At 35.9% G+C, this 72,089-nt stretch overlaps 1 protein-coding gene and 1 pseudogene across 1 annotated transcript; both read right to left on the bottom strand.

Annotated features, from left to right (window-relative positions):
- Positions 1-12,737: 12,737 nt before the first annotated feature.
- LOC149816694 (glutathione S-transferase U7 pseudogene) lies at positions 12,738-13,040 on the bottom strand (annotated as a pseudogene).
- Positions 13,041-25,779: 12,739 nt separating this feature from the next.
- On the bottom strand, positions 25,780-55,642 carry LOC149816693 (LRR receptor kinase BAK1-like). The gene is made up of 11 exons (XM_089987890.1): positions 54,820-55,642; positions 44,459-44,591; positions 44,031-44,102; positions 43,513-43,656; positions 32,529-32,600; positions 32,193-32,264; positions 31,996-32,108; positions 28,379-28,513; positions 27,919-28,260; positions 27,253-27,647; positions 25,780-26,401 (listed from the first exon to the last, which is right to left on the bottom strand). Exons 1-11 carry the CDS (start codon positions 54,914-54,916, stop codon positions 26,084-26,086), a joined length of 1,893 nt encoding a protein of 630 aa, XP_089844016.1. The 5' UTR covers positions 54,917-55,642; the 3' UTR covers positions 25,780-26,083.
- Between the last annotated feature and the right edge of the window lie 16,447 nt (positions 55,643-72,089).

Below are 72,089 nucleotides of genomic sequence, written 5' to 3'. Positions count from 1 at the left end.
ATTCACCCGTGTATCAAAATCGTTTCTAAATTCTTCTCTATGAAACGTCCAGTTCTAATAATCACTCACAAAAACCTTCCTGTATAGGTGATGTCTAATGCCATAAGGTTCTATAAATTGATTATTCTTACAAATCTTGCAGGGACACCTAATCCGACCTGTGGGATTCACTGTACTGACACTTGCCGTTGCAAATTCAATAAAACTTTCAACACCATCCATATATTCATGTGATAACTCATTGTCCACTATCCTACGGTACATCCATTCACGGTTTGCAATCATTTTCTTATGATACTACGAATAATAACCTAACGAATTAAAATAGAACCATCAGAATGCTATGATGAAGAAAATATCAAATTTATCATGCAATATATGATGTCATACAATAACAAGAATTATGATGCATGCATTGATAACTTAATATTTTCATGTGCAAACTATTAATGACACAATACAATCATTTGAAGCATGCTTTTATTATACAATTTCACATGGAAAACACATTAAATTGAAAGTAACTGCATGCAAGCATGAATACAATTACATCAAACATTGCAATAAATCGTAATCATTCATATTAAACAAATGGCAAACATGTATCTGCAGCAAACACACTCCAATATTCCACTAACTACTAGCATGCCTAGCATGGACTTCGTACTCCAAAAATAAGAACGCTTTCATATTCATACATTAAAATCATGCTTAGCATGATCTCCGAACTCCAACAAAGCAACCCTAAACATCAACAACTAAGTGAATGTGTGAAAAATAAAGTGTTACATCTAATAAGTTAAATAACATGTGATACGCTTGCATCACTTACTCACCACGGGTATCTACCCGATTTGCATTGTTTTTTTCACCTACTTACCACGGGTGGCTGAGTACAAGCGGGTTCCGTTGAGAAATCTGCAAAAATAATGTTTTAAAATAAAGTCACCATAAAAAAAAATGAGGCAAAATAAAACATTTTGCATAGGCCTTGAGAAGCCCAGTACCCAATGACCTACCGAAACCGCAGGGAATTGACCCCTACAAGAACACAGGGGGCCGACCCCCTGACGAAAACCGCAGGGGGTTGACCCCTGCGTTTCGGCAGGGGAGTCGACCCCCCGTCAGAACAGCAAGAGGTCGACCCCCCTGCTGTTCCGGCAGGGGGTTGACCCCCTTCCGGAACATAAGGGGTTAACCCCTTGCCTTTCCGGCAGGGGGTTGGGGTCGATCCCTTGCCTGTTCCGGCAAGTGGTTAACACCCTGCCTTTCCAACCCCTTGCCAGAATGGGGGGCGACCCCATGAATGTTCTGACAGGGGGTTAATGCTCTGCCTTTCCGACAAGGGGTTAACCCCCTACCAGAACAGGCAGGGGGTTAACCCCCGTGCCGGAAAGGGATGGGGGTTAACCCCCTGTTGAAACAGGCAGGGGGTTAACCCACCCCGTGCCGGAAAGGCACGAGGGTTAACCCCCGTGCCGGAAAGGCACAGCGGTTAACCCCCTGCCTGTTCCGGTAGGGGTTAACCCTCGGCCGGAACCGTCAGGGGGTTAACCCCCTACCTTTCTCTGGGCGAATGTCGGGACGGGCGTACCTTTCTCCAGGCGAACTGCGGGAGCGGCGACAGCAGGCGAACGGGGAAAGTCGGAAGTGAGCGAACGGCGGGAGCGGGCGAACGGCGAGAGCAAGAGTAGGAAAAGAAGAAAAGGAAAAGATGTTTGGGAATAGGTTTATCGATAATTAGTGGCGGATTAGCGACGAAATTAATTCCGTCGCTAATCCGGCATACACGAAATTTACGAACATAGCGACGAAATATATTTCGTCTCCCATTCCGCCGCACCATAGCGACGAAAACTTGTCCATCGCAAATTCGTCGCTACTTAGTGACGGCTTCTACGAGAGGATACATTCCGTTGCTATTTTCGTAAATTTCATTAACTATAGTGACAGATATATGTCTCTCGTTAATCGGTCGCTAAGTAGCGACAAAATAATTCTGTTGCTAAAGTCTGTCGCTAATCACTTATTTTCTTGTGGTGTAAGCAATCCTAAGTAAAGAATAGAAAGGAAACTAGCAACCTAACAAGACGCGAACAAACAATGACAATAAAGTAAATACTTGTATTAATCACCATTCCCCGGCAACGGCGCCAAAAATTTGATGCAACTTTTTCAATAAAGCATTTTAAAAATATATTTTAATAAAAATGTTTGCGCAAACCGTGTATCAAATAATAAAAATTGGCTCTTACGAGTGGTGGAATCTGGGTCGAACTCAAGGAACGGAAAATACTTTGTATTCAAGCATACAATCTAAACTACGCTTTATTGCCATGAAAAATAAAAAGATTAATTAACTAAATAAACAAATAAGTAGTGCCTCTGCAGATGGATTAAATAAATAAATAAATAGTTTTATTATAGACCCAATTGAATGAAAAAATAAAATTCTAATCTAAACATAAGCGAAAAAGTCTTCACTGCTTTAATCGTCAGTTTCCTTTGTGTCTCCTTAATGGATCAGGTAATGCATGTTTTCTTTTGAGGGCTCCCCAAGGGCACTTCTGAGGGCCTGAAGGGCCTTTTGAGAGAACCTTTTAGGGACCTCAGAGGGCTCTTTGAGGGTACAAAAAGGGGTTCACCGCATGTCCAAACGCTTTCTTGCAAGAACAAAAACACAAAACATGAAAACGAGAAATGAAACTATGAGAAAATCACAGGTAAATATGAGAAAAATCATAAAAACATAAATATGATTAACATGAACTAAACTAATAATATGAACTAACTATGAACTACTTGTAACAACTTAACTAACTACAAATCAAGAAACTAATTATGAACAACTAATGATTAACTAATTTCAAGAAACTAACTAATGATAAATTAAACTAAATTAACATAAACTATATGTTTTACGACATTAAATTCTAAAGCTAACAAATACTTAAAACTAACTATGATGGCAAATTTAACTAATATATTCAATGAATTAAAACTAACTAGAATCAGCTCTACTTATTTCTAAAGAAAACGATAATCTAATTCTAACTAATGAATAACCTAAAGCACATAATAAAAAAATTGACATGAATCTAATTTTAAATTGAACTAACTAATACAATAAATTAAACTAAAAATATTATCTACAGCAACATGCAATCACACAAAGAAAATTTATTATCTAAAAAAACGATAATCGATAGAAGAGGGAAATCGACAACTACTTTTATTCTAATCTATTTTAATTAAATTCAATTGAATTAATCTAATTAATTTTATTAAACTAACACTAATCTAATCTAATTTCAAAAACTTTTTATGGAACTTGACGTGAATTAAAATTGCAATTAAAAATAACATTCAACTATCTAATCGGCTACCAAGTAGTGATTCAATAAAAACAATAATTGGTGAATTTAAATAACTACCTCTAATCTGGCTAATAAATATAATTTTTTTGGAATTAAATTCCTAACAACTTGACTGATAAAAGAAAACAAACAAACTTTAATCTAAGCTATTCTAAAATAAAACGGTAATTAGATAAATGAGGGTATATTGACTAATAAAATAAAAACTTTATTTAATGAATCTAAAAAGCACTGAATATAAGAAAAACCTTAAACAGGCTATTCTAAAATAGATTTGACCTAAAACTAATCAAGAAAAAATGTGAAACCCTATGCTAGACCTATCGATCTACCTAAATCAAGATTATTCAATGCTTAAATCAAGAAAACGACTAACCTATATAAAAACAAAATTTATATTTTTTTATTAATTTTTTCAGATGCAAAAAAGCTAAACTATCTAGATTAAATCATATGAATATGCAGATGATGGAATAATTAAATAAAACTACATGCAATGCTATGCTTTATGCTATACAAAACCTAAAACTACATGAAATAGGGGAAAAAGAAGCAAACTAGATGATCCGCTTCCGATGGATTGGATGAGAAGAGAAGATGGCTAATCCCAGCTGAACGCATGCCTCCCCGATGAAAAGAAAAGGTTGTCAACGACGGATTGGATGAGAGAAGCAAAAAGAAGAAGAAGAAGAAGAAGAAGAGAGAGGGAGAAATTGGCAAAGAGAGAGAATAAGAGAGAGATGGAAGAGAGGGAGGAAGCAAAGGGAGCATTTTTTTATAAGAGGGAAAAATGTCCCCTCATGCTGAAAACATGTTATTTATAATGATATAATTAGGTTAAACACTAATTTTCAAAAAGAGTTTGATAGATTTTCAATAATTTCCTAAAAAAGGCTCTTATTAAAAACGTGTTTCTCTAAAAATTAAAACTTCCTAAACTAATTAAAATTAGCTAATTACAACCTAATCTAGCTAAACTACAATTAAGAAAATTCTAAAACTAATAAAAATACTAAAAACGCAGGGCAAGCTTTGAAATACATGATTTTCTGATATTTTAAATTCCAATATGGTTTCTCAAAACTAATGATAAAATGGGTTTTTTAAGTAATTTTTCACTGGATCGTGCATAAAATAAGGATGAATAAAGTGTAAAATGTATGCATGATCGCTTAGCAAGGCGTCGGGATCTTGGAAAGGATTTCGCATTTTGGTATGTATCTTTGGCTTCTTGTGTTTTATATGTATGATAAGTTTTAAAAAGAGTTATGTTAAATATATATATATATATATATATATATATATATATTAAAGTATGTGAAATTTGTTATGTTTTGATATGTCTTAGATTTTGGATATGTATAGTGAAAATTTGTATTTTGCAAAGATATATATGCTTTTATACAACTCATTTCACTTGAATAAAAATATTTTTTTATATTGTGTCTTATTGTGTATCCCCTTTGTGGGATTTGTGATTATCTTCTTTTAGAACACCTCTTTTTTATTCTCTTTGTGGGTATTGTGAGTGTGTTCCTTAGAGAACACCATTGTAGTTATTCACTAAGTTGAATATGTGGCTTTTTAAAATATTATATATTTTTTCAAAATACTAAAATTCATATTTCTTAACATATGTATGTTCTACCTTTGGGATTTTTAATATATTATGATATGATCAAGAATGATCTTTTATCGTGGTCTATTTTTTAATATATTATTTCATAAATATTGAGTAATATTGCTCTATTAAGTAAAGATTTTTTTCAAATGACGTGTTGGATTAAGATTTTCTTTTTGGTATATGCGTAAAGAAGACTTTATTGAATGACATAAGCATTACTTGGTGTCGTATAAAAAAAATAAATTTATCTTTTTTTTTCTCTATTGCATATAGATATTTTACATCATGCTTATTGAAGAATGTTACATTATGAAAAAAATCTCTTGTTTATTGTGATCATATATGCATGGATATATGTGGATCTTTATGGCTCTTAGGGAGTATTTTATAAAAGAAGCATCTACATTGTTTTTATGTTTCTTGTTCAAACATCTACATTGTTTTTATATTTCTTGTTCTTCTTTGTGAGGATTGTATGTAGCCTTTAGATGGCTCTTTTTATGTCTCTTATTCTTCTTTGTGGGGATTGTATCTCGCCCACTAGTGTTTTTTTTTTGTGTGTGTGATTGTGCACTAGTGCACTTAAGTTTTTTTTATATAACTCTTGAGAATCTCCATTTGATTATTTTATAGTAGACTTATGATTTAGCTCTGACTTCTTGTCATATGTGTTATCTCTTTAATGAGATTTATTGATCTTTTGTATGTGATGTGCTTAGTGCACTTGTTTCTCATTATTGGATTTATGATCTTTTGAAGGATTCTCAAACTTCATAATTTCATCAATTCTATGAAGACTGCTTATATTAGGCATGACTCGGTATTTGCTTATTCAAGTTTATGAAAATTGTCATAAAACATCATGTATTGTATATAATTACATCCATTGACATATTGTTGTGCATATGATTGCACTAAGTTTTTTTTATGATAAGGTTTTTAGCCTAACTTATACTTAGTTTGATTTGAAATTTGTCTTTTTAAGTTAAATATTTAATATAGACTCACCTATTTGAAAATTAAATTATATCAATATGTATTGCTTTTTTTATGGCATTTTGATTTGTCCATCACAAAATTTTATATGATGCATCATCTCTCTTGGTCTTTTTATTGGGTCAGAGTTAGCAATTGAGGTGAGTTGTGTGTGTACCTCATGTCATCTTATCAATCTAGATTTTTAAAAGTTATGAGTGGCATGATGTCACTTGTCTTTGGTCTAATTGATGGTTGATCGGCCTCTAAACTCATTATTGTTGGTATTCCGAGTTAACCATTGAGGTGAGTTATGTATGTACCTCAAATCATCTTATCAATATACAATTATCAAACTTTATGTGAGTCATGTTGACACCAGTCTTGGATCTGATTGATAGTTGATTGGCCTCTAAATCCATATATGCTTTTGTTGACTCAGAGATGTTTGTTGGTATGAGTCGTGTGTACCTCATTTTATGTCAGTTTAGATTTTCAACTTATGGTTTGGCTCTAACTGAAAATTGTTTGATCTTTGAATCTGAGTGTAGTGTTTCACTCATTTATTGTATAGTCATTATTATTTTTTATGCTTATAACTCTGTTTGCCTATGATTCCTATTTATTTTTGAAACCATGGTGTTTCAAAAGATGGTTAAAATTGATATTCTTATTGATAATATTAGTATGTTTTCATTACAAGCTTTCTTACTTCGAGTGTCTTTTTCTTTTTATAAGTGACATTATATATAAACGATATATTTGTGTATTTATAGCTCTTTATTGGCATTGAGATTATACTCTTGATCTAATCGTTGATACATTTAATTTTTTAGTGTCATTATATATAGACAAGAGATATGTATTCATAGCTTCATGTGTGATTTTAGCTCATTGTTGGCATTATACTCTTTATCTAATCGTTGATACACTTGATTTTTTAGTATCATTATATGTATACAAGCGATATTTATTCACACATTCATGTGTGATTTTAGTGTTTCATTAGCATTATGCTCTTATTCTAGTCATTGATACACTTGTTTTTAAGTGTCATTATACCTAGACAAGATATGTTTATACATACTTTCGTGTGTGACTTTGGCCCTTTAGTAGCATGATGATTGTGCTCTTATTCTAGTCATTGATACACTTGATGTTTAAAGTTTAAAGGCTTATGAGGTGATTGCTTGTGGTGGTTAAACTATTGTTTTAATTTGCAAAATTTATTATGATGTATGAGATTTTTAAAATCTATTCATTAATTTTTCTAAACACATTTTCACTTTTATGAAAATTGGTTGTTAAAATATTTTCATGCATTTTGCATTGTATATGCTTTAGTTGCATGAGTTATCCCATGATTAATTGTCTTGCATAATTTGCATAAAGTTATGTTTTTTTAAGCATATATTTAATAAACAAATATATATTCCTTTTTATTTGTATTGCCCTTTGTTGGCTCTTTATATTGTCCCATTGTGAACTTGTGCTTATACACTTTTGTGCTTTTATTGAGCCTTCATATCTTTATGTTGTCCATACCTGGACTTGTATGTGCTTTTGCACTTTGCTTTTGTAATTCTGCATATTTCATTACATGTTTTTCTAAGCATTTCATTACATGTTTTTCTAAGCATTTCATTAGTGAAATCTCTTATGTGCATCCCATAGTGGCTATTGTGTATATTTGACACTTGGTATTATTGTTTGAAAAATTAATGTTTTTTTAACACTTTTGTCTTTTATGTCTTTCGCTGTGTAAAACAGTCTTGTGATTTTAACTCTTTTATGAGTTCTTTCTTTAATAATTCTATCTTTTTTGTGATAAATATATATGTATTCGCTTTAAATAATTCATGTTTTCATGTATGATTAAAATGATAAAATTTATCTTATTTGAAATTAATGTTTTGTTCTCTTTAAATGATGTTAAATTAAATAGTTTTTTTATTGTGTGCTTGGTCATCCTCTCTTCATAATATATAGCTAATATAATTATCCTTTGAAATCTTATTAAGATATATTTTTGTATAGTTAGGTGTTTTGTTAGCTCTATTTACAGGTTTTCAAGGAATGATGATAATTAAAGATCTCCTAAGTAATTGAGCATATGACAATGAATAAAAAAATTTGATGAAAACAAATGATATTTTTATGTAATGGGTTGCTTATTTCTATTTGCAAACTTTTGTATATTGTTATTTGTAATGAGTCACTATAAGTTTGAGGAGATGTGTTAAGATTAAATGTATTCTTTTGTATATATATATATATTGTTAATTGTACATATATACACTTATGTATATAGTATAGTATATACGTATATGTTTACATGTATATATATGTATATTTATATATATAATATATATATATATTATATATATTTATTATTATATATATTGGAGACTAAGTCAAACAAGTTGACATAGTCCCAACTAGCTCTCAACAACTAGAATTTTAGTCGTTGGGAGGTTTCTCCTTTTTTAGTTATTGAGAGGACTTCCTCTCTTCCTGTCCTTTACTTCTTCATTCCTTTCTCTTCTATAAATAAATGGTGTGTGAATACTTGTAAGGTTGAGAGAGTGATGGGTAGTATTAGAGTTGTTTATTATTATTCTTTAAAGTATTGTAGTGAAGTTTGAATGTAATTTTATTTTATATTTTTTTTATGTTCATTATGAATAAAATTATGTGCATCCTCTAATTTTCAAGTTTGTTATTCAAATGTACAATGTTTTTGAGTCTTAAAGATTATCATAAAGTGCATTGGAATCCGCACCATTTCTTGACAATGATCTACACATTTCCTGACATTTCACATTTAGCATATACATGTCATGTCCTGAAAAAGCTCATTGGCAAGAAATGAAATGGATTCTCAAGTACTTGAAGTGTACAATATGGTGGGATATGCTGACATAGATTATGCGGGTGATACCATATTCACTAGTTATGTGTTTTTTCTTAATGGTTGTGTTGTTAGTTAAAAAACCGCTTTACAGTCTACAGTTTCTCTATCTACTACAAAGGTTGAACACATGGAAATGATAGAAAAAGAGGCTATTTGGTGAGCTCAGTTTGAGTCAGGACATGATCTTTATCTATTGTGATAGCAAGAGTATCATTCACTTGACCAAGGACTAAATGTATCATAGGAGAACAAAGCATATTGATGTCAAGTATTATTTTATTAGAGATATTGCACAGGGTTACATTCTTGTGAAAAAGATTGTAATGCAGATAGTCTAACAAACATGTTTATGAAATCCCTTCCTATTGCCAAGTTCAAGCATTGCTTGGGCTTGATTGGTTTTTATTACACGGAGTTTAGTGCCTTAGAATGCTTGTGGAGAAGGTAAAGTAAGTTTGTTGATTGTGTGAGGATTTGATGGAATTCAAGCCAAGGTGGGGATATTTGTTATGGGTGTTGAATTTTAGACCCGCTCTAATCCATGACCCGATCCAAAAATATTTTTGTGACAACACAATGGAAATTTTCAATGAGGTTTGTGGTGGTTAGTCCCAAGATTGAAGCCCACCACCATGGGTGCAGGGATAGAGCCCCTGCAGTATGGACCTGTCCAAACCCAGACCACTTGCAGCCCAACTATTAGGCACTATGCTATCACTCTTTATGTTTTCATCCAGAAACTTAGCCGAGAGCCTTGCCATGGCTCTTTCATAAGAATTTCAAGCATCAAATGATTCTCCAGCCATGTTTCATCAACATATTCAAGGATCACAACAAACTCTGCAATTGGTTTCCCAGCATGCATCAGCATTGGGACCTTCTTGTGAACTGGGTTGTACTCGAGCAACATGGTGCTCTTGTTAAATGTATCTTATTCAACATACTGGTACTCCACTCCCTTCATTTTATGTCAGTTTAGATTATCAACTTATGGTTTGACTCTAACTGAAAATGGTTTGATCTTTGAATCTGAGTGTGGTGTTTCACTCATTTATTATATAGTCATTATTATTATGGATGCTTATAACTCTGTTTACCTTTGATTGCTATCTATTTTTTAAACCATGGTGTTTCAAAAGATGGTTAAAATTGATATTCTTATTGATAATATTAGTATGTTTTCATTACAAGCTTTCTTACTTTGAGTGTCTTCTTCTTTTTATATGTCTTATCTAAGTGTCATTATATATAGACAAGAGATATTTATTCATATATTCATGTGTATTTTTAGCCCTTTATTGGCAATGAGATTATACTCTTGATCTAATCGTTGATATATTTAATTTTTTAGTGTCATTATATATAGACAAGAGATATTTATTCATAGCTTCATGTGCAATTTTAGCTCATTGTTGGCATTATACTCTTGATCTAGTCGTTGATACACTTGATTTTTTTAGTATCATTATATGTATACAAGAGATATTTATTCACACCTTCATGTGTGATTTTAGCCCATTGTTGGCATTATGTTCTTATTCTAGTCATTGTTACACTTATTTTTAAGTGTCATTATACCTAGACAATAGATGTTTATACATACTTTCGTGTGTGACTTTGGATCTTTAGTAGCATGGTGATTGTGCTCTTATTCTAGTCATTGATATACTTGATGTTTGAAGTTTAAAGGCTTATGAGGTGATTGTTTGTGGTGGTTAAACTAGTGTTTTAATTTACAAAATCCATTATGATGTATGGGATTTTTAAAATCTATTCATTAATTTTTCTAAACTCATTTTCTCTTTTATGAAAATTGGTTGTTGAAATATTTTCATGCATTTTGCATTGTATATACTTTAGTTGCATGAGTTATCCCATGATTAATTGTCTTGCATAATTTGCATAAAATTATATTTTTTCAAGCATATATTCAATAAACAAATATATATTTCTTTTTACTTGTATTGTCCTTTGTTGGCTCTTTATATTGTCCCATTGTGGACTGGTGCTTATACACTTTTGTGTTTTTATTGAGCCTTCATATCTTTATGTTGTCCATACCTGGACTTGTATGTGCTTTTGCACTTTGCTTTTGTAATTCTGTATATTTCATTACATGTTTTTTTAAGCATTTCATTAGTGAAATCTCTTATGTGTATCCCATAGTAGCCATTGTGTATATTTGACACTTGGTATTATTTTTTGAAAAATTAATGTTTTTTTAACACTTTTGTCTTTTATGTCTTCCGCTGTATAAAACAGTTTTGTGATTTTAACTCTTTTATGAGTTCTTTCTTTAATAATTATATCTTTTTTATAATAAATATATATGTATTCCCTTTAAATAATGCATGTTTTCATGTATGATTAAAATGATAAAATTTATCTTATTTGAAATTAATGTTTTGTTCTCTTTAAATGATGTTAAATTAAATAGTTTTTATATTGTGTGCTTGGTCATCCTCTCTTCATAATATATAGCTAATATAATTATCCTTTGAAATCTTCTTAAGATATATTTTTGTATAGTTAGGTGTATTGTTAGCTCTATTTACAGGCTTTCAATTAATGATGATAATTAAAGATCTCCAAGTAATTGAGCATATGATAGAGCAGAAAGCAATGAATAAAAAAAATTGATGAAAACAAATGATAGTTTATGTAATGGGTTGCTTATTTGTATTTGCAAACTTTTGTATATTGTTATTTGTAATGAGTCACTATAAGTTTGAGGAGATGTGTTAAGATTAAATGTATATATATATATATATATATATATATATATATATATATATTTATTTATTTATTTATTTATTGGAGACAAGTCAAACAAGTTGACTTAGTCCCAACTAGCTCTCAACCACTAGAATTTTAGCCGTTGGGAGGTTTCTCCTTTTTTAGTTATTGAGAGGACTTCCTCTCCTTTACTTCTTCCTTCCTTTCTCTTCTATAAATAAAGGGTGTGTGAATACGTTGAGAGAGTGATGGGTAGCATTAGAGTTGTTTATTATTATTCTTTAAAGTATTGTAGTGAAGCTTGAATGTAATTTTATTTTGTATTTTTTTTATCTTCATTATGAATAAAATTATGTGTATCCTTTAATTTTCAAGTTTGTTATTCAAATGTTTAATGTTTTGAGTCTTGAAGATTATCATAAAGTGCATTGGAATTCACACCATTTTGTGACAATGATCTACTCATTTTCTGACATTTCACATTAAGCATATACATGTCATGTCCTGAAAAAGCTCATTGGCAGGAAATGAAATGGATTGACATAGATTATGCGGGTGATACCACATTCACGGTTGTGCTGTTAGTTAAAAAACCTCTTTACAGTCTAAAGTTGTTCTATCTACTACAAAGGTTGAACACCTGGCAATGACAGAAAAGGAGGCTATTTGGTGAGCTCATTGAGTCAGGACATGATCTTTATCTATTGTGATAGCAAGAGTATCATTCACTTGACCAAGGACTAAATGTATCATAGGAGAACAAAGCATATTGATGTTAAGTATTATTTTATTAGAGATATTGCACACGGTTACATTCTTGTGAAAAAGATTGTAATGCAGATAGTCCAACAGACATGTTGATGAAATCCCTTCCTATTGCCAAGTTCAAGCATTGCTTGGGCTTGATTGGTTTTTATTACACGGAGTTTAGTCCCTTATGCTTGTGGAGAAGATAAAGTAAGTTTGTTGATTGTGTGAGGATTTGATGGAATTCAAGCCAAGGTGGGGATTTGTTATGGGTGTTTAATTTTAGACCCGCTCTAATCCATGACCCGATCCAAAAATATTTTTGTGACAGCACAATGGAAATTTTCAATGAGGTTTGTGGTGGTTAGTCCCAAGATCGAAGCCCACCACAAAAAACCTCTCCATGAGTGCAGGGATAGAGTCCCTGCAGTATGGACCTGTCCAAACCCAGACCACTTGCAGCCCTACTATTAGGCACTATGCTATCTCTCTTTATGTTTTCATCCAGAAACTTAGCCCAGAGCCTTGCCATGGCTCTTTCATAAGAATTTTCAGGCATCAAATGATTCTCCGGCCATGTTTCATCGACATATTCAAGGATCACAGCAGACTCTGCAATTGGTTTCCCAGCATGCACCAGCACTGGGACCTTGTACTCCAGCAACATGGTGCTCTTGTTGAATGTATCTTATTCAACATACTGGTACTCCACTCCCTTCGTTTCGGGAGCCCATACTACTCTGAGTAAAAGGGCTAGTCCATGTACCATAGACAGTAACACCTTCTCTGAGCATTGCGCTTTCACAAAAGGAATTTCTCTTAGAACCGCAAACTGACCTTACGTTAAGAGGCTCTATATAGAATAATATCAAAAGACTTGTGCACCAAGATATTTAAAAAGCATACTTGATGTTGTACATCACGGTGCATCTCGTTCACCGCCTACATGGTCAAGATCATCGTGCATTATATCTTTTGTTACTCCCAAAAAAATGTTAAATTATTTTATAGAATTTGACCAATTAATAGACTTAGGTTAATGACATGATATTTGCACCATGTCTTCATCTTGCATCGAGGGGTGGGACTAGATTAATTAGAGGGCAAGTCTTCTGACCGTAAATTAAGACTTGTGCACCAAGCTTATTGACTGTGAAGGTGCGCCTACAATCTAGTTTGAATCTCACAATGCGAGTTGTTTCGACACAATCTAACCTTATAGATGTGTTCAGCGTGCCCAATATAGTAGGAATCAACTCTTGGATCATATTTTTTCTATGAAAAAACATGTTTTTATGAGTCAAAAAAATTTGATACCTTCATAACCGTTGATTTTTTTATCGCTGGAAAAAACCTATACACAGGTTTGATTCCGGCTATTCAAAGTTCAGTTCCCACTAAACAAAACCTGTAGATCATGTCTATGGTGTTAGATGTGAGAAAATAAAATAAACAAGGGGTACCACCCCCATTTGCTAGGTCATTTGCACATACAAACGACTGTAGCAAATTTTGACATTATATATATATATATATATATATATATTACTACAACAAATATGCCTTTTAAGAATGAATCTGTTCTTAAAAGTTAAAATTTATGTTCCGAAAAGTATTAGGAATGGTCAAGTTCGTGTTCCTACTAGGGCTGGTAAACGAGCCGAACAAGGCATGTTTAGACTCAGCTCATTTACCAGTGGATTAAGCACATGACTCGGCTCGTGTTCGTGCTTAGCCGAGCCGAACTTGAGCTCGACTTGTCCTTGAATGAGACGAGTTGAACACGAGCCGGCTCATGTAAAAACATTCCATGTTATTTATATATGGAATATATATATTACATATTACTTCATATTTTATGTATATATTTTTCATGCATCCTTCTCTTTCTATATATATTTTATATGTTTTTCTTTTTATACATTATGTTTAAAATATATATTATACATAAAATATATGTATTTTATCTATAGTGTCCAGTCTCAACTCATTTAAGCTAAACGATATGCTCATGGCTGGGCTTGCTAGATATACAAAGTTACCAACTGATCATGAACAAGTTCATGATGAGCCAAACCGAGTTGAGTCACAAGATATTTGGTTCGTTTACCAGCCCTAGTTTCTACTCACCAAAGCAAATGATCATACACATGGTATTCCTATAAGGTTAGGAACACTCACCAACTGCCTATGTAGTCAAAAGCCTCGAGTAGGCACAGACTAATCGGCCTAGTCAATCTAGGTTAAGTAAAATGCTTAGGCTTTGCAATTCCTAGGTGGGTACCTTAAAAGGTATCAATTTTGCCTACTAGGCACCGATTAAGGCACCCAGTTGGTGACTAAGCTTCTTTCACCTAAGCACGAGGGTAATTTAATTATTTATTATTCATATGTATGTATATTTTATTATTTTTTGTATATATATATAATTATATGTATGTGCCTGTGTTTGTGTGATTTGTTCTGTGAAATTATGAAAACATGCTTAGTTATTACATTATGTGTGTGTGTGCTACTTTGCTTTTGAGATTTTTCATGTGAAACATTGAAAGCATAAACAATTAATTTTAGTTAATTATGTTTTTTAATATATGTGTGTTACTTTGTTTTTGATAAATTTTTCTATAAAAGTCTGAAACTATGTTTAGCATTATGAATTATGTAATATGTTTTTTTATATATGTATGTGTTATTGCCCTTCTGTGAAAGGTTGAAAGTATATTTTGTTGATTATACTAAATATACATATAAATAATTGTACATACACGAAAATATATATATATATATATATATATATATTGTGTGTATATGTATAATTATTTATATGTATATTCTTGTCATATATATTAATATATTTTGAGAAAGCATGTGTAATTTTGTACTTGTGTAATGAAATTATCTTATTAGTAAAAGAATTAAACATATTTTTATATATTTTTTATATTTAATTAGGGTACTACCTAGTCTGACTAATCACGCCTAGTCCTCGACTAGTTGTTTTAGCACTAGATAGGGCTTTTGACTACATAGCCTACTGCTCCCAATTTCTTTTATCTTGAACGGTCATAATTGTTCCTAGCATTTCAAATGACTAATCCTATTAAATTATAGGGTTAGTCAGGTCTGGCCGTTCCTAATCTCCATAAGTGGATCTTTTTACATTACATTTGAATCAGGTTTTTCTGACAATTCCTAAAATGTCCCCTTTTACATATCGTTTAGGATCACTTCGATTGACTTATAATTGGCAGGTTGCCAGCTACAGCTGCAATGAATGTCAGTGAGTTGGATTTTTTTGACATTTGATCCAATTCAAATTCATCAGATATAGTAAATTAGTCACCATTTTATTGATCGAATTTGAATCTCACATATAATCAAACCCCATTACATATATATGTAATTAGCTAATGAGCACTTGATTCAATATCATATTTTTTTATTTTGACTCTCAATGCAAATCTAACTAGTCATGATCAGATCAAGTCGATTTAATAATGTATAGATCCAATTGAGACTGATCCATTTACATCCTTACTAACATACTTTAATCCTGAAGAGCGAATATTCTTACATCAAATCCGTGATAAGACCAAATAATAATGCAAAAAGAACGAGTGGAATCACTATAAATTGAGAGATTCAGAATTTTTTTTCCATATAAGAACGGGAAAACCACCCCAGAGGGGTGTACACCCGGGCGCACCCCTAGACCCCAGGGAGCCACCGGCCTCCCCTTATGCAAGGAGAATAACTCCCACGGGAATCGAACCCCGACTGCCCGTGGGAATTGAACCTCGATTCCGATGGGCATTATTCTCCTTGCGTAAGCCGAAGCCGGCCCATGGCTCCCTGGGGTCAAGGGGTGTGCCCGGGTTTACACCCCTGTGGGTTGGTTTCCCCTTTCCTATATGGAAAAAAAAAAAAGAGAATTCTCTTTCTTCGTATTCTTTTGGATTGAGAATTCATTTTTTCACGAGAATTCTTTTCTAATGTATCCAAACGCACCCCAAGTGTTTGAAAATTCTCACTTCCATCATCCCCTCTATTCTAACCACTTTTCCCTCTCAATTTTGAATAGTTTTCCCATCCTTCCTTCGTAGCCAACTGCACTTTCTCCCTCTCTAACTCATCTCTTCTGTAATTCTAGACCAAAGCCTCTCATCTTCCACTGCACAACCTAAATTCTGGTAGCAGGCTCATAACGTACCAAAATTTTATGATTCAAAAATTCATCCTTTAACATTAGAAAAAGATTATCCATAATGTGATCCCTGGTCACATTAAGTGGACACTAGTTGCACCTAAGGCTGGACAATGGGTGAGTCGGGTTGGGCCAGCCCGTTTAATGAACGGGCTTGACCAGGCTATTGACGGAGCCAGGCTTGGTCAAACATGCATGATTCATTGACGAATCAGCTCAGACCTAGGCGAACCCAGGTCTAATACAAAGCCCATGCCCCACATGTTAGGCCTATGGGCCTAATTTGGATCGGGTCAAATTGAGTTGCAAGTCATATATTTACGACATTTATCATTTGTTTCCTTGAATCCATAGGTTCTTTTAATGAAATTTTAAAAATTACAAAATAATAGATGAGATCAATGATGGATTCATTTTTTGAACCAGGTACTTGACCCGTGGCTAACCCATTACCCTGTGGACAGGCCCAACCAGACCCAAGATTTTGTCGGGTTGGGTTCAAACCCAGTTCGGATCGAGCCTTTCTTCCAAAAACTATAGCTCATGCCCGCCCCCCTTCGGGCCAGGCTATGCGCCGCCCAGCCCATTGTCCAGTCCTATGCACCTATGATTTTTCAAGTAAATTGTATATATAGTAAATATAGGAGCATATCTATATCCCTATATAAACAAATTACAGTGAATGCAACAACGAGTTCTTGTAGTGCTTGTGGGCATCACTTTGCTATAATGATACTTTCATATAGGGCTGGTAAATTAACTGAGCAGCTCGTGACTTGGCCCCGTTCGGCTCCTCACAAACTTGTTCTTGATCGGGTTGTATAGTTAGCTAACCTAGCCATGAGCAGCTCATTTAGCTTAAACAAGTGTGTTCAGTTAGGCTGAAGTCGAAAGATATATATATATAAAGAGAGAAGGATGCATAGAAAATATATACATAAAATATTAACTATGAATTGTATTATATATAAAATATATATTTTAAGTGTAATATAAAAAGAACATATGTTTCATGTATAAATTACAAAATGGTTTTACTCGAGCCAGCTCATGTCCAATTCATCTCATTCAGGGACAAGTCGAGCTTCAGCTGGGCTCGGCTAAACACAAATACAAGCCAAGTAATGAGCTCAATCCGCTGGTAAATGAGTCGAGACCGAACATGCCTGTTCGATTAATTTGACTTCTTTGCCAGCCTTACTTTTGTGCTCGCGCCGGTGATAAGTTCATGACACACACACACATTTGTTCATTTATTTGTTTGTTTATTTGGGGTAGTGTGCTTTGGATGTTAAGACAGTTCCTTGGATAACAATATACGAATTAAAGGTCCGGAACACGATGGCATAGCTACGTAAAAGACCAGAAACTTTTGCATCTGAACATCACAATTCTCAAGCATTTTTTGGTACTAAATAAATGCATGAGCACTTGTTGCAAAGTTAATTTAGTGTCTTTTCTTTTTGTGCTGGACAGTAACGGGCGATTTCTTTTAGGATTGCTATAAATACGCTTCTTGTACGTTGATTCCTGTGCTGTTAGCTTCATGATCCTTACGCAACTTTTTCTTTTTTTTTTTGATAAGGCAAGCTGGGGTTAGGCAGATCCCTACCAGTTATACAACTATACTATTGGGTTTTGAACCTGCAAGGTGATGTGCACTAGCTGCTCCTACCAGACAAGCGGAGGCCCCATTGGTCATCCTTATGCAACTGTCATATTCATTCTCACATCCCCCTGGTAGGAAAGGGGACTCTTACGTATTGGAAAAGAATGAGTCTCTCGGCTTGTTTGGTAGGAGCAGTTAGTGCACATCAACCTTGTGTTGGGATGTTGCAAGTTCAAATCCCAATGGTATGGTTGTATAACTGGTAAGAATCTGCCTAACCTCAGCTTGCTTTTCAAAAAAAAAAGATGAACCTCCACGTTGAATTTCTTCACACCTACGCCAAGATTAGCACATCACACTTGGGAACCGTGAGAAGTGAAATATACGGTGGGGTTTGGATATAACGGTTACCAATGAAATGGTGATATTCAATACCACTTGACTTTGTAGGGAGTTCTAGGGATGCAAACAGGTCGGATCCTGAATTGCTAAATTCGATGGGGAACATCTAAAAATTGCAAAACCTCCATCCTGGATCCAACCCATTTGCTTTGAGTGACTTGGTCCCTGCGCTTGATTGCCGTGTTTAAAAAAAAGGAAAAAAAAATATTTGAATTTGTAGGTTTAAAAAAAAACAGGTTAGCAGGTGTACATAAATGTATGTGAAGTTGTTTTTCTAGCTTATTGTTTAGGTCCAATATTTATGTTTAATTAGGGGTGGCAATTTCTGACACGACCCGCCAACCCGCCTCTTAGGCGGGTTCGGGTTGGGCTTAAGCCAACCCGTTTAATAAACGGGTCGACCCGTGTAACCCGTTTATTAAACAGGTCGGGTTCGGGTTGGGGGTATGCCAACCCGCCAACCTGCCAACCCGATCCGTCAACCCGACCTGCCAACCTGAAAACCCGTTTACCCGACCCAACCCATTTATTAAATGGGTTGGCGGGTCGTGTCGGGTTACCCGTTTATTAAACGGGTCGGGTTTGTGTTTGCCACAGCTGACCCGTTTAATAAACGGGTCGGGTTCGGGTTGAGGTATGCTGACACGCCAACCCGCCAACCCGACCCGATTGCCACCCCTATGTTTAATGATGACACATGTAGCAGTGAGGGGATTTTAGGAGTGCAAACGGGATCAAGCTCCTACCCCGTTTTGAACTGAATCTAACCCATAACATTGGATCCAGATAATACACATTTAAAATTTTAAATCCAGGTTGGATCCAGTCCAAACTGTGGCAGGTTTAGTCTGATCTGGGTCAGATCTAGGTTAGTGTAGGCCCGACCCAACTCATTTTATATATTCACCTTAGAGATCACTATATCTGATCCGTTTTCACCGGATCCAGTACCACAGTACGTATATTAAATCACATTCAGTTCTTGAACCCTGCGGCGCTTGGCTGCGTTCAAACCAGAAATTAAAGGGAAGGAAGAAAGAAGGGCGATGGAGGGCAGCGACGACAACCTTCACCCACTTTCCTCCCCAACCAACTCTTCCGTTTCCTCCTCAGACTTTGACACCCAGGTATGAATTGTCATTCATATGCATTTGTTTTCTCATGAGAAAACGAGATCAAAGACCTAATCGCGGTTGCTTTTCCCACTGTGTAAACCCCTGATGGACTGCTTACCCCCAAAAAAGTAGCACAAGAAAAATGGGCATAATACAATTCTTATATGCAAGAGGTAATTTATTTGATAATCGAACCTTGATCACCCATCTAGCAGTCAAGGTCCCCTTCCACTACGCCAAACCCTTGAGACTTTCATCCATTTTTCATCGCACCAATCTAATCTCTTTCTCTCTCTCTGTGACAGTCGACAGGATCCTTCTTCCACGAGAGGAGCACCACACTTGGGACACTGATGGGTCTACGCCCACGCTACCGCTTCTCCCCCAACGTCTTGGTTTCGAGGCCCCAACGGGACGTGAGCCCCCGAGTCCCCAACAACCCGACTCGGAAGAAGAACCGAACCCCGTGGTGGCGTCGCCTCTGCAGGGACGCCAATGACTATGAGCGCTACGGATCGACCGCTACGAATCGCTCCCTACGCCATTTCCTGCAGGTCGAGAGAAGATCCATCTTGGATGACTATCTTCGTGGTGGCCTGCTGTTCGTGGATGGCAGTATGCCGCCTCTTTCTCAGCCGTCCATCTCTGCCTCTTCTTCTTCACGTAGATTCTCAGTGTTTGGTATCCGTAAATGCAGGGCATAAGATGGTCAATCATATATATATATATATATATATATATATATATATATATAGAGAGAGAGAGAGAGAGAGAGAGAGGAAAAGAAAGTTTCCGTTCATCGTTTGTTTTGTTAAAATGTTGGCTTTGCTTTTCTTTTTGTGTTCACTCTTTCTCTTTAGATCCAGTTGATCGGTTCTGAAAATAATCAGACGTTGATTTTCCAAAGAAAAACACATATCTACATCCGTCCATGCATGTCGTTGAGGTTGAACAAGATAGCTTAACTATCTTAGCCAAAGATGCTTGGGCCAATTTGAGTCCTAACTCCTCACAGGTCTGTGAGTAGGGATGGCAGTGGAAGGGGGAACAGGCTCCCCCCGTCTCGTCCTGTTTGAATCCGGGATATAGAAAATAAAACGGGGATGGAGGTTAAAATCAAAACCCATGCGGGGATGGAGATAGAAATTGACTTACGTTTTTCCCTGTCTTGTCCCGTCTCTGATCCCCGCTAGTAAATTGCTAAGATACTTTTTAGGGATGACAGTGGACCAAGGAAAAACAGGTCCATGCCCCCCCCACCTCCTTCCAGTTTGAACCGGGGATAGAGGACATGAAACAGAGATGAAAGCGGGGATAAAGGCAGGGGTGAAGGGCAGAATTTTGAGATGGGTCCGGGGTGAAGACCTTGTCATCCGCCCCGGTCCACTACCATCCCTATCTGTGAGTGAAGTGGTACTGGTTATCTATTTGTATACCAACCATAACATGCTTCATATCTTTTGGCCTTGTAAAACACAGTTTTACAATATCCTTTCTCCATGAGTGGAACCAGCCTACATCAACACCCTTATTTTCTTCATATGTGATTATGTAAGGATAGAATGTAACTGTTGACTTGCAAAGTTTCTCCATTTTCCAAGCAAAGCCACGGGTTCAAGTCCAACGGTTGGCAGTCCCCCTTGCTTGACTGCTAAAAATAAAGAATAAAAAATTTTGAAAAAAATAAAAACACTTGTTTATTTATAAAGTTAATTTGGGCAAGAAGGGAAAGGTTGACAAAAACAATGTCCAGGTTCCATAGAAATGGATAATTTGGGCATTTCACCTCAAAAAAAAAAGAGGATCCAAGTTACCAGTTTAATTTGGGCATTGCTTTTGTCTTTCAGACCCAAACGTTACCAAATTGTCTGCCATTGTAAGTGCAGTGTGGATAATAAAAACCCAATTACAATAAAATTTCATTTAGAACAAGCTAAGCTGGGGTCAGTGTGACAAATATCGCCAGATTTACGAAAATCTCGCAATAATATCACGAGAAATTGCCTGAAAGTTTAAAATGGCAATTTCTTGCGAGATTTTCAAAATATCATGAGATTTATGAAAAAAACATAAATACGATTTAAACACAATAATTATGTTTTAAAGGGCTATTTATCACAAAAAAAATTCATGTATTTTTATTTTTAAATAATTTTTATTAATATTTTCTTCTAAAAAATAATTTTTAAAATTTTAAATTTATTTTTTTATTGCCGAGATTTTGCCAAAAAAATGTGAGATTTATGGAATTTTTTCAATTTCTTGCGAGTTTTTTTGAAAAATAAGAATTTGTAGATAAAAATGTTTGTCACTATGGCTGGGGCTAATACACGAGCCAAATGAACCATACTGACGGTATTCAAGATCAGCTTCTCAAAAAAAAAAAAAAAGGTATTCAAGCTCAGCCCGTTCATTTGGCAAACCAAGCTGAGCTCAAGCTCATGGTGAACCCAAGTTAACCATGCTGAGTTGAAGTGGTCTCATTCACTAAAAAAAATATGATCCAAGGCTCTTGTAGAACATATCTAGAGGACCAGATATAAAAAAAAATAAAAAGGAAAATTATAATTTTTTTTACTAGGGGTTCGAAAAAATGAGATTAGGTGACATTATCCTGTATATACATGGTTAATCTTTGCTACTGTTGCCGTGAGATACAAATACCTATTTTTTTTCCTTTGTTTCATTTATTTTGTTGTTTCCATGAAAAATATTGTTACTTTAATGCATTTTATGCTCGAGCTAAACTGTTGGATGTGTTAATCACTGTTTACTCAATGGATAACATGTATTTGATTAAACATATTTATACCTAGATGTGTATATTAATGAAGTAAAAAAAGCAATAATTGGTATTGTACTAAAATTTGATGATAAAATATTAACATTTTTACATCAAATCAATTTAAAATAATTTTATTTTAATAAATAAATAATAATAAATGCATCTAAGCATAAAACACCTAAAACTATATTTTTTGGAGACCTAACAAAAAAGGGGCAGGATGACTCTCTCTCTCTCTCTCTCTCTCTCTCTCTCTCTCTATATATATATATATATATATATATATATATATATATATATATATATATATATATTGCATGTGTTTTTTAGCTTTGCTTAAGCTGTAGATGTTATCTGCTTATTTACTAAATCATGCTTTGGATGAAATTAATTTGATAAGAAAATTGATTTCTATTTTACCAAGTTTAGGGGTAATATGAGACATTGATTTTTTCACTCTAAATAAACTTCTAAGCATGAAGAATGTCAATTCTCCTACATGTTTAGTACTAAGTAAGCTATATAAAAGTATATAAGTTTGGATTAAGCAAACACCCAATTGGGATGATATAGGCACGGTGTGTGTTAAAGTTTGGTAGCAAACTTTTTTTCTAATTTTGTTTTTTTTATCAAAATGGCTTCATAGAAGTAATCTAGGTAGTGTCAATTTTCTAGTAAATCAATCATGGTGAACACATTTGTAAGGTCAGAATTTCTAAAAAAAACATTGAAATTTCGATAAAATGTTTTTTAGTGGATAGGTTTGGTAGGTTTTTCATTTTCCTATATTTGATTTTCTTTAAATATAAATTAAATATTTTATTTTTAAGTTCTTTTTGCTAATTAATAGAGTTCACTTAATTTAAAGTAGGTAAGTAGTAGTGCCTTGGTTGTAGGCTTGCACATGTTAAAAAAAGTCCGGTATGGAGGAAGGCCATGTGATCTGTCAAATCAGTTTTAGAAAAGTGATTTGGCATCCTCACCATTCACAATGTACACAAAGACCAATGGACGGTGAAGATGTCCAATCACTTTCTTAAAGTGAGATGACGTCGACAGTAAATCTCTATTACAAATTGGTCTTCCACGCACTCATCTTATGGAAGAAATAGACGTAAAAGTAGCATTGAAGGTTGTACTTTCAAATTACTTTTTGCTCCTTGGAGTAAATCTTTTTTTACCCTTTAAGGTAGGTTTGTTTTCTTAACTTTCAAGTTTTTGTTTTAAACAACCGAAGACTCGGCTGAGTCTGAGTCGAGTCAGCTGAGTTTTTCACTGATTTGTTTGAGTTTGGCTCACATTCTGCCGAGTTTGAACCTAAAGGCAACTCGGACGAGTCACGAGATGACTCGATAGGAGATCAACAAAAATATCATGAGAATCGCCTTTCAAAAGTTCACAAGAAATTTGCAAAATTATGTAAATGTCATGTGAATTTTTTTCATTCACAAGAAATTTGAGAATTTGTAAGAACGTCAAGAGGTTTACACAAATATCATACATGTTTCTAGTAGGAATCTGCTCTAGAATTTGCCAGAATTTAAATAATGTATATAGGTTTTCTGGCAATGCAAAAATCAGTGGTTGTAAGTGCACAGATTATTCACACACACACACACACACTTCAGCCTTATGAACACTTGCCTACATGTGGTAACCAATGATCTAAGAGCCAATTCCTTTAATAAAAAATTGCAAATCACATCTAAAATGTTATTTATGAAAAACAACAAAAAATTAAAAAAAAAATAGGTGCATTCGTGCTTACAAACAATTGTAGCAAACATATCTTTATAAGACTTCAAAATCAATGGTCTAAAACTTTTGTAAATATTTGTTTTTATCAAGGCCAGATTTGTATAAAGCACCTTGAAAACGCACATTTGCTTGCCATAGGCATCTAACTTTTGTTAGCACCTACTCACGGTCCATGTATATATGTATATAAACAACAATTTCTCCATTTTTTCTTGATTATTTTGTGGATCAAGCCCTATGGGTATAATATGTTAGTTAAAAACTAGTAATGCATCATCTAATCACATCATATAAATAGATTTTTTATGGGCTTCATATTTCAATGGTTCACAATGTGTCAAAATTTCATGAAAATTATGTTAACTAGGGATAAGTATATTCAACATACATTATATATCATAAAGTGTAGATGATTGATATGTTTGGCTCATAAGAAATAAAGCTCAAACCCTATCCTTGTAGCTTTGAAATAATTTGGCATGTTAATGCAAGAATATATATGATCTTTTGATTCTTGAAAATTTGGAATATTGCAGACCGTTCATTTTTTAAACTCTAGAAAAATCAGATACATAATATAAAACCTACTTCTATTAAAAAAATTATGTAGGTCACATCTACAAGGTGATGCACATAAAAATTTGAAAAAATAGATGGTGTTTTCCACTAGATTGTTTGTAAAACAACTGTAGCATATACACTAGATTGGTGTTTACTCAATGGAAAGCATGTTTTTTAATAAGCATCAGAATGTTTTGTTGATCAAACCCTAAAGATGTGATCTACAAGCATTATTTAGTAGAAAACAAGTTTTGGATCATGTGATTATAGCATGAATGTAAGTTTTTTAAGACCTTTAAAAATCAACGGTTTACAATGAATCTAAATTTCATGCCTTTAAAAATCTTATTTTTATGACCAAAAAACATGATCCTAAGTATGATTCCTATCAAATAAACTATGTTCAATACATCTATAAGGTCTGATTGAGAAGATGCAACTTACAACTATGATTTATAGTATGTGAGAGCAAGTGCTTCAGGAAGATTACTATATATATTGCCTCCCTTTTTCATTATTTTTTATTGTTTTTCATTGAATTAACCTTACAGATGTGACTTTTTTAGTGAAAAAATATCTAAAGAGACTAGCTTGATTATCACGTTTCTTATTACTAAATATCTAAAGAGACTAGCTTAGTTGTCTTAAGTAGTGCTTTTACTTGTAATATTACTGCAACTCTTTGTATTTATATGATAAACAAGGCTGTATTTTTTTTCGCTAGGAATAATGCAACATTTTTATAAAACGAGCAAATGTTAACAAAAGCAAGCCGAGTCAGAGTTAACCATAGATGAAAAGTGATGTGATCTACTTTAAAAATCTACTGTGAACAAAAGTGGTTTTTGAACAATGAAACAAACTACTGTCCCACAATGCTCTATGTAAAGCACTTTATAGCAGCATGTCCAAAAAAACCAGCTGCAGCCTGCATTAACGGCATTCCATTGAAGATTTGAGCACTAAAATTAAACCACAAGTAGACACCATAATCACCCAACAGACTTTACATCACAGTCCTTGATAATCCACAAATGGCAAAACACCCTTGATATTTGGAATACAAACGGAGGTTACATGCTTAATCCAAGTGGATTTTCATCATCCAACAAAGGATTGCAGATGATACAAATGAAATCTCAAAGATTCATATGCACAATGTGTAAACATTACTTGTTACAAGATTGGATATAGAAGAGAGAAAGAGGGGAGGGAAAGGATGTAAACAAATTTCCTTCTTTATGGATTGAATTAAGTGAGAAGAGAGGGAAGAAACTCATCTTGGGCCGGACAACTCAACAGCATGAAGATTGTCAGTGGAATCTATGATCCATTCCGAATTACGGATTGGAAGCAAGTCCACCTCCTGGCTTCGGCCTACTTCCACCTTCTGCCATTCCTCCCATCTCTCAGCCAGTCCATCGCCTTCAAGCATCCTCACAACCTCTGACATCTTAGGTCTGTCCATTGGAGAACCTTGCGTGCAAAGCAGTGCCACCTGGATCAGCTGTTCCACCTCTGCCTCTATGTAATTGTTCTGAAGGTCTGGATCAACCAACATATCCAATCTCCTCTCCTTCAGAAGTCCTTTCACCTGCAAGGAAACAGCACCAATCAAAGGAAACAAAAGAACACAGAAAAGTCTCTGTCATGCTGTTCTGCCCTATGAGAATACAACCCTCAGCAATTTCTCCAGAGAATCCAAATTCAAACAATCTGACAACTTTCATAAAGAAAAGTTATTATTGATGCTTTTCCAGAATATAAAACAGAGTAAAAACCACTCAGAATTTATAAAACGTAAAGATTTTAGGAAGAAATTTTTATTTAGGGAAAATAAGTAAGAATATCGTGTTATAACAGAAAAACTGATCTACCGACTGTCATGATAAAACACCTTATTTTCTGCTATTAGAAGAAAAGGACTGAACCAAGGGTACAGAGATAAACGGAACCTAATGACCTCTTGTGTGAGGCACCACACATAAACTACAATTGCATGCAATAGTCTGAATTATGTTTAATAAAAAATGTGAAATATAGTTTACAATATCACAACTATGGCACTCTAAGATGCACCGATCACTAATACAAAATTACAAGTGTGCAACTCATAGGTCGTGCCACTGTCTAGGTTGATGTGACCAAATAAAATGATCGTTTGTACTAACACTATTTCTCCAGCATGCACCATTTAAGGAATCAGCTAGTGAGCCCCATGCAGCAGATGTATTTCATCAACCTTTGCATGAACGGTGTCAACATCACTAAACAAAAAAGCTCTAAAACTGAAGGAATTGCCTTAACCAAGAACACAAGTGTGAATCCTTGGCTGTAAAAGCTAGAGGGTGAAGGGATGTTGAAGCTTAGAACAATACAAGCAGCTGACAAGAAATAAAACTTCATTAACAGATGAATGTAGGAAAACATTGTTGTAATACTAACCCAGTCCAAGAGCATAACATCATCATCATTGGCAAGGCGAGCAAGATCAAAAGCTCTTTGCCCAGTAATGAGCTCTAGCAGCATAATACCATAGCCAAAGACATCAGTCTTTTCTGATGATTTTCCAGTGGAGAGATACTCGGGAGCGATATGTCCAATGGTGCCTCGGACAGCTGTTGTCACATGAGTGTCTTTATAATCCATAAGTTTTGCTAAACCAAAGTCACCAACAACAGCTTCAAACTCTTCATCCAATAAAACGTTCGCAGCTTTCACATCACGGTGAATGATCCTTGGGTCACAATGGTCATGCAAGTAAGAAAGGCCCCTAGAAGAACCCAGGGAAATTCTCTTTCGCACTGGCCAATCAAGTGGTGGCGTCGATGGTGGCCGCTCTACAATAAACAATAAGTATAATTTTTCGTTTTTACAGAGCACACATCAAAAGACAAAGATTTCTTTCCAGATTTTTAAAGCATCAACCTTTAGACAAAATAACTGTTCAATATTTTCCCTTTTTCCTTTGAGAAAGAGAGGAAAAACAGATCAAAAGAAAAGAAATATTGCCTATGAACCTTGTAGATGAGCTCAAGTATAAAAAGCTCACAAACTAGAAAAAAAATAAGTTAAAAAAAATCACACATATAAACATGCTTAAAATAATACCTCTCAAACATGACGCAACACTTCCATTTGCCATGTAAGGGTAAACAAGCAAGCGCTCGGTCGGGGTCATGCAAAAGCCTCTCAATCGCAGAAGGTTTCTGTGAACAGCCATGCTAATCATCTCTACCTCAGTCTGGAACTGAAGCTCTCCACCTGGAGTACGTTCTTCCTTTAGACGCTTCACAGCCACTAACGAGCCATCCGCAAGACGGCCCTTGTAGACCTTCCCGAATCCACCTCGTCCCAGAATGTTTTTATTGCTAAACCCATCAGTAGCAACTTGTAGCTCCCGCAATGAAAATCTCTTAAGCTGTCCCAAATGAACTTCAGGGTCCTCCTCAGCTGAAAGAAGATTAAAAGAACAGTTAAATTTGGATGACTCAATCGGTTCTAAGTAGTGCCCATCTTAGAAGGCCAGATGAATACAAACTTGTTTTTTATTTTTGGCCAATGTCAATACCTGGCACATCAAAGAAGAGCTCTTGGGGCTTCCGACGACGCCACCAGGCAAACCCAATTGCAGGCACAGCAAACAACAATGCAGCACCTGCAGCAACTCCTCCAGCAATTGGCCCAGTGCTAGGTGCACTACTACCTGTGTGAATCACATCCCATATGCACAAAGGTAAATAGTAAAGACTACCTTCAACTTAGTGATACATGATATCAAGAAAATATTAACTATGCACTTGTGAAATCATCACTCAGCCTGGAATTCACAACCATTATAAGCAGAAGCAGGCACTTCCCAACATAAATTTTATCCATAACTGGAGAACAATCTGAGATTTCAGAATCCAATTTACATTCTCAATTTCTCATGCTAATGAGAGAAATCTTGATAATAAGAGGAAACTGCATGAAGATATGACAAATAAAGTGTCATTGAATTATCAGTATGGACCAGACTGAGCATTACATTGGTCATGTAAATCAGCATTGACCACCAATTTCCCTCACTAAATAACCAATTGAAAACTGCTAGCAAATTGAACAAGGCAGGCAGTGCATTACAGCTTAAACACAAAGTCCAACAGGAAGTAGAGGAGCGTGTGTACGAATCTTGGCATGGAACGAAAATTACAATCCTTGGACTTTCCACAGTGTCTGAAACTGAAAGAAATATTCACCACCATACCCTCTTCCAAACAGAATCAGTCATGCTCCAGATTAGTATTATTACTGCTATTAATGCCAGTAGATCCCAAGCACATATAATGTTAGGCTTTCTAGTCAAAACAACACATGTAAGTCCTGCTGAGCTGCTTCCTCTGGGTCATCCGGCATCATAAAGCATAAAATAAAACTCTACCTTTTCCTGGGTTATGACCAGAAATTGCCTTACATTTCATTTTTTTCAACAAAGGAATGTAAAATAGTTTCAATACCACCCTGCTGGTTCAGCCTTCCTAAGGGCTATATGCGATGCTACAGCAAGTTCCTCAACGCCATGAAAAAGGGAAGATTGACCATGTCCACTTGAGCAAGGAAAACTTTTATTGTTTATAAAAAATAAAAGGGTGTTAGTGCCATCTGGTTTGATTAACAGCAGCTAATTCATGATGAACCATTGTCAATATAACAGAAATTAGGTCAAATTTTTGCTTGTCATAAACTTATAATAGAGAAGACCTAAAGCAGTTATGTCTAATATTTAAAAGGTTAGGCTGCTATACCTACATGGATCAAAGATTATGTGGTTCTGCAATTTATCCTACTTTATTTATGCAAAACACAAACATTACAACCAAGCCTTTTAACATTTAAAAGGCCAAATCAGCAAATAAGGGGAATTTCAGTAACCCAAGGAAAAGAATAGGAAAGAATACACCAATTTGAAGTACACACCAACATAAGCCAAATGGCAGAAATCATGCACAAAGATTCACAGTTGGATGATCTTCAGTAAATAAGAAAGTGGTATGATACATCTAAAACAATTATTTTGGTGACCTTCACAACAAGCATAAGAGTCTGAAAGACTTCTATGAATAAAAGAATATTCCACCAAACACAAAATAATGTAACACCAATTTGGGTTTGGAATGACAATTGTGAACATATTGAAAGTTGGCACCAAGAAACAAGGGGTATCAGCATGATGCAAGACAAAAAAAGGGATAGTACAGCAATGAGACATCTGATAACTTTGCAAGGTTAAGGCATCAAAGATCAAGGTTTTAAAACCCGTGACTCGGGACTCGACTCGTTCTTTATTGACTCGTGACTCGGCGGGTCAACTCGGTGACTCGGACCGGGTTTTGTTAACTTTTGATTTTAAAAGAAAATAATATATAATTTGTCTCAAACCATGTTTTTCAGTAAACAAGAGATGATAAACTCATATACAGGGGCTCATGTTAAGCAAAATATGTCTGTAGTTGAGACTTTTTAAAATGGTCCGTGCTTGGTCTGTACTGAAGTTGATGAGACCTGACCAACTCATAAATGTTGTAATGGCCAGTTCACCAGGTTCTACCTTTTGTAGGCCCAATCCACTTCAAAATCAGAGTTTGATCCTGGCTGAGAAAATATTGGACTTGTGCTTTATGAAACATGCCCACATATCAAAAGTAACAATGTACAATATAGAATTACACTTTTAAGCTGCACTAGGATGACTGCCAGAAAAAATTGGCCACAGTATCTGATTATGCAGAATAGACTCACGAGGAAATCATCTAATAAAAGACAATATTGAACAGCAGAATGAGGAGCCGAGGCTTATAGTTTTTTAGATGAAACTATGAAGGATATCCAATGTGCTTTGTAAGAGAAAATCAGCCATACTATAGGCTCAAGAATCACAGTCATAACAAGCACATGAAACTTGCTCATGTAGTGTACTGAAGTTGATGAGATCTGACCAACTCATAAATGTTGTAATGGCCAGTTCACCAGGTTCTACCTTTTGTAGGCCCAATCCACTTCAAAATCAGAGTTTGATCCTGGCTCAAAAAATATTGGACTTGTGCTTTATGAAACATGCCCACATATCAAAAGTAACCATGTACAATATAGAATTACTTTTAAGCTGCACTAGGATGACTGCCAGAAAAAATTGGCCACAGTATCTGATTATGCAGAATAGACTCACGAGGAAATCATCTAATAAAAGACAATATTGAACAGCAGAATGAGGGTCCGAGGCTTATAGTTTTTGAGATGAAACTATGAAGGATATCCAATGTGCTTTGTAAGAGAAAATCAGCCATACTATAGGCTCAAGAATCACAGTCATAACAAGCACATGAAACTTGCTCATGTAGTGTACACTTCCAACTACACATAGCTAAAGACAAGTTCTTTTCAAAGTCATGATCCTATTCAGTCATAAAAATTAAATTAACATTATAGCCATTTCAGTAATTTGAAAAATAGAAAGATATTTGAGAGAAAGTATGGGTTACATACTATGTGTGAGAAAATCCATAACAAAATCAAAGAAGAAATTCTAAAGACAACTGATCAAATTATACAAGCCAATTAATTATTCCCTATTGATGCAAGAAACAAATTTTTTTATTCTGAAATACCCAAAAAATCAAATTTCAAACATCCCAAAACTCGCCTGAGTCAGGCCGAGTCAAGGCCAAGTTTTGGCAAACCGAGTTTGCCTTGCCGAGTTGACTCGGCGAGTTTTAAAACACTGTCAAAGACAACTTCCTAAATTTGAGGATAGCATGCCAGCCATGATGGAATTGTACCCACATAGGATCCTTAACTAATTACAGGGCATCAGACGCATCACCCTTTTACCTAAGCAATTGCAAGTTTCTTTCCATGTGTTCTGTTCCACCAGTTATGATATGATAAATACTACAGACACTTAGGCAGCACAGGAAAAAGAATAATGACCTCACACAACACAAAATAATAACTAGAGCATCAAGGATAATGGATGGGACACTACCATAAAACACAAGTGAAAACATATTTCCCAGCAACCTGTAACGCTGTAAGTAGAACATTCTGAAGCGTACAGGGGGATGCCAGGTACTACAGTAGAAAGCACGTGGAAATATCATGCTTTTATCAACTCTAGCAGGAGAAAACCAGAGGCCACAAGAATACAACCTGGGCTGCTAGCAGCTGGTGGTGAAACAAAAGGAGGCGGCGGTGAAAATGGAGGAGCTCCTGGGCATGGCTTCTGTGTGACAGGTCCACAAAGGTTAACATTATGTGCAAAACTGCAAAATTTTAAAGCCTGTCAGAGAAGACAACAATTGAACTTATAAATATCACACTCTATTTAGAAGCACGCTCTATGATACCTGATAGGGGTGAACAGTGAGAAAGACCCATCTGACGGTACTTCACCAGATAGATCGTTGTTTGAAAGATCCCTGTGTATATAACACATGTAAGCTTTTTAACAAGAACATCTAATCAATGCAAGATTGACATTTTTGTTTTCTTGATCTTTTATCGTCAAGCTAAGATAGTCCCTGGTGGACTTTCCAGCCTGAGATCCATCACACAAGATACTGTGAATTTCAGCAATTCAGCAATCCAGCTATCATATTCAATCCCTTAACGTACTCCAGAAAAGAATATTGACATAATAACAAATGAAGTAGCTAATACCGAACAAACCCGTAAATACTTACAGAACTTGCAATGTGCTAACATTGGTCAAAGAATATGGAATGCTGCCTGAGAGACTGTTATTGTTAAGCCGGCTATCCTTCCACAAGTTTTGCAACATAAGAAACAGTAAACTATAAGTACAAAATGAAATACAAGCAACTAAAGTACTTTAATGAAATGTCAGATGCAGCATTAGTCAAAGCAGAAACAAAGACAAATCTAATTCAGCTTGAGTATGTGATCCTACACGGGGCATAATGACTTTACTGGACTGAAGAATTGACATAAGTTACTTCTCATATCCGGCCTCCATATCTTACTATATCTCTAGATTATCTAGGCATGTGAACATACTGGCAGTTGCCACACTCAGAAGAATGCACGGCAACTTGGGCCCTTCAAGGGGCCTGGTATTTGGAAAGTTCTAATGCCTGGCATATGTTTGCTCACAATTGCACTGCCATGAGAGAACCTTTTACTAAGGACAAAAATGTGAAAGTCACTTTCTTGACCATAACCAGGATTTTCTGGAATGAAAGTTTTTCCATAGTGTGCTGATCAAGTCAGCAACAGAGGTAATATCCCTGCAAGGGTAACACTTTCTCAATAAAAACATGTTACTGATTCATTAAGGAGAACAACAAATGCCCTTGTAATACCCAGTAATTTTCAGAGATTTTTGTTTGAATATTAATATCTAAGGTAATGAATATTTTTGGCAACCTATTTTTTTAATACATGGTTGGGACCACATCGAAATTCTGAAAAGAAAGGCATTAATGTATATTAATATATATAAACTATATATATATATATATAACTTAAGCCCTATGTCACAGGGATTCAGCCAACCAGGTGCTGCACCCGTGTCGACGCGACCAAGGTGAGTGTGCGGGTGCAGCACCCAGTGCGGTCAACCCAACCCTGGGTGCGGTCAACCCAACCCTGGGTGTGGTCAACGCACCCAAGGTCATATATGTCCAAATTTTGGACTTAAAAAAATAAAAGTGCCCAATGAAATGGGCTTTGGAGGATTAGGGCAAAACATTTTTGCCCTCTCTCATCTGTCTCCCTACCCCGATGCTACGAGCCTGAGTCTACGACACCCCGACGCCTACGAGTTGCCAAGAGTGCGACGTTTCCTCTCCATCTCCAAGGTACGCATTCTCTCCTTCAATCTCTCTCTTCACTCGTCTCTCAATCTCTCGGCTACCTCTCTCTATATATTGTTCCCCTTTTTCATATTGTGTGCCTCTCTCTCTCTCTCAACTCAATCTCTTTCCCCTCTTACTGTGTACCTCTCTCTCTCAATCTTGGATAAACACTGTTGTTGCCTACTTTTGAAAAATATATTTACCCATTTTAGGAAAAAATCAGTTTGGCTGACTCGTTTTCTTAAAAATCTACCATTTAAGAGTTTTTACATGTAAAAACTATGTAATATAAACATTATACATAGTATATATGTTGGGACGTTGCAAGTTCGAATCCTAATCATATGGGGGTCTGTCAAAAAATATTTTGCTGCCTTAAGCAGCCATTTTGCAAAACATGTTGGCTGTCTCAGCTCACCGATCCCAATTAATGAACCGAACTGAGTTTTCACAAGCCCAGCCAAGCTGAACTCAGTTTTCACAAGCTCAGCCAAGCCAAACTCAGTTTTCACAAGCCCAACCAAGCCGAACTGAGTTTTTCCGGTGACATATGGTTGCTTATAATGTGTATTATTTGTTGATGACTTGATGTTGGGTAATTTGATTATTATTACTGATTTTGTTACTTAAAATTTGGTTGAATGCTCATATTTTTATTACTAACTTATTAATAGTCTACTATGTTAAAGACTTAGATATTTTTAAAATTTGTTATTGTTACTAGTTAAAATTTTAGTAACATACTAGTCTACTGCATAAAATTTGTTAAAATTTTGTTGCTAGTTAAATACTTAGATAGATCAAGTTGCATTAATGCTATTGTTATATATTTTTCCCGTACCTTTTGGTATTCATTTATACGTACGGTACTACTACTAGTCTACTCTTGCACTCAAAATTTTCAATCTTGATTGTATGCATAATTGATTTTAATATAACATTTTTTTTGTTTTCAGGACAAAAATGACGATTAACTATGACCGTTGGGAGCAGTCCAATGACTAGTTGGATTGTCCCCCAAAAGTTTGACTTACATATAAAAAAACAGAAAAATAAAAATACACTACAATCCCTATTGGACTGTATTTTATTACATATCATGACATGACCAAAATATCCCTGATATATGTACATTGTACAAATACATGTATATCAGTTAGATACAAAATTATATACACTAGATTTTAATAATGGCTTCCTAACAAGGCAGTTTGGGAAGGAGGTTTTCCATTGAGGGGCTCATTAACAGGATGGGTTATCATGCAAGGGAAAATAAAAACTGATTGCAGGCTTAAGAGATCAGGATTCATCCTTTGCATTAGATGCTCCTTATGTCTCCATCACGAAGAATCAAGCCATCACTTGTTTTGGGAGTGTGAGTACGCCAGATATTTGCTGCTACAAGCTTGGGGTGACTTTGGATTCAAATGGGATAGCATTGCCTTCCCTAGACAGATCCTCATAGCTAGCCACCTCCATGCCAAAGGAACGAAATGGATTTTCTTATGGCGTGTATGGGTTTTGAACTTTTGACGGCATGGACATTGGTATGGCAGGAGCGCAACAATTGAATCTTACAGGATAAGTGCAGGGGACCGGATCATCTGCTTCATCTATTGCGTTGGGAGCTTATTTATAGAGCTCGCAGAAAATGGCCGGATTATTCTATTTCCTGGGTTGGCCACAATCAGATTTGTTATTAAGTTTTTGGTAATAGGTTAAATCTTGTATAATTCTGTTTTTTCGGTATTAACGTTTGTAATGATGGTGATACCATATCACACCTGCTGGTTACAACTCCATTGATTAAATATATATTTTCTTTCAAAAAAAATGATGTGATATTTTCAAAATATCGACAATATCTGTGACTATGATATATATATATATATATGGGTTTGGGTTTATATTTGATACTAATGAATGTATGGAACTATTGAGATAAAAATAATAAGTGCGAGTTATATTGAGTCATTGACTCAATATAATGGCATAGATATGTTCAACATGGTTTGTTTGCTAAATAGTCCTTGAAAAACATGCTTACATGCCACAATCACACGGATCAAAATCCATTTTTACTAAACAAACATTGTAGATCACATCCATAGGGTTTTACAAAAAACATTAAAAAATATGAAAAGGTGATTTCTACTCAATAGTTTCGTACCTTCATTAGTACAATATATATATATATATATATATATATATATATATATATATATATATATCATAGGTAAAACTGGAATATGTTTACCAACCAATTGGTTTGCTGGTATGAATCGAGACTTTCATAGGTTTTTTTGCAAATCTAACCCTGCAGATGCATTTGGCGTGGTTCATTTGCTAGCAAACAACTGTTGGATCATCGTTATCGGATCAAGAAATGCAATTTTTTATGCTTGAATACAACAACAACTACGCCTTCATCCCAAAACAATTGGGGTCGACAATATGAACCAAAAAAGAAAATCATTCTGGGTTTTCCACATGAATCATTTTCCTCAAATCATTTTTATCCAATGCCATGTCCACGGTGAGGTTCAAAGCATTCATATCCTTTCCTATCATCTCCATCCATGCCTTCCTAGGCCTATCCCGACCTCTTTTAACTAATATATTTTCCCATTTCTCCATCCTTCTGACTGGAGCATCATTAGGCCTTCGCTGAATATGTCCAAACCACCGTAAACGATTCTCTCTCATCTTATTTTCAATGGGTGCAACGCCTACCTTCTTACGTATCTCCTCGTTCCGAATCTTATCTTTTATTATATTTCCACACATCCATCTACGCATACGCATCTCAGCTACACTCATTTTTTGAATATTATGTCTCTTGGCAGCCCAATATTATTGGTTCATATTCATAGGGTATGACTAAGTTTTTATATTGGCTGTCACTGGCCTACTGCAACCCTCCTCCTTTATCCGGGCTTGGGACCGGCACTGTATGCTTGAATATTTATGAAAATTCTAAGTTATTGATTTAAAACCCGTAAAAGATCCTACTTATACATCGTAATTGGATGATCCAAGAGTGTGCTTCTATAAAACCAAGTGTCTAGATCACATAGGTGAATTTTTCAAAGAAAAGTAAAAAAAAACTATGAAAATCTTGGTTCATACCACTAAAATCATATTTGGTTGGTAAACATATTTCACTTACCCTATATCATAGTCACCTATATCATTCAAGGTAATTTCATGGCAAGGGTTTTTCTCGGAGATATTTTCAAAAAGTGAAAAATCTCAATTGAAAAAATATAAATAATAGTAAGAAATAATAGGTTTTCTATTATTTTTCTTACAAAAGTATTAAGAAACAAGTTTTAAAAGTTTTAAAAATACAAAAGAAAAAAAAAAGACTAATTGAACTTAAAATAATAGATTTAAAACATTAAAAAATAATGTGATAATATTGCAATATTTTCATTTTAGCGATATTTTCCAGATATTATCGGCTACATTAAAATATCAGAATTTCACATGATATTTCAAAATATCATCGAAATCAGTGACTATGATATATATAGGGGTTTGGATTAAATTAAATCCAAACCCATATCCTAAAAGAGGAAGGGACGGGGGGGGGGGGCCGCAGAAACCCTCTCTCTGAGGAAGAGCAAAAAGAAGACGAAGAAGAAAAAAGAAGAGGGAGCAGCAGGTAGGCAACCTCTCTCTCTCTCTTTTTCTTCTTCTTCCTCTTCCTCTTCTTCCTACTCTCCTTCTCCTCAACCTCCTTATTCAGCCACTGGCCGATTAAGGTTGAACATAAAAAATAAAAATAAAAACACAATTTGTTGTTTCAGAGTCGGGTCAGTCTTGGGTTCGACCAGACCCAGTTCACAGCATATACCCTGGTACATGAGCAGTACCGACACCCATACCATGCCGTGTCGACATGGGTAGTGGGAGCCCAGATGGCGTACCCATGTGACATAGCTTGTCCCTTTTAGTTGGATTTAGGGTTGGGGTGTTTTCACCCCATTCTCACAACCAAAAAAATGGGATTGCTCCTTATTCTTTTGAAGATTTTTTTTTTGAAGAAAAAATGGGATTGCACTCACTGTCTAAAGATTTCTAATATCCCCAATATATTTTTCCTTTGCAATTTTTCTCATAAATGGCATCAGGCCTTTGAGTGCCGTGAAGAAGCTTGACTCACAGTTGTGAAAACACTTTCTTTCCTCATTCCGGAATTCAGAAGGTAGATCGACAAGATCAGAGAGTTAAGAACAGAAAACTACTTATGGTGATCCATATGGCCATTATGAGAGATGGTAGATCAGCAAAACGTGTGTTTTCTGCCATAAGGCTTAAAAAGTAAAAAATCCTTTTTTAAGTTGGAATACACTAAAAATTATCTTTCAGATAAAAGTGAATTAATAAGTAAATGACTTTGCAATAAGAAGTGCACTCAAAAGCATGTCTACGCGAGCCTGCACCATACCTGATAAAGGCTACCAATTTGGGATTCACCTAGCATGCCTAGGTATTTCCATGTGTGTTTTATCCCCTTTCTAATTGAACTATGATCCCATAAAGTGCATGAGACTGACAGGAACCAAGATGACAATTTGAACTTTTCTACACCTTTTTTTTATTGTTTGGAATCTTGGGTTATGTTCATCATCACAAACAGTTATTGTAATTTGTAAAAAAATGTCATCATAGTTGTACGTTAAATAAATTTTGTTGGTCTTCCATGTCTACGTTTTTGCTGCATTGGGTACATTGTCAGCTTATGATTTCATAAAGTAAATTAGTGCATTCCACTAGTCTTAGCATAAGATGTTACAGACATTGCAAAAATCCCAAATGATATAACTTGTTTTCATCTAAGTCACAGGGACTCGGCAAAGCAGGTGCCGCACCCGCGTCGACACAACGCGGGTGTGCGTGCGGGTGCGACACCGTGTGTGGTCAACACGACCCTTGGTGCGGTCAACGCACCCAGGGTCATTTTCGCCCATGTTTCGGACTTTAAAAAAAAACGATTAAAAGGAGGATTAGGGCAAAAAAAAATTGCCCTAATCTCTCCCCTCCAGCGCAGCTCGAGCTCTCTCCTCCCGACGCCACCTCCTAGGCTCCTCCTCTCCCTCGCCGTAGGTACATACCCTTTGGCTCCCTCTCGCTCTCTTCTTGCGTTGGCAATGGAGGGGTCGAGCCCCCTGCTCCCTCTCGCTCTCTTGTTGGATCGGCAGGGGAGGGGCCGAGCCCCCCCCCCCCTTCTCCTTCTGATTTCGGCAGAGGAGCCCCCCCCACACACACACACACACCCTCTCGCTCTCTTGTTGGGTCGGCAGGGGAAGGGCTGAACCCCCCCCCCCCCCCGCTACCTCTATTTTCGGCAGGGGAGGGGTCGAGCCCCCCCTCTCGCTCTCTTGTTGGGTCGGTATGGGAGGGGCTGAGCCCCTCCTGCTCCCTCTGTTTTCGGCAGGGGAGGGGCCGAGCCCCCCATCCTGCTCCCTTTGATTTCAGGGGAGGTGTCGAGCCCCCCCTCTCGCTCTCTTGTTGGGCCGAGAGCCCCCCCCCCTCCCTGTTTTTCGCAGGGGAGGGGCAGATCCTCCCTCATTGCTCCTGATTTTATTATATATAAATATATATATATATATATTTATATCAAGATAATGTCTGTATAATTGATTTGAAATTTTGAATGTATTTTTTTGTCTTTTCAGGATAAAAATGACGGATAAAAAGAAAAGACTTGCGTCATCCTCATCCCAACATGTGAGTTTTGCTGCTAGTTTTGATGATAGTTGTAGTGGGAGTGATGATGTAGGGCCACTATGGGTACATGTAGATAAACTTGCCAAAACTGGAGAAGGAGGTAGTGGAAACAAGAGATTTCGATGCAAGTTCTGCGAAAGAGATTTTGTTGGGTCTTACACAAGAGTGAAGGCTCATTTGTTGAAGATATCAGGACATGGCATTTCAGGATGAAAAAAAGTTGATGAGGCAATGCGAAGACAATACAAGAAAATACAAGAAGAATATAAGAAGAAAAAGACAATGGCTGATTCTTGTGCAGATAGTGTGTCATTTGCAAGCCACCAAGAAAATGCTGGAAAAAAAAAGTTAATGTAGGAGGTAGAGGAACGATACAAGAAGCATTCAATACATATGGAAGAGAACAATTTGATAGAAAAGTTGAGAGGTATTTTTATTCTAGTTCACTCCCATTTAATGCGGCTAGAAATCCTTATTAAAGGGATTTAGTAACATCCTTGGCAAATTGTAATTTGAGTAGCTATATGCCTCCAAGTTTAGAAAAAATACAAACCACACTTCTTGCAGAAGAGAGGGCAAATGTGGAGAGGTTGCTGGAGATTAAAAAATATTCATGGGAGCAAATGGAGTTTCTATAGTGTCTGATGGATGAACAGATATTCAAAGGCATCCACTGATCAATTTCATTGCTTGTTCCCTTAATAGCCCAATATTCTTGAAAGAAGTTGATGCATCTGGGGAATATAAAAATGCAGAGTATTTAAACGGGTTGTTTATAGAAGTCATAAAAGAAGTGGGTGATCAGAAAGTGGTACAAATCATTACAGACAATGCTCCAGTTTATAAAAGCGCAGCGTTGAGTTTGAAGAGTGAGTACCCCCATATTTTTTAGACTCCCTACGTAGCACACAGCTTAAATCTGACCCTAAAGAGCATCTGCAACCCCAAAGAAGAAGAAAATTCACAAGCATATATTTTATGTTCATGGATCGAAGATTTAGAAAGAAATGTCAAAAGCATTAGGAATTTTGTTGTTAACCACCATCGTGCTAATGCTATATTTAATAGGCATTCTGACCTAAAATTGTTGAAGGTCGCTGAAACACGCTTTGCGTCCATCATTGTGATGGTGAAGAGGATTAAAAGAATGAAGAATGCTTTGATTAACATGATGATCGATGAAAATTGGACATTGATGTTGATATCAACGCTCAAGAAATTAAAAAATTCATTCTTGATGATGAGTTTTGGGACAAAGTGGTATATTTCCTTCAATTTACGCAACCTATTTGGGAAATGTTAAGAGAAGTTGATAAGGATGAGCTCATGCTTCACAGAGTTTATGAAATGTGGGATAATATGATTGAAAAAATACAAGTTATAGTTTTCAAGCATGAAGAAAAAAATCCTACATTGGATGATTCAGAATTTTTTAATCATATTCATTCAATTTTAGTCAGAAGATGGGATAAGAGCAACACTCCTTTGCATTGCATGGTACATTCTCTTAATCCAAAATATTATGCAAATAAGTGGCGGGTTGGTGGTATTGGTTGTGTCCCTCCAAATTTAGACCCAGAGCTATCAAGACATAGAAATATGTGTATGACGAGACTTTTTCCAGAAGCATATCTTCTACATCAAGTCATACAAGAGTTTGAAAAATTTTCATCTTCGAGATTATATGGACCAGCATTATTCGCGAGAGAAGAGGATAATATAGATCCTATCACATGGTGGTCAACATTTGGATCAGAAACACCTCTTCTCCAACGTCTTGCATTAAGATTGATATCGCAACTTGCTATTTCATCTTGTTGTGAAAGAAATTGGAGCACATATTCTCAAATCCCCAACAGAAAGAGAAACAAACTCACCAACAAGCATGCAGAGGATTTAGTATATGCTCATTCAAATCTTCGATTACTTTCGCGAACCAATAATGAATACAGATACTAATTTGCTCTCTTAGTTATTTGATTATTTCTTAGTTTTTCATTTAAATATACTTGTATTGTATTTAACATTTTCAAATTGGGTTTATAACGCAAACAATGAACATCCAAATTTTGGGATGTAAACCCAGAAGAGTGTGACTTTCAGAGAGAGCATAATTTCAACATAACAAACATTGATTTAGCTGAGCCCAGTATTCCTTCTAATGATGCATTTGATGATGAAGAAGAAATTTATTAAGATCCATTATTTCATCAGGATATACTTTGGTATGTAATTTAGTTCTTTTCTGCTTTACTAATTTGATTGATATTTAGGTTGATTTATGTAATTGCTTTACTTATTTGATTGATATTTAGGTTGATATATTGCATGCATGATGAATGATATTATGACAATGTTAATTGTTAAATGTTAAGTGTTAAAACTTCAAAATTATATACATATATATATATATATATATATTTTACATTTTTGCCCTGCCGCACCCCCACACCCAAGGTTTTTGAAAGTGCCGCACCCCGGCACCCGCACCCATGTGACATAGGTTTTCATATATAATCTTATAAAAATAGAAGTAGAATTTAGTGAATCTTTGACTTCTTTAGACTTACTATTCTATAACATATTTTATTGATTTTTTGGCATAGTAGAGCACCTTTAACCAGGGTTACGGGAAGCGCCTAGCTAAAACGGGAAGCGCGCTTCCCCGAAGCGCGCTTCGGAAGCGCGGAACGTCGCGCTTCCGAAGCGTGGGGGGAAGCGTCCCCCTTTTTTGGGAAGCGCGTCCCCCTTTAATGGGGGACGTGTTTCCCTTTAATGGGGGGCGCGTTTCCCTTTAATGGGAAGCGCGCTTCCCCCTCGCTTCCCCCACGCTTCCCCCTCGCTTCCCCCTGTTTTTTTCAATTTTTTGTATTTTTTGTTTTTATTTTTTATTTTTTTCGCTTCCCCCTCGCTTCCTAGGTCGCTTCCGAGACACTTCTCGAATCGCTCCTAAGTGGTCCCACGCTTCCCCGCTTCCTAAAATTTTGAAAGTGCCTCGCTTCCCGCTCCCGCTTCCCGTATCGCTTCCCGCTCCCGCTTCCTCAACTGGCAACCATGCCTTTAACTATGTACATTCAACTTGAGAAACTAGATAAACAAGAGTGAGGAGGCAGAAGAAATCATCAATATCCAACCCAAGTCCTCCCCAACTAATTTTTCATTAGCACAAAGAAAAAAAATGGCATATTGAATTTTTCTGTCATCAATCATCATAGGTCATTATCTTTATTACTATGTATATATCATAGAACAATTAATGCAATTTTATCCATGTAAATTATTTTGTTTATTATTATAGCTTTTTTCGGTTCCCTATGCTTATTCCAGACTTACCGGAAGATTCTTAGATAGGTGGGAAGCCCGCTTCCCAGAAACTCGCTTCCAAAACTTGATGGGAATCTCGATTCTCCCACATTTCTCTTATGATTTCCACAAGCTTCATTATATACTTCTTATATGTTTTCTCACTCTATTTTCATGTTTTTATGTATTTTCTCTCATGCTTCTTACTCACTTCTATGTGCTTTCCCTAAATTGGCAATCATCATTTTTTATTTTGTTAAAAAATTAACTCTTACACTAAAAAATCATGAAATTTAAGAATAGTCACTTTTATTATAGTTTTTATTTTTGTTCCATTTTGATTCCCATTCAATTCTTATATTGCTTTTTTTATTCCTCGTTTCCAGCTTCCTATACATTTTAAAAAGCATCACTTCTCACTTCCGCTTCCACTTCCTGTATCGTTTCCCGCTTCTGCTTCCTAGTCTGGCAACCTTAGCTTATTATTCTCTTCTGGGATAAAAGGTCGAAAGTATATACTTTCATCCTTTTATAATTTTCTCTATTTGCATTGTCTTTTCAATGTTTCTTAAATCTGGACTAAAAAAATTTATGGTATCTCACACAAAGATACAGTAGAACACCATAGATCCCTTCTCAGATCTGTATAGATATGCTATATACAACACTGATACAGTGATGGTTTTGTAGGCACAACCAATTTTAGCCCATAGGCTTTGTAAAATATATCTAGAAAAAAATTTATAGCAGAATCAGAAATTTATAGAAATTCCAAAAATCAAAAGATGTCACAAAGAAAAATTTTACTTACAGGAATCTTAGCTTTGTAAGCTTGCCCAGGGAGATAGGAATGGGTCCCATAAATTTGTTCAAGTAAAGATCCAAGCTGACCAGGCTTGAAAGATTCCCAAGGTCACTAGGTATCGGACCACTTAAATTGTTACTGTAGAGCTCTCTGTAACATAGATATTTCAAATGAATAGCTTGAACTGTAGAACTATTTGAGACACAGAAAATACACAGAAAAAAATTACATAGGACCCATTATAACATTATAGAACAAGGCCTATAATATTTACTTTTGTAAATGGGCATAACCATGCATAATGCAGGACACAACAGACAAAATAACAAGCACAAAACCACGAGAGGATTGCAGATATGATTTTTAACAATGTAAAACATGCAACGCCTAGAGGCATCAAACACTACCATAGACTCTAAAGAACATGAGATAAAGCATTCTCTGAATGATTTTAAAATGCACTAATAGCAGCTAAAAATTTCACTGGTGAAAGATGAAAACAGTTCCCACTCAACACTACTTACAAATATTGGAGATTGGTCAGCTGGCCAAGCTGAGGGACCAACTGACCGGATAATGCTGCATTTCCAAGATCACTGCAATAATCACAATAAGCAAGTTAATCTGGCTCTTCACTAGACGACCAAGGCAAGAAACTCAAAGTGATAAATGACTATATAACATTTTAAGTCAGAGACCTGTACAACTATTATGGTTAACACAGCTGTGTTCAAGGAAAAGTTGCAATCCAATGAATGAAGTATTGGTAAGTTTTTCCATAAGTTACTTACTGCCATAGGAATTGGAACCATTAAAATTTAACACTGAATTTCACCTCTAAGAGAGGCTATCACAAACCTAAGCCACCAAATGGCTATAATTGAAATCACTGAAGGGATAAACTATGTTATAAACTAAAAGAACAAATAGATCAAATGAAAAGTTCACTTACACTCTTATGACACTATTGTCATTGTTGCATGTAACATGAAACCATGTACATGGATTTACAAGTGTTGGATCCCAGCTCTGCAGCACATTGTTTGGGTCCTGTAGATTTGATCGCAGAGTATGTAAAGCATCACCTATTCATAACAGAGGCATATTGCAAAGTCAATCAGTTATTATAAAGATAACGTGGCAACCATAAGTGGGCCAGATGAAATTACCAAATACACAACAAAAAGGTAAGTATTTGTGATACAGGACTGCCCTGGGTATAGCCCTGTTTTATAGTGTCACAGAGAAAGAAACCTTCAAGAAAATTTAAATACATATAGACAGAGGGTAGAGTACTTTTGGAGGTTTTGGAGACATGCTTGTAAATTTGTTATTACTAACTACTTATTTCTTTCATCCCCTATGCACAACAACACTCTGCTCTACCTTCCAAGCCCATGCTAGGCATGAAATGAGATAACTAAGAGGGTACTGTCTCACAAGGTAGATTATTTAATGCATATAGACACTTGCACATTCATATAATGTTTATTTAGCATTAGAGAAAGAAGCACCTAATGTTGATCCAGTAGGCTTTACAAATCTGATAAGGGAATAATTTGATAAGCACCTAACATTTTATTAAATGTTTGTAAGGATGTGGGAACTCGTCTATAAGGAAATTCAAAATCCAAATTGGCCTGGTTTAAAAAACTCTCTTATACGCTTGGCCGTAGTGCAGAAGTGATACTCTAATGTTTCCCAGCACCATCTGTAATTGAATTAGATGAAAGAGTGGAAGCTATTAGAAGGGTGAGCACATGGTTGGCATTCTCGGGACTCGGTATTAGATAGGCCAAATGCAACTTGGTGACACGGGCAAGTCAGAGTTTTTATTTAATTTATTAAAAATAAATGAGGAATATATAATTTATAATACAAAACTTATATGTATTATTATTAAAATTAACATATAAGTGTGTTTTACTATATATAATAATAATACACAACTTTTAAATTTTATATAAGTGTTTTTGTGTGTATAACTTGGGGTTGCCAACAGGTTGGGTTTACCCGGACCCGACCTGTAGCAAACCCTATAGGGTTCGGATAAGGTGATAAATAAGAAGGCCTGATTAAGACCTGGGTCCAGACCTGAAGGTCCAATTAATAGATGGATACAGTATAGTTTGTGAAAATTTATACCAGACCCGGGCCTAACCCGAGTTTCGATTAAGACTCACAATTTTTCAATGTAAAAATGATTAAAATAGTATTTTACCAGGCATGGCCTGGGTCTGGTTCATGTAGTTCTTATAGGGTCTGGGTATGGTTTCTCTTATGATGGGTCCGATTAGACATGGCTCCGGACCAGAGTTACTGAAAGCGCCTATGCTTGAGGGGAAGTGTGCTTCCCCGATACGCGCTTCGGAAGCGCGAAACGCGACGCTTCCGAAACGCACGGGGAAGTGCACTTAAGTATCAGGAAGTGCATACCCCTTTAAAGGGGTACGTGTACCCCCTGTAATGGGGTCCGCATACCCCTTTAATGTGGTACGCGTACCCCTTTAAAGGGGTACGAGTGACCTTTATTACTATTTTGCCCTTTTTTTAAAAAAGAAAGAGTTTTTTTATTAAGGGCAAAATAGAAATTTTAAAAAACTCGTGAAAACAAAACTTAAAAGAAGCTTTGGGGGTTTTTCACGCCTCTTCCGAGTCTCTCTCTTCCTCCCTCTCTCTCTCAGGATTTTGGCCACCGACCCGCGACCTTCAGAACTTCCGACGTCCGACGACCTCCACCGACAGACGATGAGGATATTCAGGTACGCGTATCCATTTGCCTCCATCTCATCTCTTCTCTCCATCTCGCCCACGACTCTGATTTTTTCCCACTCCCCCCTGCAGCCCTGCTAGTGGAACTCGTCGTGAGCTCCTTCCTCTCTACCCCTCCCCCTGCAGCCCTGCTAGTAGAGCTCGTCGTGAGCTCCTTCCTCTCCACTCTTCCCCCCTGCAGCCCTGTTAGTGGAGCTCATCGTGAGCTCCTTCCTCTCCACCCCTCAGAGCCCTGATAGTGAAGCTCGTTCCCACCACGCTAATGGCCCTGCTGGCCTGCCAGCAGTAGTCGGTCAGGTAGGATTGAGCCCACCTGATCCAGATGAGTCAGGCAGGCACATTCTTGGTGAGGGAGTGTGAGGGAGGAGGCTCGTGTAGACCATGGAAAGCAATTTTGGTAAGTCGCCTCCTTTTTTTATTCATTTTTGTATTGTTTGAGAGAGAAACAATGAGACAGAGTGTTCTTGTATTTGTTTTTTAACCTAATATGCTCTTGGTTCACGGATATCATTGATCTATGGCTTTTTGGAATGATAACATATTCATGTAAATTATCCTTTTTCAGCATGTGTTCTCGTATACAATTTTTGAAAATTGAGAACATGATATTTTTTCTTTTCTTTGTTGACTAGCATATGCATCTTATGAATGTATAAACATGTTATTTCTTATTTATGGTCAAATGAGTTATGTCTATTGCTTTTATTCCTCTTTATTTGTCTTTTGTTTGTGTCTCGGGTTATGTAGATTGTACCACTTCATGAAGCAGTTTCAAAGCCTTAACAGGCCAATAGGCTACGAGCAAGCCGGTCACATAACCTCTTTATTGAAAAGAAGATTATGTTTTTTGTCTAATTGCATTATTTGTCTTTATTTATTATTTTGTTGAGAAATATATGTCTTGACTCTTGTCCTTAGAATGCAAAACATACTAATGCATGTTATATTTTCACGATCAATGTTGTGTCTATTAATATGTTTTTTGTTCAGGAATTAACGTGTGATTTTTGTAATCTATAATATCCTAATGGATATGTTTCTTGTTTGATAATTTAGCTTAGCTTCATAGATTTTACCTTTGACTAATAACATAGTTTCACCTCTTATCAGCCTTTTACATGTCCAATCCTCTCTCTCTTAGATAAAGAATTCATTTTTTATTCATTTTTTGTGAATTTGTGCACATATTTTCTGCTACTACATACTATATACTATATATTAATGTGCATACATTTGTGTATATAAGCAATGATTTGCGTTCTTCACTCTCCATCATTTGCTATTAATAATAGCTTTATTAAAGTGTTCTAAAATGATTCCCTATACTTTTATGATGCAAGTATATTTAACTGTTCTTTGCTTCATTAATGACCATCACAAGTTATGATCATGATAATTATGATGACGATGATGATTCCTTGGACAACTTGGAGCATGAAAATCGTCTACTGTTGTTCGGAATGACAATGCAAGAAAGGGCAAGAGGTCTTCTGATTGTCCATATCAGTTTGAGGATAGAAATGAAAATTGTTTTGATGAGGAAGATGAAGAAGAATATGACTTGGATGACTACTATTCTGAAGATGACCAAAATGATATACCACTAGCATGCATAAAACAACAGTGCTACGGTGTCATGTATTGAAACAAAAGAAGAGTGGACAAGGAAAGCAAGGTGGAACCCAGGTTTTTATGTGCAGGCACTGCAAAAATATTTATCATGAGTCATATACTCGAGTTTTTGCACATCTCATGGGATCTCCAAAGAGACAAAGTGTTGGGATTGTCTTTTGTCCTGTAATTGCAAAAAATGCAGAATTGGCAAGGAAAATTAAGAGGCAAGTTCGACGAGTGGAGGTTTCATCAAGTACATTTGAGTTGAGGAGATCAAGAATTGATAAACCAAAAGCACCTATTAGTAATGACTACATCGTTTAGTGGAAGACGAAAAACAGTTGATATTCGTGATACCTTTAAAAAGGTAGAAAGAGATGACGTAGATCACAAAATTATCAGATTTTTGTGTGCAAATGGCATACCTTTCAATGTGCTTCGATCACTATATTGGGAAGAGATGATATCTGCAGTTAGTAAAGTGCCCAGATATAAACCCCCATCATATGAAAAAGCGCGAACAACGTTGCTTGACAGTGAAAACGAGTGTGTTCCTAGAGAGTTAAATGAATTTCGAGAAAAGTTTAAGGAGTTTGGAGTTTCCATTGTCTCAAATGGTTGGACAAATATCAAGAACAAACACTTGATAAATATACTTGCATCAAACTATTTTGGCTCGATGTTCTTATATGCAAGCGATTTTTCTAATGTGCAACAGTCAGGTGCAAACATTGCCAAGTTTTTTAAGACGAGATTTAAACTTGTGGAGCCTTTTAATGTAGTGCAAGTGATTACAGATAAAGCAGCAAATTGCAAGTTAGCAGGTGAAGAATTAAAACAAACGTATAAGTATAGCAGGTGAAGAATTAAAACAAACGTATAAGTAATGGGAGAAACATATTTGCAAAGTAAAGAAATCGTGAAGTATATCACAAATCATTCAAAAACACTAGCAATCTTTAGAAGCAATGAAAAATTAGAGTTAATAAAGATTGCAAAAAAAAGGTTTGCTTCACATTATACTACTTAGAAACGCTTGCTTGATGTGAGAGAGAGCTTGAGACTCACAGAAATTTCAGATAGATGGAGCGATTTGAAGCAATCATGCACGGATGAAACTATGAAAAAAAGATTTGTTACAACAGAAACAACGGTTCTTGATGAAGAATATTGGGTGCTTGTACGTTTAGCATTATTGATTACAAAACTCATATATAAGATCATTAAATTTTGTGATCAAGAAGACCCTATAATTGGTAAAGTGTACGAAGGCACGGACAATATTTGGGAGAAATCAAAGACAATCTAAAAGGACAACCAGGTTTGTATGAAAATATTCATAAGATAGTCTCAAATAGATGGGATAGAATGAATGTGCATCTCCATAATCTAGCCCACATGCTTACTCCAAAATATTACGAGTCATAGTATCTCAAGATCTCAGCAGCAGGAGGGGACAAACGAGTTTCTCCTGGTAAAAATTTTATTTTATTTATTTAATAAAGTTTAAACTTTAATGATTTAATTATTTTATTATTTTATTATTTTATTTGCATTTTCTTGTTATAGTTATTAAACATTTTTTTTGCAGAAAAGGATAATGATATCTTAGACGGTGCAATGCTCTCGCTTAACGTTATATGTGCTGGAAATGAAGAGCTATCTACACTATATAGGTCACAACTTGTGGCTTTTGCATCAAGAAGTGAAAGATTTAGCCGAAATGCAGCAATAATAGATGCATTGAATCCTACAATGTCGGTGCTTAATTGGTGGCGTTTTTATTGTGATGATATACCTGAGTTGAGAGCATTAGCCATTAAGGTTTTATCTCAACCTATTAGCACATCTTCTGCAGAAAGAGTATGGAGCACCAAGAATTATATTCACAATGTTAAAAGAAATAGACTTAATGAAGATCGTGTTGATAACTTCGTGTATATTCATTCCCATCTTGGATTGATTGACAAGTATAATTAAATTGTGTTGTACTTTTGTTTTGGTATTTTTTTATCTTTTTCTATCATTGATTGTTTATTAGCATTCATATTTTATATTCTTGTTATAAAAATGTGCAATAATAGCTACAAAGAAGGACCTAGTCGAAAATGGGATATTAATCCAGAACTTTCTATTGTAGAAGAAAACACGTTGAGGTTAGAGGACATGCGTTGGAGAGATTTGGATGATAGTGCACAACAATCAAGCACTATTTCCAAATCCAAACCCAAAGATATACAACCAAGAGCTCCATTACCTCCAATAATCATACGTACAAATAAAGTTGAAGAGAATACAAATCAATCCAACAGCGCTAGTAGAATTGCAGATATACAAGAGCGACCATGAGTTCCTCAAGGCCGGATTGATCGTTTCTTTAGCAAGAGACCTAAGCAAGGTATGTTAATCACTTGATCTTTGTGTTTTTTTTTTACTTTTTCCTATACATGTAATTTTTATATTTTAAATTATGGTTTTTGATAAGCTATTTAATGGAAAGATTATTTTGATAAGCTATTTAATGGAAGTCATGCTCAGGATCTTGGAGACTTGTCCATTCATTTTCATGAGATGAATCGTGACTTCATACGCAAGATTCAAAAGAAAGAAATTGCAAAGGCTTTGAAGAAAATGAAATCAAGAAGGGCAGTTGGCCCAGATCGTATACCTATCGAGGCTTGAAAATGCTTGGGAGAGAAAGGTTTAGAATGGTTGACAAATCTTTTTAACAAGATTTGGCGGACAAATAAGATGCCTAATGAGTGGAGAAAAAGTACTTTGGTGCCTCTATATAAGAATAAGGGTGATATACAAGATTGCACAAACTATCGTGGTATAAAACTCATGAGGCATACTATGAAACTTTGAGAGAGGGTGATTGAGTCTAGGTTGAAGAAGGTTGTCATGATATCAGAGAATCAATTTGGTTTTATGCCTGGAAGATCAACTATGGAAGCTATACATCTTCTTAGACAACTTATTGAGAGAAATAGAGAGAGGAACAAAGATTTGCATATGGTTTTTATTGATTTGGAGAAGGCATACGATAGAGTACCTAGGGACGTTCTCTGGTGGACAATGATGAAGAAAGGTGTTTCTCTCAAGTACATTAGTATAATTAAGGATATGTATGAAGGAGTAGTAACCAATGTCCGCACTTGTGGAGGGGTGACAACCAATTTTCCTATAACGGTTGGGTTATATCAAGGATCTACTTTAAGCCCTTTCCTATTTGCTATAGTGATGGATGAGCTTACGAGATCAATTCAAGAAAATGTGTCGTGGTATAAAACTCATGAGTCATAATATGAAACTTTGAGAGAGGAACAAAAGGTTGTCATGATATCGGAGAATCAATTTGGTTTTATGCCTAGAAGAACAACTATGGAAGCTATACATCTTCTTAGACAACTTATTGAGAGAAATAGAGAGAGGAACAAAGATTTGCATATGGTTTTTATTGATTTGGAGAAGGCATACGATAGAGTACCTAGGGACGTTCTCTAGTGGACAATGATGAAGAAAGGTGTTTCTCTCAAGTACATTAGTATAATTAAGGATATGTATGAAGGAGTAGTAACCAATGTCCGCACTTGTAGAGGGGTAACAACCAATTTTCCTATAACGGTTGGGTTACATCAAGGATCTGCTTTAAGCCCTTTCCTATTTGTTATAGTGATGGATGAGCTTACGAGATCAATTCAAGAAAATGTGTTGATGATATTGTTTTGATTGATGAGTCTAGAGCGGGGGTTAATGCTAAGTTAGAATTATGGAGACAGACATTGGAAGCAAGAGGTTTTAAGTTGAGTAAGAGTAAGACAGAATATATGAAATGTTGGTTTAGTAAGCAACGAAGTAGTGATGAGAGTGTAGTGAAGCTTGGTGAGCAAGAAATACCGGTGGATGATTGTTTCAAATATTTGAGATCTATCATTCAAAAGTATGGAGAAATTAATGAAGATGTAAATCATAGGATAAAGGTTGGGTGGATGAAATGGAAAAGTGCAACTGGAGTGTTGTGCGATCGTAGAATGCCATTGTGGTTGTAGGGAAAGTTTTATAGGACGACTATTAGGCCCGCTTTACTATATGGTACGGAATGTTGGGCTGTCAAGAGACATCATATTCAAAAAATGAGTGTAGCTGAGATGTGTATGCTTAGATGGATGTGTGGAAATACAATAAAAGATAAGATTCAGAACGAGGAGATACGTAAAAAGGTAGGCGTAGCACCCATTGAAAATAAGATGAGAGAGAATCGTTTACGGTAGTTTGGACATATTCGGCGAAGGCCTAATGATGCTCCAGTTAGAAGGATGGATAAATGGGAAAATATATTAGTTAAAAGAGGTCGGAGTAGGCCTAGGAAGACTTGGATGGAGATGATAGGAAAGGATATGAATGCTTTGAACCTCACTAAGGACATGGCATTGGATAGAAATGATTGGAGGAGAAGGATTCATGTGCAAGACCCAAAATGATTTTCTTTATTGGTTCATCAGTACTTAATAGCTCAAAGATTCAATGAGATTGGTTGGTCGTGACCAATCAATCTTGCTCCAAGGAGATCAAATCAGATTCTCACTTTTCAGTTTGCTTGGTTGGTTGCTCCATGTTCTTTAGCCCATAAAGAAATTTCTCTTCGAAGCTGATTCAGTTTTGGCACAATCTTAAGAGTTGTCAGCCTCCCTTCTTGGGGTTGACACTACTGGCCATCTTTAAAACCTGGAATTCTAAGCGACCATAGCTTAATCCAGAAGGTTTTGCCAATGTGCAGCCACTAACTCCACAGAAACCTAATAAAGCCATAATTTTATATACTTTGGGGGTCCATCCACCTCATCAGGTCCTTGACTCCTTAACTCTTTGGATACCAGGAATTGGTCCATTTTACTTATGCAAGGAGGACTCTTGTTATTCAACCAAGAAAATCCTACCCAACACATCCACTAGTTCCCAGTTATCTTAGAAAGCACTGGATGTGTGCATTCTCGCACCTCTCATCACTAAGATAAAAATAAAAAATAAAGCAGATCTGATTTCTAACAGATAGAAAAATTCTCCTATATGTAAAGATTCTTAGTAGCAAAATTCTCTGATCTGTAAAGATTCTTATATAGTATTTGAAATACCAATCTTAGTTTTACAGCACATTTGGAATAACAACCTTGATTTTGAGATGCTAACAGCAATATGCCAACAAAAATACTATAAGACTGGGCTAAGAGCCACAGGCTTTTCACATTTCAAGGCGCTCTACATGAAATTCAGCATTTCTAAAGCATGAAAAGTTCCTCTAATGGTCAGTTCAAAATGGTTCAAGATGCATAGACTCAGGCACTTATCCCTCCTTGTATACTTAAAAGAAGCTTGACAGATGCAATAGGTGCACAAGAATTGGAAAATTGAGACTTTAAGACACTGTCCCAAGAATCATTGCACCTGCTTTCTAGGACCAACTGATAAACAATACCAATGTTTTCTTGGAAGGCAGTCAGCAGAAAGCTAAAGAAAACTGAATTAATATAGGTTACTGCAGTTTCACAAGCAGCACATTCACGCCACAAAATGTAAATTTTGTTTAACATCTGGGAAAATAAAAGGGTTCATGAAAAGACAATGAGCCCCTTTGAAGAGTGAGCCTGCTTATTTAAGGAGACACATCCATAAGAAAAATGCACCACTTAGTACGTTGGTCAGCATCGATCCACGGTTTTAAATGATGCTAGAAGCCAGAACAGAAGAATTTCACAACCTTATTTCTCTCTCCTTATATCTGAAAAGATAGAAGTACACTAGGTGAGTAAAACCATTTCTTCACCGGTTCATCTCTGGACATAATCTGCATATTATCAAGATAATAATGCTTTACATTCATGCTCCATTAGTTTTTTCTTTACATGACAGAAACCACCATTAGGGATGGCAGTGGACTGGGGGACAACGGGCCCCTGCCCCGTTTGGACTGGGGATGAAGGGCATGAAACGGGGATGGAAGCGGGGATGAAGGTTAAAATCTATCCCCATGCGGGGATGGCCTTACGCTTTCTCCCCACCCCGCCCTGTTCCCAATCCTTCAAGGGATGATTATAGAGCGAGGAGAAATGCTGCCCCCGTTTGGACCGGGGATGGAGGTTCGGATTTTGAGACAGGGGGACACCTTGTCCCCTGCCCCGGTCCACTGCCATCCCTAACCACCATCCACCATCACAGAATAAGAATTCATCCTATGTATTTCATACTTCGCAAGTTCATCGCCATCACTGCTAAAATCCCAATCAGGAGACTGCAAACCAATCTCCCAGGACGCAAAATAACCATCTTTTAACTCCTCAGTTATCTGTAGGGTTCATCCTTTGACACGCCAAACAACTCCCAATTTCCAATTTCAGAAAGCCCCACTTGGATAATCAATGGCCCCGATTACTGAATCCATGAGTAAGATCTAAAATAGCAAAGCCATAACTAGACAAAATCAGCTGTGACCAAGAACCCATGAGTAAGATCTTAAACCCAACAACCCACGAATGCAAAACAAATAAATAAAAGAAAAGAAAGTTACTAAATGTGACCAAGAATCAAATCCACCAAAGTGCCATTACCAAATGTGACCAAGAATCAAATCCACCAAAATGTCATTACCAAATGTGACCAAGAATGAAATCCACCAAAGACTCACTACCAAATGTGACCAAGAACGAAATCCAACAAATTCTTATTGCCAAAAGTGGCCAAGAATCAAATCCACCAAATTCTCGCCCCACTTTTCAACTAAGAACCTCAATAGGCCAACAAAGAAACAAGGGGAAAGTAACAGTACCAATATCAAAAGAAGAATGACAAAAGATAGAGAGCACCCAATAATCAAAATCCAAGAACGAAGCAAAACCAAATTACCGTAACCCAATGAAGAAGATCACATACCTTCTACGTTTGCGTAAACCCTCACGAATGGACCAGAAATCACAAGCAGAAACAGCAGAACCAGCTCCACGGGCGGCTTCCTCTCCATCACTCCCATACCTCCAAATATCCTCCAAACACCTAGAATCTAGCAAGATCCATGCAAACCGAACACAGCAAAATCCAAACCCTGGAAGCCCCTCAACTCCCCAGCTTCAAAACCAAACGGAAACCCCTTCCCTCCACCCTCCCTTCTCCCAAATCCCACCAAAATCCACAAAACAAACCAAACCAAACCCCACCAGAAAGAGAATGACCCTACTTCTCAAACCCTAACAACAACAAGACACCCTAAATCTCCCCAACCTTTCACCATCCATCCCCCTTTCCCCTCACAACCCTGAGGAAACCCTAACCCACAAACCAATACCAGCCCAAAAGATTTAAGAAATAAAAAAGAAAAAAAAATCACAATCGGCCCCTCCCCTCCTACCTTTCAACCCCCAGAAAAAAAAACGATAATAAAATACAACCCCAAAGAAATAAATTACCCCCAACCTCTCTCTCTCTCTCTCTAGAGAAGAGAAAGCTCAGAGGGACTATTGCCTCCCTTTAAGCCTTCCCCTTCTTTCTTCTTTCTTCTTCTTCTTCGGAAACACGTAAAAAACAAATTACGCTATTAAAATATTATTTTCTTTTTCTCCCCCACCCCTCTCTGTATTCGTCGTCTCCTCCACTGAAGCAACCAGAAGCGAAGGGAGGGACGGAGACGGTGCTTCGGTACAAGTGCTGCCGCTGCTACCCCATGCTCTGCTCTTACCATTGGCTCTCCCCCCTCTCCCTCGGTCAGCGCCCCCGTTCAGTCAAAAACCGTCCACTGGGTCCCACCTGTCCGCCCCATCTTGGTCAAAGCACGCATCCCCGGCCGTTGGATCTCGATCGGCAGATCGTAACCCCGCCCACCCACTTATTCCAAATCTATTCTTCCTCCACTTACGATATTATTATATTATTATTACTAATAACCACATCCCTTAAATATATATATATATATATATATACTGGAAGCTTCTTCAGAAAAAAACTGTGAGCTGGCTTCAAAAAGAAAAAGAAAAAAAAACTGGAGCTTTAAACCCTACATTTCTTTCGTGCTTATGAAGTTTTACGAAAAGCTCTTATTTTTACCAAATTATATAATTATAAACTTTCATTAATATTAAAATGTAAATTTACGACAGAAAATGTGGTTTTTAATTATTTTTATTATAACTTATTTTGATGGATATTTTCAAGCAAAGAGTTTGAAAATGCATTTAAATAAAAATTAATGGTTTCTTCACTTTTCTATGTTATTTATTATATGCTTCTATTATATCTTATTATTCACTTATTCTTAGATGCTAAATGTTTCATACATTAAAGCATAAAGCATTTTTTTAAACATCAGCTTTTTCACAAAAAAAACGCTCACTTATCGTTTCACGCATCACTTTTTTTTTTTTTAAGGCAAGCTGGTGTGAGGCGGACCCCTGCCCTGCTTAGGTGGGGTGTCAACTGGTCGGGTTTACTCGGACCTGACCCGAGCCAAACTCTATAGAGTCCGGGTATGGTGATAAATAATAAAACCTGATTATGACCCGGGTATAGTTTGTAAAATTTTATACCAGATGCGGACCCGACCCGAGTTTTGATTAAGACCCACAATTTTTCAATGTAAAAATGATAAAAAAAAAAAATTAGTTTTAGCGAGTATGATCCGAGTCCGGTTCATTCATGTAGTTCTTATTGGGTCTGGATATGACCCGATTGAACCTGATTCGGGTCCAAGTATGGTACCACATGGGTCCGAAGCAAACTCAACCTGTTGACATCCCTAGTGATGAATAAGAAGACCCAGGTCCGAACCCAAAGGTCCGATTAATACATGGACCTGGGTATAATTTGTCGAATTTTACACCAGACCTGACCTGAGTTCCGATTAAGACTCGCAATTTTCAATGTAAAAATGATAAAAATTATGGTTTTACTGGGTATGGTCTGGGTCTGGCTCATGCAGTTCTTATCGGGTTTGGGTATGATTTTAATTATAGTAAACCCAATTGTACCTGGGTCCAGACCCCATACCATACTAAAAAATTGGGTCCAAATCTGGTTCCACCTGAGCCCGAACCAAATCCTGGCCTGTTGATAACCCTACCGGTTATACAACCATATCATTGGGTTTTGAACCTGCAACGTCCCGGTGACGTGTTTTGAAACCCACTAGCTACTTTGCTCCAGCTTGCTTTCATTGTTGACAGTCCGAGCTAATTAAGCAGCCTTGTTGTTTTGTTAGTTTTTTTTTTTTTTTTTGATAATTTGAAGCTTTGAAACTTTGAAGCTTTGAAAATGATCAAATATACAAAGATTTTAGACTGTTATTTTCCAAAAGTAAAAAAGAAAAAAACGGCCCATGTCAGAGTTAATCAAGCACATAGATCGCATCTAATTCGAGCAAATAGCTAGTTGGACCCCATTTGGTACGTAAAAGATTGTTTTTATCCATATCCGAAACTCACTCTGGGTTCAATTGGGCTATATTTAAGGAGTCAGTTATGCCCGACCAACCAGTTTAAAACCTTTAGTTAAGATGGTTAGACCACATTGATGGACCCGATCCATTTTTGCATGCCAAATAGGCTGAAAATGTGGAGTTTAATCTGCTCACATTCGGGTTTAATTGGATCAGATGGGGGACCGTTTAGAGAGTTGGAAATGTTTTATATTTTTATATATTTAAAAGAGTGGGTCCCAATATATTTGGACCTGGAGCTGGTTTCAGAAAAAATGAGAAGACATATACAACATGTGAAAGAATATCTTGATTTATCTGTATTCATGAGTATAAATATATCCGGTTATGTGCCAGGGAAAGGGGTACTGTCCAAAGCTCTAAAATCTACAGCCAACGACAGACAATAGGGTGGCTAGATCTTCTTTTCCAATGCTTGAATATCTCATCGATCAGACCTTATATATTTATTTTTTATAATTCATTTAATAAAAAATATGCTTTGCACGAAAACTTTGTATAGGCATTTTTTTTTTCAAAATGTGAAAAATCAACTGCTCACAATGCATTTAAAACTTTCCAATACGCTGTTGATTTTTAGTGCTTTCAAAAACACGTCTAACTAAAAAAAAAAATCATAATCTAAAATTTGTCTCACTAAATCAATAATAAAAAATTTGATCATTAGAAAAGGAACGTTGTCGATCATCATCGACAACTAGTTGATTTTGAACTTTCCTTTGGATGGACGGTCCCCGTCTGCCAGTATTATAACACGTTTTTTTTCATATTACTATTACCATAAGCAGAATAATTGAATCAATAATATCCAGATCCAGATAAGTGGGTTATAATAATACATATATACTGGACATGGACATGGACATTGATACTTTCCTGTCATAGAGACACGTGATACTTTTTGCAATGTGTCTATCGACGTGACAGGACACGAAAACAAAACACCTGACACGCAGTTGCACCCACTGGTTGAGTTGTGCTTGACTACCATGGGCTAGGTAAGACCAAACTGACGAGCCGAGTCGATCACGTAATTTGGTCAAACGTACTTGGTTCAAGTTGCTCTCCATGGTGTCAACTCCATAAGTCCATATGGGGTAGCAACTGAACCTACATAGAGTTCAATTAGACTTCTTGACTGAACCTGAATGCCCACCTAGACCTAACCATCAACCAAACCCAGTTCAGGTTTAGCCCTCCCAAACTATACCACAGCAAAGTACAGCTGGCCCAATTGACTGGTGACCGGTTTTAGCCGGTGAGTGATGGGGGAATACCAAAGGGCTGAGCGGTCACTGCCCCTCTGGTACATTCCTTAGCCTGGGTCCCATCTGTAAAGGCCTCATCCTTTTCCGGCCCCGTCCTTGCTGTGCCAGAGCGTGTCAGCTGACACGTGGGGTCATGTACGGTGCAATGGTGGGCTCCATATCCCTTCTCCCTTTACTTCTGAACCAACGAAAAATGAAAATAAATAAATAAATAAAACATTTACCTTTTTTTCACCTTAAAAAGAATGATCCTGTTTTTCACCCTTTTGGTTTTTTACGTAAGTTGACAAATTACTTTTTTTTTTTCAAAATGGTAACAAAATTTACTAATTACCACCGAACAAATTTGCTAATTACTCATGAGTTACCACCATTGCTATCGTCTTTGAGAGAGGTGATTAGTTATCCCACCATCCTCTAATAAGGTTTAGACGTCTAACTGTAAGAGAGTGAAAGTTCCCGTTGCTGGTGGCTGCCAAAAGTTAAAAACGGCAAAATCTCAGGAGTCGAAAACTTGAGAGATTTTGAATTTTTTATAAATTTCACATTTTTTCAGCAAAATATTGGCAATAAAAAATAAATAAAACACATTTAAAAATAAAAGTCTTGTGATGAGTATCTGCTAAAACTGTAAATATCATGATATTTGTCATGGTTTGAAAATCTCACAAGAAATTGTAGTTTTAAACTTTCAGGCAATTTCTCACGATATTATCAAGAGATTTTTATAAATCTCGTGATATTTTGTTAGACTGTGGGGGCAAACCATCCTCATCCTCTCTCTCTCTCTCTCTCTCTCTCTCTCTCTCTCTCTTACGGGTGGTTTAAAAAACAAGGGGAAGGGGAGTTTGATCTTTTCCTTCTTTAAGTCAAGGTCAACTCACTCAATTTAAGATCAAGGGTATCTTTTAAATATAATTTAAAAACAAAAGTAGTTGAACGTAATATTTGAAATGTTAGGCGTCTGTTTATAAATAGCTGATTAGTTACATGGTTTTTTTGTAAATTGTTTTATTTTATTTATTTATTTATTTTAAATAAGAAAAGTTGGTGGGACTTAAGGACCCTCGATTGTGATAGTGTGTCCTAACTATTCATATAATCTCATTCCACCCCAAAGTTACTAATTGCTTGCTGTATATATATATACCGTGTGAAGGATCTAGTTAAAAGTGCAAGCTTTATACTCAATCTCACCTCATAAATGTGATCAACATGGTTTTATTTTGCAAAGGATCACACTTTTGTCATATTTTTTAAATGTAAAAATATTTACTTTTTACCACCGAGGTGGTATCCCATGTGGTAAGCGAGGTCCCGTGTCAAGTTGAAGGCCCAGGTTCGAATCCCTCTGCCACATGAGGTGGCTGTTGTTTTGGTAGAGGTCGCCTAACCCTAGCTTGCCTTACAAAATACACTTTTTGACTCTTAAACTTTTTGTATGGATATGATCTTTTTGTGCATTTGAAGCTCTTGGAAAACATGCATATTGAAAAAGCATGAACTAAAACAAGTTTTTTACTAGAAGCCAATGTTGTTAGTATCTAATTTGGACCTGTATCGTTTTTTCATAAAATGCTCTTATTGTATCCGAGCTGTATTGTTGGGTATCGGTCTATTTAAAAATGAATTATTTAATAGAAAAATCATAAAGTTGATCGAATATTAAAAAGTCAGACAAAAAATATGAAAAAAATTAAAAAGCAACAGGGATGATGTGTGGATTTAATAGTTGCTTCTCCAGCTACATTGTATCTGATTGTTATTAGCAAGGTCAGATTAAAATGATGATAGTCTAGCATAAACACATTAACAAAACTTAATCAACAAGGATGTTAACCGATCACGTTCAGGTTGGATACCCAACCAAATCTGAATGCCTAATCGAATTCAGACCCTGTTTGGATGACACCCGAAGCAGGTTTTGGGTGTTAAATCCAGTTTACAAGAGAAAACTCAGTTTGTACACCGTTTGGGTCAGAGAGAGAGAGAGAGTTTATAAAATCTGGTTTGTATTCCAAAACCAGGTTTTAGAAAAACACCTACCCACTCTTTTTTTTTACCAAATTATAATCTGGTTTTATCAGGCAAAAGGGTGGAGGGTTTTCCTTCCACCACCGCATCAAGACCCTTCCACATACAAAACAAACTTCTGGCCGGTGACTAGCTGGATTGGTATTGCGCCTATTGGCCAGCCGGCATAGTATCAGCCAAACCATTTTCTAGCTCACCAGCCAGGAAATGGCCGACTCTATTTTCTCTTTTTTTTTTGCTTGTTTTAGCATCATCAAAACATTTTTCGGCCAGAGAGAGAGAGAGAGAGAGAGAGAGAGAGTGAGAGAGAGGGGGGGGGGATTATAGAAGAACAATCGACGTTGCGGAGGAGGGGTAGCCAAAGCGGTTGGCCAAACTTGGGAGTGCTGGAGCGACGCTGCGGTGGAAGGGACGAAAGCCTCCAAGGGTTCCGTTCGTTTCAGGAGAAGAAAGAGAGAAATGAACATAGAAGTGAGAGAGAGTGAGAAACACGATTTGCAAGGGGCCGATTCAGGAGGACCGAATTCTCTGAATCGGTCTTGTGTTGGCGAATCCTATAAAACAAAATGCAGGAAGCGTACCTGAATTCGCCATGGACGTGTGTAAGGAATTCAGCGTTCTCCTCAACCGGTCGACGCCCACAATGAGCCCAGGCCTTAGGTCGACGGTGAGGAGGACCCTGTTCCACAATATCAGAATGTGGAATTCTTTTGGCAGAATAAATGCTACGAATAACTCATCATCTCTGTAGCCTCCTAACCCCTTTATATAATGGGAGATTAAGGCAGTTATGTGAATGTGGTCTTTCCACATTCACGTAACTCCCACTCATTAACCTCATTATTTGGCCACTAATGTGACCCACTAATGGCTCTCAAATCGGGTCACACTGTGGGTTGAACCATTAACCCATAATGTCCAACATCCTCCCACTTGACTCATTGACACCAAAAGTGTACTAAATCGAAGTGTATACCGTTATCTTCATTTAATTCTTTATGTGGGTTCACATGCCACCCTTTATCACAAGGATGAATCATATGAGTCATGGATATGAACACTCCTTTATGAAATGTCATATTCTCATGTACTACACTATAATTCACCTTCAGTGCTTAGGCATGTACAAAATTACCTTTATGAATAGGTTGGTCTCTCATATATTCTATTGGTCCTTTAATATTGTATTATGTTATTCTCTCTAACCCATATGAGAGATTCTTTATGCAAAATCAACAATAACACAAAACCTTAGAGAATTAAAAAATATAAACACAAATGTGATCACATAATATATTGTTATACATTAGAAGGAATAAAAAAGACTCATCCCCTTTACATGTTGGGAATACAATCCTGGTGCTAGCCCTTTAGTAAGGGGATCCGCAATCATTTCCTTTATCTCAATTGTATCAATACATACAAGATGATTCTCAGTCTTTTCTTTAACAACAAAATATTTTAACTTTATGTGTCGACACCATGTTGAGCTCTTGTTGTTATTTGAAAATGACACAACTACTTTATTATCACTAAAGATCTTTAGTGGTCTCTCAATAGAGTCCACTATACTAAGACCCATAATCAAGTTTCTTATCCAAATGGCCTGTGATGAAGTCTGGTATAGAGCAATAAATTCTGCCTCCATGGTATGAGCAGCAGTGGTAGACTACTTTTCACTTCTCCATGAGACAGCATCACCCGCTAGAAGGAAAATGTATCCAGTAGTGGATTTTCTACTGTCAATACACCCTCCTAAGTCTGCATCATACTATCCAACGATCTCTAGGTGGTCAGTTTTTCTGTAGGTCAACATATAGTCTTTCATTCCTTGTAAATAGCACATGATTTTCTTTGCTGTCTTTTAGTGCGCAATGTCTGGATTTGACTGGTATCTACCAAATATTTCCACAATAAATGCTATATCAGTTCGAGTGCAGGTCTGCGCATACTGTAAACTGCCAACTACCGAAGCATATGAGACAACATCCATCTGAGCCTTCACAATATCATCCTAGGGACAATCTTTTAAGCTCAATTTATCTCGTTTCACTATAGGTGCCGAACAAGGAAAACAATTCTCCATCCCATATCTTTTAAGAACCTTAAGGATATAGGATTTCTAAGAGAGGCCAAGGACACCCTTAGTTCTGTTACGACGAATCTCGCTTCCAAGGACATAAGTGGCCTCATCCATGTCTTTTATATCGAAACGAGAGGAAAGAAAATCTTTTGTTTCATATAATAGACTCAAATCATTAGTTGCAAGAAGAATATCGTTAACATATAAAACCAAAATTATGAACTTACTCTCACTAGTCTTAATGTAAATACTCTGATCAACAATGTTTTCAGTGAATCTAAAGTTCATTATTACCTGATTGAACTTCTTATACCACTGGCGGGAGGCCTGTTTAAGTTTATAAATTGACTTATTCAATTTGCAAACTAAATTATTCAAGTCATTTATACTGAAACCAGGAGGTTGTTACATGTATACCTCCTCATCCAAATCCCCATTCTGAAAGATAGTTTTCACATCCATCTGATGCAGCTCTAAATTAAAATGAGCTACAAGGGCCATTATTATTCTCAATGATTCCTTAGTTGAGACGGGAGAAAAAGTCTCATTATAATCAATGCCCTCTATCTGTGTGAAACTTTTTACAACAAGCCTAGCCTTATACCTCTTCACATGACCTTTAGAGTCTGTTTTGGTTTTATAAACCCATTTACAACCAACAAGTCTAACTCAATCAGGTTGAGGTACAAGACCCCACACTTGGTTCTTTGCCATAGAGTCAAGCTCTTCTTTCATGGCATTAATTCAATGTGTTGATCTTTCACTTTCAATGGATTCTGCAAATATGAAGAAATCTTCATCAATGTCTATGAAATCATTTGACTCTTATAAATACACCACATAGTCTGAATCGATAGTAGATTTCCTGATTCTGGTGGACTTCCATACAGGTGCTACAGGTAGTTCAAAATGAGCCTCTGTATCATGTTGTTGTTGTATATCCTCATCAACAACCGGATCTAGTTGGGATTGATATTCATTGCCTGAACTTTCTCTTACATTACTTGAAGGAACAATGATAGAGAAAATTGGGTCTTTATTCTTAGCAGGTGTGAAACCTGAATCCTGCATTTTCTCAAAATCAATATTTTGAGATGCATCTATCCCAACAGAACCATTTTTAAGAAATCTTGTTTTATCTGTTTCCATTATCTGTGGTGTATGAGATGGACAATAAAACCTAAAGCCTTTCGATTTTTTTGGATAATCAATGAGGAAACCACTAATTGTCATAGGATCAAAAGCTTTTATATGTGGGTTATACAATTTATCTTTTGTTGGACATCCTCATATGTGCATATATGACAAAGAAGGTTTTCTACCTGACCATAACTCTCATATGTGCATATATGACAAAGAAGGTTTTCTACTTGTCCATAACTCGTAAGAACTCTTTTGAACAACCTTCGTAGGAACCTTATTCAGAATATCCACTGTTGTCCTAAGAGCTTTACCCCACAAGGTCAAAGAAAGGTTTGAGTGATTCAACATCACTCGAACCATTTCTTTAAGCGTACGGTTTCTTATTTCAGCTACACCATTCTGGTAAGCACTAACAGGCATGGTATACTGAGGTACAATACATTTCTCTTTTAGAAATTGTGCTAATAGATCTTTCTTTTGTCTCATCTCAGTGAAACAACCATAATATTCGCCACCTCTATCAGACCTGACAACTTTAATAACTTCACCGGTTTGTTTCTCTACTTCTTTCTTGAAGTCCTTAAAAACCTGAAAGACCTCTGATTTTTCAGATAATAAGTAGAGATACATATACCATGAATAATCATCTATAAAGGTGACAAAATATTTTTCACCCGTATAATACAGTGAAAAATGGTCGCACACATCCGTATGCACTATTTCTAACTTTTCATTGTTGTGTTTGACATCTTTCTTATATGTGTTAGATTGCTTAGCCTTTATACAGTCAACGCATGGCTCTATATTTGTAAAATCAAGGGATCCGAAGATTCTCTCTTTCACGAGTCTTTGGACTCTCTCTTTCGAGATATGTCCTAACCTCTGATGCCAAAGCAAATAGGATTTATCATCCTTTAGGCTACATTTACTTGTCAATCATTGTGTTCTCAATAAAGTGAGATTCCCGAATTTAGAATTTGGTTCTTAATTGATACAAACCATCACACATATATGCAGAACCTATATTCATTAAATTTTTCATAATAATGAGTTCAGATTTTTCAAATTTAAAAGCAAAACCAAACTTGTCAAGTTTTGAAATTGAAATTAGGTTCCGACTATACAATGAAACATAAAATATATCGACAAATCCAATATAAATCTTGACTCCAACACAATTTTGCAGGTCCCAACGCTCTTGACATGCGAACACATCTTATTTCCTGAGAAGATGTTTTTTTCATGCTTCGTTGGTTCCCTTTTGTTCAAAAATACCTGCAAAAAGTTGGCAATGTGCATGATGGCACCAGAATCAATTCACCAACTATGTAATGGAACATGAATTAGATTGCACTCATGAGAAACAAATTACTTATTATCTTTATTTTCGAGTCACTTCTTGTAATTCAAACAGTCCACCTTCTTATGCCCCTTCTTTTTACAGAAGAAACATTTTATAGAAGGGCCTCTTAACTGGGATTTAGCTTTCGCCTAAGAGTTTGAACTCTTCTCAGTGACTCGCTTTTGATTCTTCCTTTTGAATGAACTTTTCTTTGGCCTCGACCTCTATTTATCCTTATGAGAGGCCATATGTAAACTTGGCACCCTCTCACCCTCCAGTCTCTCCTCTTCTTCAACACATTTGGCAGAGAGGTCATTAAAAGATCACTCATCATTATGTATGTTGTAGGAGATTTTAAAGGGTCCATACTTAGTAGGTAATGAGGTTAAGATCAGATGGACTAAGAAGGAGTCAGAAATGGCAAACTTCATGTCATTCAGTTGAGTCGCAATATTCCTTATTTCCAAAATGTGTTGTCGGATATGACTGACACCAACATATTTCATAGACACTAATTTGGACATGAGCATACTGGACATTGCCTTATTAGAAGTGATGAACTGAGCCTCAATGGCTCCTAAAAATTCCTTCACTGTCCCACAGTGAGGAATGGCACCTTGAATATTCTTAGCCACCCGAGATTGCAAAAGCAACAAGCTAAGTTTGTATGAGCGCTCTCACTTCTTAGAGGCAGCCTTCTGATCGACTATGCTCTACTCTATAAGAGCGGGTGGTTCGTCAATTCTAAGGACCAGATCTGAATCTATATAGCCCAAATTGAATAATACGATTTCTTTCCAATCAGAAAAATTCGATCCGTCTAAAATAGGGATATTACTAGAACCGTCGATAAGGAAGGAACCTGATAAAACAAGGAACAAAAACAGAAAGACAATACTATTAATGCTCAGACGAGACTGATGATGAAAAGGTAAAATTGAGACCCTTTATTTTCACCTTTTCTGAGACAAGCATAGTTGAGCCATTATCGTTCCACTTTGGTGAAAACGTCAATACTTATAGTTTCTCTGTCTCTTCAATTCTCAAAAAATTGACTTTAGTTAGTAAAACTAGTAGATCATGTAACCAGAGGCAATTCAGTATTGTACCTTTGGGTATGAACATGTTTCATGGGCTAGAATACACATCTACTATCACACCTTATGTAAATATGGAATGCAACGACCTACCTTTAGGTAGAATCGATGTTTCATAAATTCACACACAATCATAATAACGAATCTTAATACGGTCCAAAGAATCCTTAATTAACACAACTTAGATCATTTTGGTGATTACATAAATCAATCAATCAAGATCTTTTACCAAAAATTCTATTCGTATTATAGAGCACGCCCATGTACACATTTTAATGCATGTATATTCATGACATAATATAATTTCATGCTTCAACTAATATACATAAACTAATTGTCATGAATTTAGTTACAATTCATGCTCAAAACCATCATGCACAACTTAACCAACACAAAATACATGAATTAACATGCATAAGTCATGCATCATTTAAAATAAATACTTTATAAAGCATGAAAAATAATAAAAGCATGCTCATATAAGTAAAACCCAGGGTTCTCAAGTAGGAACCGATGTAAAAACACTCTGAACAGGTCTGAAACGACCCTGAATCGGTCATCTTGGGTTTGAACCGGTTCTAAACCTTATGAACAGATACTAAATATGAATAAAAGTTCATAAAACCCTATAAATGTATGTCAAAATCCTCAAATGTTCATAAATTCATGAGAACAAAGTCTTAGCATCTCAGAACCGGTGAAAATCTGGACGAAACTGGTCAAAAATGGCTCTGAACCAGTTTCGAAAAGGGCTGAATCAGATTCCTGATCCGGTTCAGTCCAAATAGTGTTTGGATCCTGCTTAACATGGATCTGACCCGGTTCAAATGGGATATGGGTCTGACCTGACCCTTACTTGATATGGGTCGGACCTGGTTGATTGCCGATATGATGCGTATTGGTGGATACACACTGATACTTATAATATTGCTAGAAACATATGTAAATCACATTCATAAGGTTACAACTACAAAAAAAAAGTGAAAAACCAATATTATCTACATTTTTAGAAAATATCCATAGATTTTTGAAAAACGGAAAATCAAGTGAAAAACCAATATTTTTTACATTTTTGGGTGAAAAGCATGCAAGTGCATAACATTCATAGATTTTTGTGCATAACATTCATAGATTTTTGTGCATAACGTTCATAGATTTTTGGAAAACGAAAAATCAAGTGAAAAGCAAGAGGTTGTGATCTAACCATTCGTCTATGGCGAATTATTGTGTAATAGCACACATCCTCGACTTAGAGTCTACCCTTCTACAAACGCATTCTAATCTTATAGTGGTATCAGAGCAAGACTGTTCCTCCTCGACGTAGGCATATTGCAGAGGATCAACAACCACCAAAACTGAAAAAAACATAAAGGAGGGATTTAGCTAATAAAGGTCAGTAAATTTACTATTTTTTTTAATAAACATTGAATAAATTGTTGTTTGTGTGAAAATTAGAAGGATTTTGGTATGGTACGTACCCGTTTTTTTGTGCCATGGAAAGTATCATCATTTTTTAAAATCTTCTCTGATGATTGAAGTCAGTGCATTCCCTAATATATATATATATATATATATATATATATATATATATATATATATATATATATATATATATATATATATATATATATATAAGGGTCACTGGAAGCCCGTTGGATACAATCAGTGTCTTTAAAAGCCTCTCAGATATAGTCAGGGTCGCCCGAAGCCCATTGAATACAGTTGGCATATAAGACCTCCAAAAAATAATATATAGCCAAAAAACCCATCGATTGATTCAGTGGTGCCCGATTGCTCGAAAAGGGGAACAAAACCCTAACATAAGGGAAATATGAGGAGATTAGAGAGACAGAGAGTAAGAGGGAAGCAATAGTTGGTGTTCGACGTGTTTGTGATAAACAAATAGTCGGTGAGTCAAGGGCGGCAAACTCTCTTGACAGAACCTCCAATGTTCCAGTGAGTCAACGAAAAGTCCCTCAAATATTTGATTTTCTTCTCTTCAAAAAAATAGTGGAGACGATGCAAAGGAGCACGAGTTGCAATGTGAGGCATTAATCTCCACTTTCCTGGTAACGAGCCACCGTCGAAGCCTCTTCACCGAAAAGGAGTTGTGGCACTCCCATTCTCCTTGTGAGCACAATTAAGGAAATCATCTTTAAATAAGTAAAAAACTGAAGAGAGGGTTCTTGACCATTTTTTCTCAAAAGAAATAAAAAGAAGAAGGCCAAGGATATGACCATAGCTGAGAATGAGATAAGGAGCCACCCACAACTCCTTTTATGTGAAGAAGATGGTTGAGGCAATTAAGGAAAACTACAATATGACTTCAAAAACTCATATCCAACTTCTCCTTGAGTAGTACAACTCATGCATGATGAAAAAGTCTACAATATAGTCGACTATGCTAGTTGCTTGTTGGCAATGGCCAAGGATATGACCACAACTAAAAATGAGATAAAAAAATACATATTTTTACTATCCTAAGTAGCATTCCTCCATCATAGAAAATGGTGTTAGTAGCTTTGATGCTAAATTAGAAAAGACTCAGCATAACTGAGCTCCCCTACAATTAACTCTTGAGCAAAGACATGAATAAAGATAAAAGGGGAGAAGTCATGAACACACAAGCCTCATTTTCAAAACCTTTACGTGGGTTCAACTCTAAGGGCCCATTTTTCAAGAAATTCAAGAAGAATTTCAACAAGTGTCATGTACAAAACAAGAATCTATGAGCTTTGATAAAGGGTTCATGCTTTTTTTTTTGTGAAAAACTTAGGCATTTCAAGGACTCTCCAAACAAATCAAAGAAAAAAATCCAAGAAAACATGTGCAGAAAAGCATGAAGTAACATGCACGGTGTCTAAGATATTGATCATAGATAGCCTCCTAGGATAGTGGATTGACTAAGGAATGGCGCGGCATATTTCAAAAACAAAAAAGGGATTTGTGAAATTGAAGGAGCTAAAGTCAGGTGACCACATGGTATATATAAAAAATAACACCTACAGTGATTTGGTCAGGATAGGGATCTATAAGCTTCAGTTAGATGATATCAATATATTATTAACAAATATACTTTATGTACTTTTCATGAAAAAATAATCTTTTATCTGTAGTAGACTTTGCTAAGAAGAACTTTGAAGTCTATTTTTGTGGCAATAAGGTCACATTTGGAAAACATAAAAAAGTGAAGTTGGATCACTATAATGTAGACCATAATATCTTTCGCTATAATGTAACTCCTTCAAAGATTAATGCAATAACTATTTCTGGTTATATTAATTGTGTAATGGTTGTAGATGCATACTTATGGCATTTAAGGTTAGGGCATATAAACATAAATAAAATAAAAAAATAGTTAGCATGGGGTTACTATCTTTACTCAAAAATGTAGATTTTGAAAAATGTGAACCATGAATATCTAAATAAATGACTAAGAAACTTTTTCTAATGGTAATGGGGTATTTAAATAGCTTGTTGTGGTACATACTGATATATATGGGCCCCTAACTGTAGAAACACATAAAAGAAAATCATACTTTATCGCATTCATATATGACTATTCTAGGTATGATTATATGTATCTAATTTCTAGAAAATCTGAAACTCTAAAAAGGTTTAAGACATATAAACATGAAATTAAAGGGTTATTAGGAAGAAATATTTAAGTTATTAGATCTGATAGAGGTGGTGAATACAACTATGGTGAGTTTAAGTCCTATTGCAAAGATAATAATATAACTCCTCGTATAATTATGCATTTTACACTATAATAAAATAGTGAAACAGAGAGAAAGAATAGAACTCTAATATATATGATAAGATCCATGTTGGTACATGCAAACCTTTCTGATTAAATTTTGGGTGAAGTCATAAGCATTGTCATGTATATTCTCAATAGTGTTTCTTCTAAGGCTATAAAACTTACACCTTATGAATCGTAGACTAATAAAAAATCAGACTTAAGTCATCCACAAAAATGAGAGTCACCTACACATTCCTAGTTAGATGAGAGAAAAATTGGATAATAAGACTATCATGTGCATCTTTATGGGGTGCCCAAAAAAATCAAAGAGTTATAGATTATACAATTCTGAAAAGAGCTTCATATATAGGAAACAAGATAATAGAATTCCTAAAAAGTAAATAAGGTGGCTTTGATCCTGAGGATGATGATGTCTCTTTTGATGTCATAAATGATTCAGGGGTACCTAATCAAAAATTTGAGCATATTAATCCAATTGTAAATGACCAACAATCTTCATAACCTAAAATTAGGCAGAAAAGATTAACATCTTATCTCTCTTATCTTAATAATTATTACCTTTTCTTGAGTAAAGAATTATATTATTTTATGGATTTTGATGAAACTCTTGATAATCTAAATTTTAATGATGCAATTGCCTCTAATTAATTTTAACATTGGATGAAGACAATGAAAGATAAGTTAGATTTCATAGAAATGAATGGAGTTTGAAAACTAACTACTTTGCTTGAAGCTTTCAAGGCAATTGGTAGTAAGTGGCTTCTCAAAAAGAAACTCAAGGCTAATGTAACTATTAATTAGTTCAAGGCGGAATTAATTGTGAAAGGCTATTTTCAACGTGAGGGTATAGATTATGAAAAAACCTATTTTTCTATAGCAAAATTGATCTTTATTCGCTTTATTTTGACACTAGTGGTTTATTTTAATATTGACATATATCAAATGGATGTGAAAATAACTTTTTTGAATTAGCAAACCATATTTATACAATAATTAAAGGTCGAGAGAATAAAGTATACAAGTTGAATAAATCCTTGCATGGGCTTCAGCAGTGATACTTGACATTTCATAAGGCCATAACTAAGTTGGGTTATAAGATAAGTAATTTAGACCACTACGTATATTTTAAGAAAAGTAAAAGTTTACTATTTTGTTTCTTTATGTTGATGATATATTAATTTCAGAAAAATAAAATAGATATAATAACTGAAACTAAGTCTTGGTTATGCTCTCAAATTAAAATAAATGATATGGGTGAAGCTTCATATATCCTTGAAATTAAAATACAAAGAGATAAAAATTTAAATTTGTTATTTCTAAGTCAAGAGAAATATATTGATCATAATTTAAAGAAATTTAAAATCAAAAGTAACAAGGCGAAGGGTACTCATGTGAATAAAGGCTTAAAACTAAAGCAAAAATGATTTTTCAAAGGATGGACAAAAAATGTTAAATATTTCTTATGCTCAGATAATTGAAAGTCTGATGTATGTTATGCTTTGCACTAGATGTGATATAAGTTTTACTGTGAGTTTAGTAAGTAGATATCAAAGCAATCTTGAGCTCTCTTATTGGGAAGCATTGAAAAGAATCTTTCGGTATCTAAAGAAAACTAAGAAACTCAATCTATGCTATCAAGCAGATAAGCTAAAGCTTATGAGTTATTTTGATGCAATTTTCGTTGGTGATAGAGATGAAACAAAATTTACCTCTGAGTATGTACTTATGTTAGAAGGTGGCACAATTACATGGTCATGCAATAACCAAGGGTATGTAACACAACATACCCAAGAAGCTGAATATAACATGATGACCACTTTGACGTTTGGATTAATCACTTCCCAAATGATTTGAAATTGAATATTTCAAGAGATCGAGTTCAAATTTATTGTGATAACAAAACTGCTATATATTTGATTCATCCAGGTGTAGGTAGTTCTAAGAGTAAGTATATATTTGATTCATCCAGGTGTAGGTAGTTCTAAG

This window comes from Nuphar pumila, chromosome 14, assembly GCF_984573655.1.
Source record: "Nuphar pumila chromosome 14, dmNupPumi1.hap1.1, whole genome shotgun sequence".
NCBI classification, from domain to species: domain Eukaryota; kingdom Viridiplantae; phylum Streptophyta; class Magnoliopsida; order Nymphaeales; family Nymphaeaceae; genus Nuphar; species Nuphar pumila.
This window is presented reverse-complemented; position numbering and strand designations above follow the sequence as displayed.

Coding starts and splice junctions, on each gene's coding strand:
- LOC149816693 (XM_089987890.1), bottom strand. CDS start 54,916: ATGGGAGTGATGGAGAGGAAGCCGCCCGTGGAGCTGGTTCTGCTGTTT. Junction 32,265..32,528: donor GTTAGCACATTGCAAGTTCT/GTAAGTATTTAC, acceptor TTATATACACAG/GGATCTTTCAAACAACGATC. Junction 32,109..32,192: donor TCACTGTTCACCCCTATCAG/GTATCATAGAGC, acceptor AAAATTTTGCAG/TTTTGCACATAATGTTAACC.